We start from the raw sequence: 71148 nt of genomic DNA on the forward strand, positions 1-71148 counted from the left end.
AACGGCGAGAAATGTAAATATCGGACGCCTCCGTGTCCTCCAAGAGGGGATGCTTTGCACTGTGAGAAGCTTAGCCTCGGAGGCCAGCATCACCCCTGGAGTGACGGTGAGTGAAGAGGAGAGAGTAGCCCCACAGGCTCCTGCCAGGCTATTCACTGCCACCGCTTTCCATAAACACCACTCAGATATGCAGGCCCCTGTGGCTTCGCTTAAGGCGTGAATGTGGGGGAATTGCCAGCTGCCTCATTAGAAAGCTCTTTCCTCTGATTCCTTGCTAGTTTGAGCATAAACTCTTTAGCTCAGCAAAGTCCACTCTTTAAATGAGATGAAATTGTTCTGGAGGATCCACGTCTGCAAGAATCAGGAGAGGATTATCTATACCTTTCATTTCAGGAGGATGAGCCGATACTTTGAAAATTGTCATTTAGAAGTGGTTTCCTTTTGAGTCCCTCAACGAGCAGGAAAGAATTAAACACTAATGTCACCCGTGTTTCAGTATGTTGGAAGGTACACTTTCATCCCTGTGGGCTACTTTCTTTCTTTGATCTCGTGTTTATCTTATTTTCCACCCTGTACATTGATATAAAACAACTGGGCAGGTTACACTCTTTTGCAATTGATAGCCTTCCATCCCCACATGCTTTATGGAAGGAATTATAAAGTCTAATAAACATAGCCGCATCTGTTGGTTAAAGAGGAAAAGCATGCCTGCTGCTCGCTTTCCTTTGCCTGTGCCCGAGATCATTTAAGGATTTGTTTCACAGAAGCTGCCGAAAACCTGGAAACTTGACGTCATCAGCAAACTTGCTGAGATGTAGGAGCTGGGCTCCCAGAACACTCCCTCAGCACCTCTGTCACTGTCCACATGCCAAGTCTTGGCAGATCAGCGGCCAAATGACGAACAGTTCTGACATAGTCCCACTTAAAAACTGATGGGCGTGCAACTTGTGATTGGCAGTCAAAGGGCTGCGGGGATCTCGCTATTGATGCTGTCTACTGACTTCTGAGAGGGAACGGATTGAAGGCGATTAGTGTGTCATGGCCTAATGTTAGCTAGACTCTGCTGCCATTCACATCTTCTCGACAGACTAAAAGAAGAAAGTCTCCACTTTAAAATTTGGACTCCTCCATACAGGTGGGGCACCATGGGACAGTTTCTCATATAGCAACATTTTGTTTGGCTTCTTAAGGCTTTCAAATTTAACACCATTTTTTATTAAAGACTATATTCCTCAAAAGCTTTAGATTCATGTAAAAGGGCATAATCACTTCCCCATTGTCAACACCATATTCCTATGCTATTTTTCTACACTTGATCTTAGTCAAAAGGCTGGTGAGCAATTATGATTATACGTTTCTTATTAGAAATTCCATATTTATTATTAAATAGCTCATATTTACTAGTGAAGTCCATAGCGCATGCCTGCTAGTCCTTGAGTTTAAAGTTCATTAACTTTTGCCTAATTCTCATTTTCTGTTCTAGGATGCCATGCTATATTCAGTTATTCGGTGTCTTCAGGCTCCTCTTGGCGGTGGCAGTCTCTTAGACGTCTGTTGCTTTGATGGACCTCCTCGTGTTTGAGAGTTTCTCCTTGTTGTAATTCACAGGACATTCCCCCATCGCCTGAGACTCCCCATGTCTAACACTGTGGTTTGCGGGGGATGAAGTTTTCCAAAGTATTGCCATTCCATCGTATCACCTAACATTCGAGGACTTGCAACTGCTAGCATTGGCTTGAACCACTTAGCCCTGACTCCCCTAGATCATGAAGCACAAGCTGCAAATGAAATAAGCCCTTCTCTCCCTGAGCTGCTTCTGGTCACGGCATTTTATCACAGCAATAGAAATCCTAACGAAGACCATCTATGACCACTCTTTATTCCTTTCCCACTGATCTAAATGTTTCCTTTGGTCAATATCCTAAAAACAAAACAAAGAAACTCCAAACAAAAACACCTGTGATTTCTCTCCCGTTGCATTCCAGGAGTGGAGGCAATCTCTAACCTCTATTGTGACCCTATAGAAGTTCTCCCCAGGTACTACTTAGAGAGACATCTAAAGTCTACTGTGCTCGATGGCGGTCCACTAACGGACAATGTCAACTCCTCAGGGAGCGTGGTCCTTCTTCAAGCCTCTGGATCAGTATCTGTATTTAACAAGAAGCCTGGGTGAACCAGAGTCACAGTAAAACCTGCACCTGTGGTCTTAATGCACACTTAGTATAGCAAAAGTCAGTTGGAAAATTGCTTAGTCTTCTAAGGAAATAGAAGAAAAAAAACAGAAGAAAAAATTCATTTTCTGGAATTGTTATATCTCAATACATAATTACTGTTATGTTTTTTTTTTTCCCTTGTCTTCCCTTCCTTTCCTCCTTTCTTTTGTAGGCAGAATCTTACTCTGTGGTCAAGGCTGGCCTCCCACTCATGATCCTCCTGCCTCAGCCTCTCAAGCTCTGGGATGCGAGGCATGCATCACCATCACGCCTGGCCCGTTTCCTACAGACAATGATCAATGCATCCTCTGACGGGAGTGGCCAGCCCTGCTGTATTTACTTCCCCTGTTCACGCTTGCAGCTATTTCCATAGACACCTGTGTGCGTGTGGACCAGTCTCACCTCATTTCCTGCAGGGGCGGAGCAGAGAGCAACAGCCCGTGAACTTACAGAATGCATTAAAGGAGTTCATGTTGGCTTCCATTCAGTGTCAATGTCAATGACAGCTTTGAAGACACAGTTATAAAATAAGAAAATATATTGAGTCAGCAGCGTAAGCCTGGAAAATGAAAGGCCACACAGTGGAACAGGAGGCGTGAATCTCGAAAATTAACTCCCATGTATGGATATCTGATTACTGTCGATGTCAAGCCCTGCACTGTAAATCACGACTTCCCAAGGATAATGAGCTGCCAGCAGATTGACAGGCGGTAACAATTGAGATACATTTCAACCTTTTTTTAACTGCATTTTAAGCAAGATTCTACAGTAGAGACACCCAGTCCCAGGCTCTTGTCCTCTGAACCGCTGATGTACAAATTCTGTTGGGGGGGTAAACCTGCCTTGTAGAACACTTAGAGGTGGTTCTGGCCTTTCTAGCCAGTAAGTAGTAGCCTACTCGCCTGACGTGTGACAACCACAAATATCTCCGGACATTGTCAATGTCGGATGGGGAAGGGAGTTGCATCCTGATTAAGAATCACTGCCTTATGAGAAGGTAAATTATTTCAGGTTAACCTTTGTTCCTCAAGGTGGTCATGGCCACAAGATATTCCAGAATGTTGAATCTGAAGGAATAGGTTGCTCAGCACACAAACTTGGCATTAGATACATCATGGATGTTCATAAGTGTTCAGTGTTCTCTCTGACATATACGACCACTTCATACACACATTTCTTATGGAGCATAAGAAGGAGATCGGATCCACTACTGCCTCCATCTAAGTCAACCTAGAAAGCGCAATCACAAACCAGTTCTCAAAGAGGAAGTGATGATTTCAGTGCTTTACATCCAGTGACATTCAGTGTCACCCTTGAACACAGCCCTAGACTCTTTATGGCCCTTCTTGGGAGAAGAAGTCAGAGAGCCAATTCCCGTCTTTGTTTCAGTGGAGGGGGGGGAAACACTGTATGGAGAAACAGGATGGGCTAGGAATGAACCCTTATTGCTCTCAAATCCTTAAAGGCTGAGATTCCACTTCCAACCCAAACATCGTCCACTCCATGTAGCTAATGGGACAGAGGACAGGAGGTACCTGAATAGAAATGTCACTATGAAGTTCCTGTAATGAAAAGATGGGAGACGTTTTAACAATCAGCTCCTAAAATGGCCTCTGAGAATGTTACCTTTCTTAAAAACAGGGGCCATGACCCTGGAAATCCTGAATACTCCTGTTCTGACAACTCTGCAGCTGTCTAGACTTCACCCTATTTTGAGAAATTGAGACTCTCTATGTTTTAAAACTTCTTAGGCGTTCCTTGATTGCTAGTTGCCGTCCTCATCCCACCCCTCACTCTACCATGGGCCCCAGTTTGTTTCATTGATGCTGTTCTCCTACCTTCCTGACACTGTTTGCGCTCTCTCTCTCTCTCGCGCGCTCTCTCTCTCTCTCTCTCTCTCTCTCTCTCTCTCTCTCTCTCTCTCTCTCTCTCTCTCTCTCTCTGTCTTTCTCTACCATCAGCCCAAGACCCACCTGAATCCAACAAGTCCCACTACTTGCCACACAACACCAACAACCCTCCCTCCTCCCTAAGTTACTTGAGAGGTAAGAGATGCTGTCCTCATCCATACACCCATCCTCTCTTGGTCAGCAGTGGTGCCATGACCCGAAGCTTGCAGGAACCAAAACCCTGCATTTGCCTTAGAGCCGTGGTTCAGCGTTTGCTGATTCAGCACTGGTAGTGATTTTACAGAGCACGACTATGGCAAGCAATTGGCATGGATTGATTGTCCTTATGTGGGAGAGGCCCCTGGAATATTCACAAAAGGTTGATAACACAAAGGGCAAGTGGTAGGAATAAGAGGGGACCTTTTAATAGCTTTGTACCATACAACTTTACCCATGAAAACACTGAATTAATACCCCCAGAACACTACTAAAATGGAAAGTGTAAAGTATGCGTCCGTCCAATCCCGAGGTCAGAAAGCAACTGCTGCTACAAAACCCCAGCGTATCGGGTGGCACCATGTGCACCCACCCTGACCTTCGCTGCTCTTCTCAGTTGTTACACGTTCACCAGAGAGCTCCGCAGAGCACCGAGCCCCTTCTGTCACTTTGTCCTTACCAACCCCATGTTTCTTGCCCTAAGCACTGTCATCCCTTCACCTAGCAACAGTCTTCATTTCCTTTAAAGATTTCCCTGACTCTCCTACTCAGAGAGCTTCCTTCATTAGTGAACTCTGTGGGGTTCCCCATCACCCACCTTTGGAGCATCTGCTTTTGTTGGTTGCTTTCATATTTCCTGGCTCTTCTCACTCATTCTCGAGGAAAGTATTGGAATCTGTCCTTGAACACTAACACTCGCATGGGTGACATTGGTAATACTGACAGATTATTGATTATCCTTTATTGCCTTCTATAAAAGACTTTTTTTATTGTAGCATTTCTAGGCAAATTCTTGTCCAGTGGTGTAAAAGCAGCTTGCGAAGCTTAATTTTTAAGAGCGTATGAAGACTTGATTGAGAGGCCTGGGAAAGACTTTGCTGTCCTACAGGATGAGTGAAAGTAGGACCATCAGTGGTCCATCAGTGGAGCCCGGAGGAGCCTCCAGCAAGTCACAGAGTGGGAGGGATCTCAGGGCTGAGGGTAAGTAAATTCACTAGTCCTACTAGACTTGTAGCGCCCAATGTATATTACACACACACATACACACATGCACACATACACACAGGTATGCAAGCACACCTGTCAGACAGTGATAGTAAAGTTCATTTCACAGAACAAATAGAAGCTTAGTCACTAGTGTCAAGCATTCTGTAGCTGGTGAACTTCAGAATCAAGCTAAGAACCCAAGTCGGAATGTCTGCCACATTGGGTTGCTTCAGATAGGACATAACATAAACATTTTAGGCAAACTGAACCTTTCTTGCTGCCTCCTTCTCCCCCCGCCTTTCCCTTCCTCCCTCCCATCCTTCCTTCTTTCCTTCCTTTCTTCTCTCCTTCCTTTTAGGTTTACCTTCTTGGATGTAAGCTCATATGACTGTGTTTCTAGGGAAAATGTGAGGAAGTGTTTTGAGGGGACTTCTACAAAGCATCTTATAACCCCAGAGGTTAAATAGCCAGTAGGGGATCATGGGAAAAGACAAGATCTCCCAAGGAAAGGGAAATAGGATATAGTGTTAGGGAGAGATTAAATAGAGACCAGGGAAGGGGGTTAAATAGGGAGATTGGAGAGGAGGGTAAAGGAGAGAATATGGAGAGAGACAACTAACACTAAAGCCATTTGAAAAAACATATTGAAAGCAACTATAGAAGTGTCCTAAAATATATACAGATATAAAATCTAAATAGAGTCACCAAATAGTAGCAGAGACAATGTCCCAACTGGACATTTTATGCTACCAAGTGAAACCTCCAGAGCCAGGAAAGAGTTACATCTTGTTGAGTCGTTAGCCAAAGGGCTCATGGAATCCCCCAGCACCACAGGTCATTGCCAAGGCTACTGCTTTTTCTCCAGGACCTGATGATAAGGCCTGACTGCTGGGGACAGCGCTTACTTATGTCACAGAGCATAGAGAAGTCGAGCTGGTGCCTAGCTAGAAGCTTCGCCCCTACAAGCTAGCATTCACGGCACTAGAAAGTTCTTTGCCCACTACCAGGAGAGAAGGATAATCATCATTGTCCCTCAGTCATAAATCCTGTGACCTACAGCAGTCATCTAACTGCAAGATACACTGGTGCAATCTTGATCCGAATGCTCTTTGATTGGATTTAAAGCCCACTCCACTAGACTGAACCCATAATTGGCATGCCTAAAGTGACCAATGACCTGAGACTAGAGAGGTCGTGGGCCTGGGGGAAAACCAACTATTATTCTGCTAAAGGAACATGGCAATAAAATGACTCCTAAGGACGTATTTCCAAATTCATAGAGCAGATCAGGACTGACGCACATATGAAATCATGAAGACTGTGTGGCACACACAAGACATGCACAGGTTCGAGCCAGGTGGGGCCTCAGCACCCAGAGGAGGAAGTGAACACAGGGTTCAACCCTTAACCAAGAAGCTATTTACAATGGATACCCTAGCAAAGAGAAAATCAATTAACGCCAATAAAATGCCACTGGGTATATCAACCACACTCCACAGCAGGGTCCATGCCCAGGAGTAGTGGGCCAACATGAAACAAACTCCACGGTTTTTCTATAAGCATTATTTTTGTTTTGGCTTTTTTTTTGGTGTTGATTTGTTTTTATTTGGTTTTGGTTTTTGTCTTTTGTGGTTTTCCTGTTTTGAAAGAAAAAGAAAGAAAATAAAGTTACATGGGTAGGGAGGTAAGAAGGACCTAGAAGGGGTTTAGAGGGGGAAAGACATGAGCAAAATATACTACATGGAAAACATTTAGTTATGAACAATAAAAAATATATTATATATGTAAATAAAAAGAGGCCAGAGGCTGTGAATTTGAGAGAGAGAGAGAGAGAGAGAGAGAGAGAGAGAGAGAGGAGACAGAGAGAGGAGACAGAGAGAGAGACAGAGAGAGAACATGGAAGGGGTTAGCAGGAAGAATGGGAAAGAGAAAAATGGAGTAATTATATTTTAATTTTGATTTTTCAAAAATGCAATGTATATCACATGACTCTCTAGAAAGCCCTCTTAGCTAGAGAAGCACATACAGAGACCTATGCAGTTATGGTCATCTCGTGTCGCTGCTTGGGTGGAGGAAAACTGGAAACAACTGAGTGTTCATCAGTCGAGGTGTGGCCGTGTACACTGAACACAGCCTGCCTAGGGGTACCATGCAGCCCGTGGAGAGATGAGCAGCTCTTATGTGCACTGTGAAAGTAGCCTCGAGACTCTGTGGGGTACAACTGCATGTTGCAGACACATACACGGCACCACGGAAATTTGATGACACATACCTAAATCTCTGTAGTTTCTGGATGTGAGTATAATTATGAGAATGTACATGAAGATAAGAAGAGGAAGGACAGCTCTAACGTGGAGGGATGGGCAATGAACCTCATCTGTGTATAACTGTGAGGTTTTTTTAAAACTATGTATTTAAGGTCCAGAAGTGGCAGTACACGCCTTTAATCTCAGCACTTGAAAGGCAGAGGCAGGCAGATCTCTGTGAGTTCAAAACCAGTCTGGCCTACCTATTGAGCTCCAGATCAACTAGGGCTGCATCATGAGACTGTGTGTGTGTGTGTGTGTGTGTGTGTGTGTGTGTGTGCGCGTCTGTGTGTGTGCGTGTGTGTGTGCGTGTGTGCATGTGTGCATGATATGTACCTAAGTATTTCTTGACCAATGAAAAGTCATTTTTAAGGGTGTAAAAAAAAATGTCTGTGGACATTATTCACTAAGGTGATGGTTCTTAATTTTGGAGTGATGGTTCTTAATTTTGGAGTGGGGGGCATGAACATCTAAAATTCTGATGAAAGGTTTCCCCTAAAAATTCTGTAAAAGCCTGAGTTTTTGTTTCTTTGTTTTTTGTTTTTTCTTATTGTTGTTGTTGTTCAATTTCTGGGAATTTCAAGAGTCCCAGAAGCGCAGCCCTGGCCCCCTCTGACTTCCTGACCCCAGGCCGGGGCATCTGAGCCCGTGGTTCTAAGGATCATCACACACAGCTCTGTTCTTTCACCCTGGTTCCACCAGAGGAATTATAACGCCTGAGAGCTATTTTTACGAAGCATCAGCAGCTCTTCTCCCCAGATTGAATTTCCCCCAGAAGGTAGATTTTCGCTGACATCTTAATACTTGGAAAGGAGCAGCTGATCCTTGAGGAGTGAGTGGATGTAGCAAATGGGCTGTGCAGCCACAAACAGAAGCTGAGCTGTACCGAGGAAGCTTCCAGTGTTTCGCGTCTGCTTTTAGACTCCGTCAGGTCCTTTTAAAAGTTCTGCAATGTCACCCTCCTTCATACAGAGCCACTGTGGTTTCCACCTTGCCATTAACACAGATGGCTGTTCAGAGACTTTGCTTATACATTTTTAAAGAAGCAAGAGACATAAAAGAGCCTACTTCCTCTCCTAAAATACCAATCAATATTCCTTGCACTTTTCCAAAATGCTTGCAGGATGAAGGCTTGTTTGCACCCCCTTTGGGTTTGCTTTAAAGTGTTTTAAAGGCAAAGCCGGTCTTCCTGAGAGCAGATCTCCTCCGTAACACACTTTTTACTAAGTCCCAGCACTGCCAGCAGACTTACGGTCTGCACTACATCTGGCAAAATGCACTGTGCCTGCCTGTGCCGTGAGCGCCCTGCATATGGGGTCCCCAGGGAAGAGCTGTGCTCCTCAGTGCCTTCATGGTTCCCCATACACATAATTAAAAGACATTTTAAAAATTTAACTCAGAAAAGAGAAGTCTGGATGTTATATAGTGTTGCCTAAGAATTTCAGAGTTTCGCTCCTTTTAGAATAAAATGATTTCTTTTTCTGCGTTGAGGTTTGAATCTTGGATCTCGTGCATGCTAGGCAAGCCCTCTGCCACTAAACTTATATCTCTAGCCTGAAACATGATGAATTGTGTTCAATGGAGATTCAGTTGGCTGAGTTTTCCATCTTTTGCATCTTTGAGAATACTTTCTGTGGCTAGCATTGAGATCCTACCCTGGGCTGGTCTAGCCTGCCTTTGCAGGCTCATCTCTCACTATCTACCTTTGTAAACTCTTGGTCCTGGCCAGTCGGGTGCCCACCCCCCTGGACAAACTGTTTTCTGCTTCTGCATCTTTGTTCATGCCCTCTGGCCTGACTCAGCATGGTCAGCATTTTGATTCACTGTGCTCCAGCTTAATATTTAGTTTTTACAGGTTCTCCCATAAAGCAGTTACTGCTCATGCCCATCATTAGCTCTTAGTTCTTTTGAACTGTTTTAGCAGTTTGGAGTAGTAAAACCAGGGCCTTGTGCCTAACCATGTCCCCTTCCAGTGCCTGTGGAATCTTGTCTCTCTCATTCATGTGAAAGCTGAATCGTACCTTCCCTCCACAAATCCGTGGTAACACTGATTATAATACAGGCATCACATTCTAAATTCTGAAAATGAAAAGCCCAGTTGTTTTCCCGTGGGTTTATAATTGTGATAGATGGGATAATGGAGTACGCAAATAAAGACAGGGCCTCCAAGAAGTGAAGAGAATGAAGCAAAGAGATGTGATGGGCGACAAAGGAGAAGAGTGACCCTGGGATGCTGAGAAAAGTCTCTGATGAGAAAAGAACTGAGCTGCAATCTATACCGTAGAAGATACCAGTGGAGAAAACATCAGGGGGGAGGAACATTCCAGGGAGAAGGAACAGCAAATGCAAGGTAGAAGCTTAGCATGTGGGTGACCATGAGTTTCTCAGCTAGCAAAAGATTTTCTAAAAGATGTCCCTCGGTCCTGCAGCACCTAATCCATAGCTAGGTGATCAGCTGCTTAGTCAGAAGACCCGTGAGGTGTGTCTGTCGACTTCCTGTGACTAACACAGTGGGGGACACATATTAGACACTAATACTGAGGAACAAGTGAATGGGTTCTCGTGAGTTCTCCCTGCCCCTTCGCCAACCTAAACTCATAACTCTACTTGAGCTTTGCATGGTAATATTTGCCAGCACAACCCTGTAATTTTAGAATTGCAAAATTTTAAATCTATTTATTTTACTTTATGTGCACTAGCATGCATGTCCGTGTGAGGATATCAGATCCCCTGGAACTGGAATTACAGATGATTGTGGGCTGCCATGTAGGTGCTGGGAACTCAACCCAGGTCCTCTGGAAAGGCAACCAGTAGTACTCTTAACCACTGAGCCATCTCTCCGGTCCCACAGCCTTCTTATTTGAACTAATCAGCCTGAAGTATTAGTCTCATCGTTGGCTGGCTATAGCTGGGTAGAACTGTTTTACAACTAACTGGAAAAGCCCTTTCAGCACATGGGGCACATCCAGAAGGGCTATTTATCTGCCAGTTAGCTAGAGTGGCATGAGTTGCTAGTTGGTTTCTACTTCTTCATTGAAAAATCGACTGTTCCTCCTTTTTAGGTTCTCCTAGAGAGTTGTTTGACTTTTGGAAGTCAATAGGTCCCCTTCCATCTCCTTGTATAAGTCTTCCCCTGGTAGTCTTATGAGTCACCAAACCCAGTGTTCTGACACACTTCCCCCGAACCACTTTTCATGAAAACAGAATTCACAATTTGAAGGTTTCACATAAGGCTGAGGACTTGCCAACGGACCCACCCTGGGTCTGACCTCAATTTGTCTTTTCATTTTGACTTGGCTAGTGTGTTTCCTGTTCAATAATCCATAAGCCATGGAGTCTGCAAGTGAACACTAAATTTCTGTTAATCATCTCCAAAATCCTAATTATACTTTTCAACTTGAGTTCAATCTATACAACAGGTATTTTGAGCACCCAAATGTGCACTTAGAACCTTGAGGCTATCACCTACTATGAAGGGGAGGGGACCAGGCAAAAGCGAACAGCTAGGCTTCTACAGAGCCGACTGAAGGCTAAGAACCTTCAATGAGGAACACCAACACAGAAAGGGCAAGGCTTGAGGCTCTCACGGGGTGGCACAATCACAGTCGTGGGAAGTTAGAAAAGGCTTCCCTCAGAGAGAGACGATTACAGATTATTGTTTGCTTTTTAAAAGATTAATTTTTATTTACGCGTGTGGGCACATGTGTCTGCACACCTGTATGCCGATGGCCACAGAAGCCGGAAGAAGGCATAGCATCCCCTGAAGCTAGAGTAACTGTTGGTGGTGAGCCACCTGACACAGGTCCTGGAAAATGAACTCTGGTCTTCTGCAAGAGCAGCAAGTGCCCTTACCTGCCAAGCCACCTCTCCTGCTTCTGCAATTTATTCCTGAAAGACAGGTCTTTCTGGAAGAATGAAGTCATCCCAGCAGGTGGAACACAAAAGCCATGTTTACCACATGGTCGAAGAAAACCTGGTGAGTCTGGAGGAAAGTCGGCTTCCCAGAGTCACCATTGAGTAGAGCATGGGAAGAAGGAACACAGGATGCTCTAGAGAGACCGGGAGAGATGGGGGGGACAAAGGTCCTTTAACCCACCCATCTCAGGGTGTGAAGAAGCTGATGCAGTCCTCAGACAACCCCAGTGCCCTCCTGCTCATCCTGCTATCAGCCACAGCTTGAGCTTGGAAGGACAGCATCAGGAGGCAGACACAGATTTTGGTGCATATCTGGATGGAGGGTTTTTTAGAGCCTGCAAACCTCATGTGTTTGTGACTTTAACAAATTGTTTCCTTCCTTTAAAGGCTCTTAATTCATAATGCAGGAGGCGAGCACCTACTTCCTAAGTCTGAAGAGGGGAACGGGAGACTGCGTGTGAGAGACTGGGTTCTATGTGGCACATGGGAGTATGCAGAAGATGTGGAATGGTTTTAGAATAATAAGCCAGGAAGAATGGTGTCTACTGAATAGCATGATTGATAATAGAGTTTCCTAGATCAGGGTCAACAGAGAAATCCAGGGTCAGGCAGATCAACTGAGGTGGCTTGACCTGCATTTCCGAGAATATCCCCAGCAGGATCTCGGGTCTCATCTCTCAGCCAGATTCAGAGTCAAGAGGCCATGCCTGGCAGGCTCGTTCTGTCCTCGGATTTCTTACCCCACAGGGATCAAGGAAGGGGAGCCCAGGCCTTGGATTATAAGGCCATTCTTGCGTCTCCCTGTGTAAGATGATAATGCCAAAGGACCTTGGCACGAGGCACAGGAATGTGGCCTGTCCAAGGCTCCTTGTCCCCTCACAAGATCACTAGGTGCTTGCTGGTATTAGACCCTGGGGACTATCTTCAAGGTCCTCATCTCTTTCTCTTGGTTGTTTTCGTTTAAGGCCAGTATTGTACAAGCTAGCAGAGTTGATAATTTTCCCTCTTGGGAGTGTTTGACATGGTTTTAAGTTTAAATGCTCTTTTTTCAGAGCAATTTTTAGCTTACAGGAAAACTAACATGCCCTCCCATATCCATTCTTCCTCGCAGATATTTGTCCCCAATATCAGTGTCAGATGGTAACATGTGCCACAGCCAATCCTGTACCCTAAGCTTTGTTGCTGGGTTCACTGCATCTGTGTATACTCCATGGAAGTTGTTGGCTTGTTCCACCAGTCAGTGTCCCCCAGGGAGCACAGGTACAGCCTGGGCAAAGATTATGATGCTAAATTGGTTCCAAATAACCTATTTTATAAAAGGGTATTTAAGATTGGGGAGAAGCACAAAAGAAAGAGAGACGTGGAGGAATGGAGGAGAGAGGAGAGAAAGGACCAATTATTCACCCAGGCAAACCCCACTCCTGTCTCTGAAGCTCTGTGGAAGTTCATAGCAATTCTTGACTAAATTGTCCCTTCTCCCTAGATGGGCAGCTCCCATCCTGCCACTGGCTCTGGACTTTATTCAACCTAGAGAGATAACGCTTCCTTTGGCTCTTTCTTGTGTGGATTTTCCCCAACAACACTTTCTAGGACCACATGGTGAGCCCCCCAACCCACAGATTTAGGGGAAAGTTTGGTTCTGAAGTAAGAATCTCAGGAGAAGGCTGGAGTTGCTCTGCTGAGCCTTTTTCTAGCGCTTATAACGATTTTTTTTTATTTTGAGTTCTCTTACAGAGTTCTCATGAGAAAACAGAAGTCAACCCCCAACTTTGACAGGTGAAGCCCTCTGGGAGGCTGGCTGGGGTAGGAGCCAAGACAACACTGAGATGTCCTTCCAAACCAAGACCCAAACAGCTGAGGAGCTCCTGTTACCCAAGAAGGGAGCGACATGGACAGTTCTTCTGCCAGTTGGAGGCAGAGACGAAGTCAGGCCAGGGAGGTGGTGTAGGCAAGGACAGAGGAGACGGGGCAGGTGGGAGGTGGGGTGATAAGCTGTGACCATCCAGAAATCAGGGGGAAGGCCGTGGAATGCCCTGGTCTCTAACTATATCCCTGTTATGCCCTGGGGAAGAAGGGTGGTTCCCACTGTGAGTCTCAGGGAATCCTTAGTGATTTACCAACTGAAATTATTGAGTCCCCTGGGGTCATCAAGACACTCACAGAAAGGGGCTGGAATGTTTGAAGGGAAGACACACGCACACACATACACATGCTAGAAAGTAGAGTCTAGCCTAAAATTCTTTGATGCAGAATTTAAAAGGTACCAAGTCTGCTCAAGCTGAATTAGAAATGCATACCCACTTAACTGTTCTTATTTTATCTTGGTTTTGTTCCCTCGTGCATTTTTTCCAAAAATGACTATGGTACTATTTTTAAAAGTTATTCTTAATCACAAAATTTTAATTGGTTTGAAAATTTTCAAGAACAAGGTTTAATTTCTTATATTTTATTTATTGATTGATTGATTGATTGGTTTTAAAGAAAGAGACCGAAGGATAAAGTCCAGGGGCTCGCCTTGGCTAACTTGTAGGATGGGGGCGGAATTGAAATGAGAGACGGGAGGCTGTCAACCTTTCTCACACTACTTACGTGTCCCATGAATGCACATGATTGTGTGTGTCGTCACATGTTTAAGTAAATTCAAGAAATAAAAAGGATTTTTAAAGCATCATATCTTGAAAAAACAAGGGCGTTATATTAAATTAAACACTTTTTCAACCAACATATTCTACTTGTGCAAATATTTTAGCTGAATACTACATAACTCTTCTTTTTTAAATATTTATTTATTTATTATGAATACAATATTCTGTGTGTCTGCCTGCAGGCCAGAAGAGGGCATCAGATCTCATTTCAGATGGTCGTGAGCCACATGTGGTTGCTGAAAATTGAACGCAGGACCTTTGGAAGAGCAAGCAATGCTCTTAACCGCTGAGCCATCTCTCCATCCTATTACTTAACTCTTTAAAAGTTTTGTATCATGTGTGTGTGTCATGTGATGTGTATTTGTGGCCGTGTTTCTGATATGTATTTGTGGGCTGTGTGTATGATGTGAGGGGGCATGTACCCCACAGCTCATGTGTAGAAGTCGTCAGGTTTGAGAATCAGAGCCTTCTCACCAGCCCTTATTCGATCAACTCTTTAACGAATCCTTCCTGCTAAATGTACATGTCACATACAACAAAAGCCGAGCTCTGAACCCGTCTCCCTATATAAACAATGCAAGCCTTTCGCATCACAATGGAGCTGCATATCTAACAGATTTATGTCCACAAATCAGACACTGGAACTAGAATTACAATCCCTTAAAGAAACTTTTGCTTTCCTCTATAAAGACAACTTGACAGGAAAGGTAAATAAACAATTTAGTAAGTACCCATGACATACCAGTCAGATTTAATAAATGTTTTTACTTACTTCAAATTTTTAAGATGAATCACAATAATAAAAACTACAATTCTCCCTTGCTTTCCTCCCAGTGACAGCAACTTTACCTTCAAGTTGGTGTTTGCATTCCTGCCCCGTGTTTCATTCCTTTATTCTATGTGTAAATGAAGAAAGAAACACACAGTCTTGCTTTTTGTCCAGAAGGATGCTTTGAAGGATCTCAGGTCCTCTCATTTCACCAAAGAAATCTTCAATCTCTTCTTTCTTAAATTTAATGTGTGTGTGTTTGTGTGAGTGTGTGTGTGTGTGTGTGTGTGGTGTGTGTGTGTGTGTGAGTGTGTGTGTGGTATGTGTGTGTTTGTGTGTGTGGTGTGTGTGTGGTGTGTGTTTGTGTGAGTGTTTGTGTGTGTGGTGTGTGTTTGTGTGTGTTTGTGTGTGTTTGTGTGTGGTGTGTATGTGTGGTGTGTGTGTGTATGTGTGTGGTGTGTGTTTGTGTGTGTGTTTGTGATGGTTGTGCATGAGTCTCGGCAGAAATGCCATGGCACGGTGTGTGTGAAGACCAGAGATGAGCCAGCTCTCGGGAGTCTATTCTCTACTTCCACCATGGGGCCCTGAGGATTGAAGAGAGGTAGTCAGGCCCGTGTACCAAGGGCTACTACCCACCAAGCCATCTCATCAGCCCTGCAATGCCTTTCACATCTCTTCTCCCAAATTTGAGAGCCAGGAAACCCTTCATCAAAACACTAATTAAGGGTAATTTATTGGTCAGATCCCAAGGACCTTTCTCATCCTGAGAGTGAGCTGAGAAGACAAGGGAATACATCTTTTCCCCCTGTCGTTTCAGAATATTACATGTCAATTTAGACTGTGTTTATAAAGAGAGCAAGATTAATTGTCTTATACAAAAAAAAAAGTCTCATTAAGCAGAGAGATAAATTGAAAATTCGGAGTTCTTAAGAACGCAAAGAGCTAAAGGTGGCATCTAATTTAAACTGTGCCCTCTGGTGTCACTTTCTGAGCACTGCGCGGTATCATTTTCCTCCTCTTCTACATCAGCTTCATCAGCGGATCCCAGCTGAGGACACAGCTTGAACGGTATCGCGAAGAGCCATTTCTAAAAACGTATTAAGGATTCAGAGCGGTGCATGTGGGCACAGAAATACCATGAAGATTCCATGTGAAAGAGGGGATGTAGGAGACAGTTGTCACCCCAAGCAAAGCATAGCTTGGCTTAGACTGCTAGAAACCACTGAATTATGTGAGCATTAACTTTGGTGGTGTCCCTTTGATTCTGTGGGTCCTTCCTTTGCCTTCCTAGAAAGTAGAAATGTTGAGTTGGCTCGGGCATTGTGAGCCCTGCCTTTGCCTTTCAATAACCTGTGTAGATTCACAAAATACTGCCGCATGGGCTCGTCTTCCAACCAGTCCAGCAAACGGCCCTCAGGGATGGGTCCATGCTCCAGGTTTTAACACCTTTCTGAAGTTCATTTAATGGTTTTGCTGTGTAGGTGGAACTGAAAGTCACTGGTATAGACAGGTCTGAGGTTTCTCACAAGTGGACTGACCTATTCACATAGACTATAAACAAGACTTGGTGACAGTGGAGGGGTGGCCTTTTCAAGTGCAGTCAGAACAAGACTGATACTTGCCTGTTGGTCAGGTCGGCCTCGTCACTGGTCTGGAAGCTTCCTGGGAGTAAAGACTATGTTTTGCCAACTCCTCCCATGCTGTTGGTATAGAGTAAGTACTCAATGAAACGGTTCTTCGTTGATATTTTAGAATATGTTTCACGGGGCACATAGGATTAATTGAGTGATCGAAATTTCGTTGGTGGTTCCCAGAATCACAAGCGATTGATTTTTGTTACCAGAATTTGCTTTTCACTTAAAAAGAAAGCATACCTGGGTCCAGAAAGTGGACCCAAGCTCAGCCCTAGAGCTCCTTTGCCTGGCAGATGAGGTCATAACTTCACGGGGCATAGTCACCCGATTTCTGTTAGCTCAGACCCAAGGCCTCCAACCTGAAGTAAAGAAAAGTAGCTTATTTGGGTTCACGGTTTAGAGGTTTTAGTCTAGGACTGGGGAGACCCGTTGCTTTCGGGCCTCTGATGGGTACATCACGGCATGAGCACATGGCACAGCGAGACAACTCACCATGTGGTTGGGATGTTTAAAAAAAAAAGTGAGTGGAGGAGAAAGGGGCTGTCATACCCCCAGTGACTAGAAATCTGCCCACTGGGTCCCACATTTCCAAGGTTCTCCTACCTCCCAGGGGCTACTGTGATGGACAGCAAGTCTTTACTACATGGGCCTTGGGGGCCGTTCCAAACCGTATCCCTGAGGGAACAGAGAACATAAGTTAGATAGTGTTAGTGGCCATTTTTATCAAGATCTGAAGTTCCATTGGCCATTTCCACATCTTGGACCCAGATCATGTGTCTCGGGAGATGGGACAACATGCTGGACCCCCGGAGATACATTGAAGAGTTCCCCTTCCCAATTTTTCTTCCCCAACACTCACTGGAGCAACCACCATACCTCAGTGTTTACTCTCCCTGTTACCACAACACACAGTATCCCAAGTGTCAGATATTTTGCTGCTTGCTAATGGCACAAGGAGAGAAGCACATTAATCCCCTGAGGAAGGTCACCCCAGAACACTCTGCAAGACGGCCTTAGTCTGGAGAGCTGCCCGGTGCACAGCTAAGCCCTTCCTTCTTGCAGGCTTGCTTACGGAGGTGGCACCTGCTGACCTTGCGTGTTTAAGAGCCACCTATTTTGAGGGCTCTAGTGCTCTCCTCCCCACCTACAATTATCACAACTAAAAATACTTCTGAGAAGAGTCTTCAAGGGGGACTTGGCGCCTGGACTGTCCTCCTCCTATTTTGGTGCCATGTTTCAAGGCAGCACCCTTGCTGCTATGGAGCACCCCATCACCAGTGATATGGAGTAGTTCCCGGCTGATGGAAACTTTGTGGTTATGTCTCCTTCCACCAGAAGGGGTACCCATAGGGGTTTTCCAGATAGTTTTATCACTACTTAGCCACAATGTACAGAAACAGCATCTTCCTAGACATCGGCCACCATGCATCTTTCCCATGGCAATGTAGGTTTCTATCTCCCCCAGCTAATGTGGTCCTTCCACCACCATCCATGTGACTGAGGAGCTACTGAGAAAACCTAGGCTGAGAAAACTTCAGGTCGTCGGTGAAGGGACATAGACCAGATGCAGGGAAACAGTTTCCATAGGATCTCAAGCCTATGTGAAATCTACTATGAGGATCTACAAGAAGTTAGAAGTATCACTGGGTAGTGGTGGCACATGCCTTTAAGCCCAGCACTCAGGAGGCAGGTGCAGGAATGTGAGTTCGAGGCCAATCTGGTCTACAGAGTGAGTTCCAGGACAGCCAGTGCTACACAGAGAAACCCTGTCTCAATAGACAAAACAAAACAACAACCAAACCTAGTCACAGTGGTTAAATGAGGGAGTGTACAAAGGAGATAGGTTACATTTTCAAGTCTTTGGTGCTATTTTAGACTGTTTCTTCATCCATGAAATAAGACAGCATCCCTTCATGGTCACATGACCTGTTGAGTCCCTTCTTTAAAAAGCCATTGAGTCTACTGAATGGGGGAGGAGGCTTCTTATTATTTTTCTCTCTAATCCTTTGCTTTTCCTTCACTCCTGTTGGTGGGTTAGAAACCTTCCCTTTGCGGCATGGTCTGAGATTAGAATTTCCCGCACTATGAAATCTCTAGGCACATGACTATAATCCTTGTGCATTGTGGAGACGTTTCTGGTGGAGGATTTGTAAATTCTATCACACACCTCCCTGCCTTCTCTCTACACATTTACAATGGGGTTCCCATACCTTAACGGGCACCTATTAAAAGTTCAGTAACTTTAGCGTATTCGCAGAAATGTGCAACCGTCGATTGCTGCTTAAATTTAGAACATTTAATACGCTCCAACAAATCCCTCTCTGCTAGGCGGCACTTTCCAGTCTCCCCTCCCCTCACTTCTGGCATCCACTCATCAGACTTTTGTTTGTGGAGCTCTGCCTGGTCTGGACATTTTCCATGGGTGGAATCATATGCCATGTGGCCTTTTGTTCCTAAACAGTGTGGTCAGTGGTCCTTGCCTGTCTTAGGTGCCTTAGCTACTTGATGTTGAGGCGACTCTGCTCACCATAACCTCAGAAAGATGGGCCACTATCTGTGACCCCAAGGCAATGCCTGGGATCTGTTGCCAGGCTATCAAGTGACCTCTTGAATAGATCCTGTGATCCTAAAGTCTTATTTTAACCAGAGTTTCTTCCCCCACACTGCATTTTTTTTTTTTGCATGCTTGTCCTGTTAGGGCATAAACTAGATCAAACAAACCTGAGGCTCCCAATGTGATTCCACCATGGATTTCTTCCCTGTTTCTCTCTTTCTCCTAGGGTGATAAGCAGACGGAGATGCCCTCTTCTTTCTGCTGTCTTCAGTGCCTTGTGTCATTCGCTCATCTCAGTTCCACCTTAGCAGTGCACCCCCATCCAAGGATGTTGCCATCGCTCTGATTTAATCGGCATTAAATCCTTTGATTCCCCATATCCTTCCTCTGCCATTTCTTAAAATAGTCTGTAGCACTCAAGTCAAGGATCCTATTGACCTCCCTGTCTCTGATGCTGCCTCATCCTGCAGGAACCCTTTCGCCTATTCTCCTTAAGGGAAACATATAATCAAAACGCTCTTAAGTGAGAACCTGCAGGTCAGGTGGTCCAGGCAGCCCTAAAGTCAATGGGGCAGGTTGTTGCCAAGTCCAGGATCATCTGAGTGGCTGCTAGGGAGAAGGGGTGTTTGATATCTTGACTGCCTTGGAAAGTTAATTCCCTGTGATTGCTTTATTTGTCTCTTGGGATGGGTTGAAGACAGAAGAGTTGGATTGGGGCCATCACAACAGTGCTGGGTTCTTGTCACAGCTCCTACAGGAAGCCTTGCGGTTTGAGTCGCCTTGGCAGGGAGGGAGCTCCAGGGAGGGAGCACGGACTGGGCAATGTGGATTTGAGATTTGGGAACAGTTCTCAAGAGAGGCGTGGGGTTGTGCCCACCCTTGCTAAACACTTGGGTCATTCTGAACCTAGAGATGTCACAGTGGTTCAGTCTCTCTCAGAGAAACCAAGCCCTTTGTAGGACATGCCTTGGGCTAGCAAAAGGATGGTATGTAGAACAGGGCACAGGAGGCACGTGGGAACATCTCCCTAGGGACAAGAGCTCCCATACTGAGCACGAGCCATTGGTGGAGACAAAGGGAACAGTTATCAGGGCAGACGCAGCAGAGGTGCTGTGTGTTTTGACATTCGCCATGCTTGCACGTGAGGAGAGAGCACATGGAAGACACGTTATGGGACGTGAGAACAGAACCCACCTTGAAAATGTCACGGTGATCCCCGGTTGTAGATGGGAACCAGAAAAGCATTTAAACTCAGACTGGCAAGCTAGCGGACAGGGCACTCCAGGCTTAAGAAAACCCAGGTGTTTAAAACCAGGGCAACCTCCTTAGCCAGTGTGCTTGGCCCGGGAGCTCCTCTTTTCATCTGTGGCCCTGCGCTGCCCTCTGCTGGCACTATCCAAAAGTGCAACCTAGTTTTAAAGGCTTCAGATGCCCTTGGCTTTCAGGATCAATTTTACTCACCTGCATGAACCAAGTCAGGCTGTGATGGAAGTAAAATGAACAGAAGTCAGCATATTTTACACTTCTGCCTGGTCCGATCATCAGATCATCAGATCAGATTCAGTTAGCCCTTGGGATTGTGTGGGGCCTTTTATCAGCACTGTGGCTGGATCCTAGGGTGGCTACTGCAATCATTCAGGTTACAGATGAAGAAACAGAGGCACGTAGAAAATGCCTCACCCTTAAGAAATGCCTGTCACAGTCAGTTCCCAGAGCCACAAACCTGTTAAGATGTAGCTTCGTGCTCCACTCCCACCCCAAGCCGAATGGACAGAGAAAGATGGTTTTAAAGTATGTGTTTAAATAAACACATTACTCGGTATGTTTTTGAAATCTGAGACAAAATTCTAGATGTGCTGTTAGCCTGGCATGCAGAGACATCTGCCACAGCGTGGAGGGAATGGGATGCAGGTGTGAGAACGCGCTCACCTCGAAAGGGCACAGTCTCTGAGGAGGAAGCGGCTGTCTGGTAGACAGCTTGCCTGGCCTGGAAGAGCCAGGAAGGCAGTTTTGTGCCGAGGGTAGATTTGAGCTCTTGTGGCCTGGTGAATACAATGGCCTACAGAGGCAGAACATTTGAGGAGAGGCTTGATCTGTGGTTCGGTGAAGGCTCATACAAGAGAGCTAGGGGTGGCTGGACCTCCAGACTCCAGAGCTCCAACGCCACTGTGTCAAACTGCCCTCTTCTTCTTGCAGCTGAAGGCAGTACCCTCTCTAGCCTGTAGGTGGCAGCTTAGGCTCAACAGAGCCTCAGCTTGGTTTTGGTACCCACCTGCAGGGAATCGCTTTCAGCTGGAGATTTGTGAGTAGTATAAGCTACCAACCCATGGGCACTGTGCCTCAGAGACTCTGTGTGTGACTGGAGCAATTTGTTGTTGTCGTTGGGTCTTTGCTTGCTTGCTTGCTTTCTGAAGCAGGTACTTGCTGGTCTCTAAATCCTGGATTCAAGCAATCATCCTGCCTCAGCCTCCCAGGCAGCTGGGTGTAAGAGCGGATGCCATGGTGCCTGACCATGAACATTAGAGTTTTAGAAAGCTCCCTAGCTGGCTTAGCTCTCCACTAGGACGGGGAGTGGCAGTTGGCGCACAGGGCCTTCAGCTCCTGTGAATTCGGTGGGCGGCTTGTTTGACGCCTTTTCACCTCTACCTCTGCAATGGAACTTGGGTCCACAGAAGAAAAGGAGAGTCGCGAGCTGAGGTATCCTATGGAGGATGGAGAATAGACATCAAACAAGAGAGAGAGCGGGAGAGGTTCTTCTCAGACGGAGAGACAAGGGAGCCCTAAGTGGTAAAGGGCATTTCACTCCCTGAAGAAAATAATTAAGCCGTGTGGAGCGCAAAGGAGTGTTCCAGAAAGCAAGAAATCATGCCTTTTCTATGAACCAGAGCTTTAATGTATTCTAGCGGAGGCACTGTGGGTTTGGGGGCTTTGGGAGAACCTGGCCAGGCAGGGGTTGGCAAGGGGTGACAGGGAGGGGGTGGGGCAGCAGACGTGCTTCACAAGGACAGTGGGGTCTTCCTAGGTAGACATATATCCCGAGAGACATTAGATACTGCCAGTGGTCAACTCTTCCCAACGACTCCATGCAGCAAAATGGTGGCTGCCCTGAAATCCTCCCAAGCCCAGTGCCCTCACAAAGAGAAAGGGACATGTTCAACAGCAAGGGCATCTGTTGCCTAGCAACTCAAAACATCAGGAACAGACCCACTGTTGTGGCCTAAGCCTCCTCGGGCATAGCCTCAGGGGAGTCGAAAAGAAAAAATACTCAAAACTCCATGATGAGCAAAATTAAAATTTAGACAAGATCCCTATTGCCAGCTTTTCCTTTTACCTCAAATCTAATACCCAAGAGTACTGCTTGCCCTGGAATTTTCTAGTAAATGCAGGCTGAGGGGTGGGGAGTCTTTCACCGTCCGTCCTCCTCTTGCTGGAGCCACCTACACACCTGAGGAACGTTATCACTTCTGATGTGGGCCCCCATGGGAACGGTGTGCCTGGCGGATCAGTGGCGCCACCTAGTGGGAGAATCTAGCACCAAGCCGACAGCACAGAAGACGTCCAGGAGCCTCTGTCTTCAGAGCAGGTACAGGAGGCAGTGCTTAGGGACATGCACGGTGCCAGCTGATATGGGCAGGATGGAAGACTGTGTGGACAGACATGTCAGGAGGTCAGGGTGTAGGCAGGCAGGGTGTCTCCTCAAAGTAGAAAGGTCTTGTGACCCAGTCTTACCCCTGCCACACACAGGTAGGGTGACCCCGAGGTTGACTCTTGCCTCCTGCCACCCCATCAGTGAAGTGAGAGGGACGATGGAGCCTGCAACTCTAACTTTCACAATCTTTGCTTCACCTAGATGGGACAGAGTTAAGGAAATCAAGTCCTGAGAGTCTTTGAAAATCCGGGGGTGGGGTAGGGGTCTCTGGGTAGGCACTGGGAATACAGGGATCAGTAAGACAGAGAGTAGGGCACTACTCAAGGGGAAAGAGGAACGTGAAAGGTATTCTAGAAGCTGGGCCTGGCATCACCGCTCTATAATCCCAGCTGCTGGAGGTAGCTGAGGCAGGGGGATGGAAAACGCAAGGCCTGGTAAGCTACAGAGTGAATTCAAGGCCAGCTCAGGCAGCCTCGTCAAAAAGCAAAAGTGAAGACAGAGGGTAGGGATGTCGCCACCTGTAAGGTACCTGTCTAGCATCTGGGAGGCCCTGGATTTGATCCTCGTGATTGAAGGCAGGAGTTGCTCCTAGAAACATGTCAGAACGTCCACTAGTGGCTGGGCAGGTGTGAGGAGACAGCCTGGGCAGTGTTTGAACTTCACCAAGTGGAAAGTGAGTCAGTTTGTGGGGAAGCAAAGTTAGGCATTGCCTTCAGACACAGGTGGGACCCACGTTGAGTGCCCTTCTGAGGCGAGGGTGCTGGACCAGTAGGAAGAGAGGCCACCGAGTGTTTTGGCAGAACTGTGGCAGGTCACACAGGCCTGAGGAGGCCTCTGTTGATCTGCACAAACCCAGCTGTGACACCATTTGCCCTGGACACTGTATGTAGTTTCCAATTTACTGTGGTTCAATTTATTCTAGTGAGAAAACAAAACGTGTTAAGTAGAAATCATATTTGAAGATTCCGGTTCTTTCCTGGGCTGTCAACATGACCTATGACCCTTTTCCATGCAGAGTGGCAGCAACGAGCCATAGTTCCCAGTGAGTTCCACTGCCATGAGGGAGGTGACTGGCCCTACAGTGTCCGAGGCAACGAAGCTAGAATATCTGCTGGATTGGGTTATTAAACACACGCTCAACTTCTGCTGTTTTCAGTTTACAACGAGTGTGATCTATGTGCTCTTGAGACAGGCTAGTGAGCCATGTGCATCTCAGAGCATGGGATGTTTTTAATATTTCTATTTATTTGTTTGCTTTTTATTGTTTTTCAAGGCAGGGTTTCTTTGTGCAGCCTTGGCTGCCCTGGGACTCGCTCTGTAGACCAGGCTGGCTTCAACTCACAGAGATCCTCCTGCCTCTGCCTCCCGAGTGCTGGGATTAATGGTGTGTACCTCCACCCCCAGCTTTTATTTATTTATTGATGATTTTATACATGTTTACAATGTTTCGTATTTACCAAACCTGAGGCAGAAGGATGGAGAAGTCAGGGCCTGGTCAGGGACACTGAGTTCAAGGCCAACCTGGACAACTCAGTGAGACCTTTAAAAGATTAAAACAGAACACTGGGTATAGCTTGTCTCCTTCCCACCTTCCATCCTTTCCTTGTCTGTCCTTCCTTCCTTCTGTAACACTTCTGAGTCCAGTTAGTGCTGTCTGGTAGAATACTGGCTGACCCTATTGCTTTGAGCAACTACAGCAGCCAGGAGTTCCCAGGGACAATACTGCCATGTCATATTCAGGAGCCAGAATTTCACCACGATCCTCTCCATTCTCCGGCCCCTACGTTCTTCTCACTCCTTCTTCCATGATGGTCCCTGAGACTTTGGGGCTGGGGCTAACGTAGATGCCTCCATTTAGAGCTGAGTACTCAAAAATCATTTATTCTCAACACGTTGATCAGTTACCAGTCTACAGTAACTGCTACTCATTATGGGTGAAGTCTGTCTGGCCACAGTTGAGAATAACACTAATATACACATTGAAAAAGCAGTTCGACAATATACCCAATCAGCAAAGCGCTGGTAGTGGGGTTTCTCCCGCTACAACCTCCTGAGCTATGGGCATTTGACCCGGTGCCAGGTCTCAAGTCCGATCAGAAAGTGGTTGGTTAGCCCCATAACCTTCATACCACTTGCACTGGTGGGCATATGGCTCTTGCCCAAAAGATCAGTATTACAGCATTCAGGGCTCCCTGTTGGGCAATACTACTAGGAACTTTTCTCCTCTAAGGGCCTGCATAGCAGCTCCCAGCCAACAGGAAGGAAGTTTTCAGGGCAGGTCCAGCTTGAGTTTTCTATGTCCCACAAGCAAAGTATACTATGTCTTCAGCAATAGGGTCTTACCATACAGTAACAGTGGAAACCAAGAGCTTCTGTTGTTTTAGTGATGCCTGTGGCCTTCCTGACTCCTAGAGAAATATTCCAAGCCTGGCACAGATTTTAATTTAATAACCCGTATTTTCTTGGGAAAGCTCTGTCCACCCATGCAGGCAGGGTATTTGTGTTCAAAGTTCTTTTTCTTTATTTTTTTTTTCATTTATTTTTTTTTGCCACCATGTAGTGTTTCCATAGTGGTTTTACATACATCCTTAGTGTTTTTAAGTTTTTATTTCATGTTCCCTGGCGTTTTGCCTGCATAGATGTCTATGTGTCTGTGTGAGGATGTCAGATCCCCAGAAAGTAGAGTTACAGACAGTTGTGAGCTACCATGTGAATGGGTCCTCTGGAAAAGGAGCCAGTGATCTTAACTGAGGAGCCACCTCTCCAGTCCACTCTTGAGATCTTATCAACCCACACCCTCTCCTCCTGTCCACAGTCCATCCTTACTTGAACCTTTAATCCCCAGTATTCCTCCCTCCTATTTTCATATTACAAAAGATTATGGGTCCCTCATTCCACCAGCCTTTAAAACCCGAAGGATGAATTCAATGAAGTCATGAAATGTACTAAGAAGCTTGTCAAAATTGCTCTTTTCATGTAGAGCAATGATTCAGAGTCAAACTGTCTTTTTAATCTCCGGAGCTAGCTCAGGAAGGCTTATGTCATAGAATTACTATTAATATTTTCTTACAGAGATGTCAAGAACCACCAAAAAAACCCATGTGCATTTCTTAGCTATGTTTCAGACAATGAAGCAAAGACAGTAGATTACTCAGGATTATGAGACGAGACCGACCTTGAAAGGAGGAAGCAAGGACATTAATGTCTTGCTCAGTACCAAGCACTCAGGCCTGGGTCAGGGTTTGGAGGCTCAGCTTAGAGAACTATTCTCACGACAGGCTATAGGAGACCTACAGAAGTCAGTATCTCTTGTTGCTAGTACCCATCCCAGTTTCTGGGTAGCTAGGCTGGCTCTGCCCTCTGATCCCTCCCTAAAGAGCACAAAGGAGATAGGTTTCTGCAAAGCACCCTAACAAAAAGGCTCCCTCCCTCCACTCACAGGGATGAGGTCACAGCGATTTTCCATAAGAGATTAGTCTTTATTCTGTAGTGTCTTGAAGACATGGGGCAGTCTGCTTATGCTCCTGCTGACCAATATTAATAGCATCAGATCTAATCCTTTGTAGCTATGGACCACATATCACATAGAAGATCCCGTTAGTGTGGGGATGCTAAACCTGGGGCTGGATGACCAAGTGGCTGGTTCACCTCTGCCGCCTGTCTGTGCTCTTACTTGACTTTCCTGCGGGCTTCTGGGCATAGACTGTGATTGACAAGTACTTCGCTCCTCATCAGCTCAGAACAGGGTCCGTATGTGCGAGCCCCAGATACCATAAGTCATTACCTGTACAACGAGGCCTGGATCTCCAAGGCCGATGGGCGCTAGGAAAACGGGAAAGGGAGACTTGTATCTAGCTTAAAATGGATCATTGAAAGGCTGGATTGTGCCCCAAGGAATGTGCCGGGAAATCTTGGGTCTTCACACCTGTTGCCCCGGGACAGAGACCCCAGGCCCAAAATAGGTGCAGCTGCTGTCGTCTCACCCAGGGCAGAGGCTGAGCCACATTTGGAAATGGATATTTGTCTCTATTCCCATCCTCCTGTCGTCCCCGCTCTAAGGATTTAAGACGTGGGCTCTTCCTCTCCCTCTTCTAGCTTCCCAAGGGATTCCGGCTCTGATTTCCCAATTCTGGGCAACAGTGGGTACTTGGTAAATGGTGGATGTGTGAAAACACAAACCTGAAATGCCTAGTAGCTGAGCTTGTTGGGCAGGCCTCCTCTCTGATACTTGAGCTTGGCTTCAGGGGCCCCTTTTTTGAGAAGCCAACAAAACGGAGTTCATGGTTAAGACTGTCTCAAAACCGGTAAAGATTCGCTTCTGAAGGGTGTTGTCTCCTCCTTACTGATGAGGAAGTCCGAAGAGAGAGGCACAAAGTGGGAGTAGAGAGAACTGGTTTTCCCTAAGGGCAACATATTCTCCCCACCATTCCCTTTGACTTTTCCTACTAAGAATGGGATTTGCCAAGGGCATTGCGTGCCTGCTGTGTAGAAAGCCTCTCCCTTGCGGCTAAAGCCTTCCTTTTGTAAAACTCTGAAGGTATGTGTGTGTGTGTGTGTGTGTGTGTGTGTGTGTGTGTGTGTGTCTCTCTCTCTCTCTCTCTCTCTCTCTCTCTCTCTCTCTCTCTCTCTCTCTCTCTCTCTCTCGCAGTGTGGGGGGGCATTTCTTCTTATCTTTACTTGGGTACTTATTTTATGTGGCCTGTCAAGGTTCTGTCTTATTTGCCTCTGTACCACAGGATTACACACCGTATGCTCTCTGGGAAGCCCTAGTGCTGTGTAATATTAATTTAAAACATGTTACATTTGTTAATTAAATAAAATTAACCTGGGGTCAGGAGGCTGAGCCAGCAACTAGCTGACAGGAAGTGGTAGGGAGGAACCATGTGTAGCTAGGGTTCCTAAGTGGGGGCCGAGCAGAAGGACACGCAGTTTGGGGGTGGGGGAGAGACGTGAGCCGGGAAAGGAAGTGAGCTACTTGGTATTCAGCCTCTCTGAGCGATGAGAATTTCACCTCAGCCTTTGAGTCCTGTGTTCTATGCAGGGTTAGAGATCTAGATAGAGTTCCCTTTAGCAGCCATGATAGAGCTGCTTCCTGAATTGCCTCCTGGCTACAGTCAGTGTGGCCGAAACCTGCTGGTAGCTGCCAAGTTGCAACTGCCAGTTAGGAGAGCAGTAGCTGAAAGGGCAGTTACTGAATTCAATGAAAAAAAACTACACCCTAGAAGATAGAAGTGTTTCACTGTCTTCATGCAAGTTGGATCTTCTCTTAGCAGGTCTGGTGTTGGGATCTTTTCTGACAGGAGCCCAAGGGGGTTTAAGCCTTGCTCACCTCACCCAAAGTTTCCCCAAAGAGGACCTTGTCTTAGTTGTTAGAACATGCCCTTCCGTGGGGGCTCCTTGCTCCTCCGGGTTATAGATAGTCTGACCATCTTGATTAAAAATAGCCAGTGTCATCCTGGGCTTCTGGCCCCAGCGGCCTGCAACAGAGAACACAAGAGCCTTTGGAATGTCTCAGCAGGGCTGGGGTAACCAGATCTCTGCTCCGATCCAGCAAGCACTCCCAGAGCCTCTGGGCCTCAGCTGTTTTTAGCAGTGGGATTAGAGGGAGGGGTGCAAAGAGACCCGGTCTGAGCTACATTTGCTTAATTAAAACTCAGCTGTTGGAGTGACCCAGGCGTGGAGAAGTGAAAAGCTACCCTCACCAGCTGCCGGAGGCCCCGTCTCCCCACATAAGGACATGTCACCCCTATTAGAAACTGGTCCCTTGGTTCCTTAAGAGGGAGCCATCTGTCAATCATAAATCAAGCTTGTGGCCACTCCAAATAAAGAAGTTTGCCTTCCCAGCTGGCAATCCCTTTAGACTTGCCACTCCTTTTAAAAAATTCTATTCTTGAACAGATATTTCTTTTTTAATTAAAGAAAATACAAAAGGTAATAAAAAAATAGAAGAAATCTACTGCTCAGAGATTTGCCACTCAATAAAGAACTCAGCAAGTCAGAAGTTTCTGAATCATTTGAGGATTCCAGGGAGAAAAATCAATCAATTCTTTACCTAGCTACCAGGAAACAATAATAAAAGAGAAAAGTGGGGTTGTTCAAGAAATGGAAAGTAATTAGGAACAGTCCTTACAGTTTGGAGACAATGGGATTCCACCCAAGACAAAAAGCTGGCAGGGGCAATGCCCTCAACCTCTTCTTCATCATGATCCGGGGCTCATGCAGAAGGAGCTCAGATGTCACACAGGATATAATGGCCATCATGTCCCAAGGAATGAGCCAATGGTCTGTGTGAGGGAGAGTCCCAAGGATGGGGTGCAGCATGCTGCTGACCTGCAGAAGGCTGACGGTGCAGAAACTGGGATCAGAAAAAAAAAAAAAAAGCAAGCCCATTTCTGGGTCTGTCAGCCCCTCCTCCTTGCGGAGCTTCACCTGAGGGTTTGGCTGCTGCTTCCGTGGGCAGGCTCTGCAGGGGGATAAAAGTGAAGACTGCAGCTCTGCTATTTTGACCTTGGTTACCATGTGTCTTCTCTTCTCCTGAAGTAAGCAGGAATAGCAAGGCCCATCTCGTCACTGTTGAATCTTCACACGATGATGTGAGAAAGTGCCTGCGGTTTGTGCGGTGGGAGTTCGGTCATGGTGGCTGAGCTCATCCTGGTCGCCCTTGCCAGGGCAGGCCGCCCCATCAGTCTCGTGTGGCATGGCTGCTCTTCCTTTGGAAAGAGACTTCTTCTCCCGTGTTTCTCTGTTCACTAACAGGGATGATGTCTTCTGTAACCGAGGGCACCCTTTGCTTCGTGAAATAAGGAAACTGATAAAATTCATGATACTCGTAACTCTCAGAAAATGATCTTTTTTTTTTCTATCTATATCAGTCACAAAATCACTGCCTAGCACCAGGGTGGCTTCCAGAAGCAAACTGTGCTTTTGAAATGTGGATGAAATGCCACATTTCACTAGTGAGTGGACAAGGAAGATCCCAGAACCTCAGAGACTATCAGAGGTGTGGTGTGGTGTGGTGTGGTGTGGTGTGTGTGGGGGGGGGGGGTGTGGGTGTGGGTGTGGGTGTGTGGCTCCATCCTGCATTCGACACATCAGGAGCGTCTCCAGTGAATCCTTAAGTACTGTCAGCACGTTGACTTCAAGCAAAGCCTGCTCACTCTCCCTTCCTTTCTCATCTACACATGTTGGAACATGAACCTGTCAAAAATAAGGACTGGTTCCGAAACAGAATCACAATGGCAGACCCTCCCCTAAGGATGCAGGGCAATAGTTATTATTCAAGGGTGTGTCTCTGTGTTTTAACTCACTTTCATACTATTCCAGTCATAACAGCTTCTTGGAGGAGCCAGATGGCTCGGTAGGTAAAGGCACTTGCCACCGACCTTGATGGCCTGCCTGAGTTCAGTCCCCAAGGCCCACATAGTGGAAGAGAACCGACTCCCACAGGTTGTCCTCTGACCTCCACATATATGCTTTAGGGACACACAGACACATACACATGCATGTGTGTGCATATGTACTTGCACACATACATACACAATAATTTTTAATTTTATTTTTAATAATTTTAATATTATTTTTAATAATTTTAAATAATTATTTAATTAAAAAATAAATAATTTTTAATAATTAATGTTAATTTAAAAAAAATCCTTACAGTGCAATTGGCTTATAGGTCTGTTAAATCTTACATATGCATAGGTCCCCTTACTATTCTGTATTTTTATATGCACTGTATTTATTTTTTAAGCCCTATCTATTATTTGCTCAGATGAGCTCCCCATATTGTGGACTTACTGATTGCGTCTTTTATCCTTGAATTCCCTGAACTGGTAGCGATCCCATCTAGAGGTCTGATGGGACCCAGTGGAGACTGTGGCTGGGGAATCTTTGTGAACAACACTGTGCACACCCTTGTCTGGGGAGGCAGCAGATGCCTGGCAGCCTTATCTTTTCCTACTTCTGGTAGCAATTCATGAAGGGCTCCTACTTCGTATGAAAACTGTGACATCCCAGGTCTCTTTTTTTTTCCTTTTCACAATCACTATCTAGAATACCTAGGAACAGGGCTTCCTTTGCCTTCTCCACTGCTGCTTCCCACGGAAGACAGCATGCAGCAGCTCTTCCTAACTTCTGAGAGGCGCAGAGGGACCGTTGCTCTTCTGGCCCCACCTCAGGTCAGGCCGTGGTAGAAGTCTTTCCCGGTGCAGTGATTTTCTTAGTCACAGCCACCTAAGAAGGCACTTTCCAGCCCCGGTGTCACCGGGAAGTATTGGAGGCAAATCACATGTTTTCAGAGACAAAATGATTGGGAATCACCAAAAAGACAAACCCAAGCAGAGTCATGGCCCCCTGCCTTCTGTAGTCTCAAACCCAAGTGTTGACTTGGTCCCGAGCACTGTCAGAAACCCCTTGACTTTTACTTCCCACCCGAGTCAAACCGGGTCATCCCAGAATCTCCTTGTCCTCAGTCAGGAAAGGGACTTGGCCCCCCTCTCTGAGGAGCATGCTCGTGACTACCTACTTGTTGAGCTGACCTCTGGTTAGAGTGTTCTGCTCTGCTGGCAGATCAGCCTGCTGGTTATCCTGGCTTTCCCAACCTCTGTCCTCTTTGGGTAAAAGTTGGATCCACTTGGATGATGTGTAAGCAGTTTGTTTATTCAGCTCTGAAATAAGGCAGACTGCACCCAAGATAACGGGACTTAGTGGGAGATATAGACCGAATTCTTTTCCTCTCATTTTTAAATGCATTTTTTTTACTCTGACTTAGGGTTGAACCCAGAGCCTTGTATATGTGAGGTAAGCGCTCTGCTGCTGAGCTACATCCCCAGCCTCTGAGCTCTTAAAAGGACCAGACACCAAGACATTCATTTAAACCATGTATGGAGCCTAACCATTATTTACCAGATTCACGATTATTTCCCTAGTAAAAAGTGTCAGAGAGGAATCCTACCCAATTTGAAACAAGGTGTTCCTGAACCGAACCTTTGTGTTCCTCTTATGTGATATTAATAAATAAACTTTGTAAAACTCTCCCTCCCGACTCCACTAAAACAACACTTAACCTAGAAGTATTTTAAAATTTCTAATCTCAAATGTAAACCAAAAGCCACCCACACACATACACACAAAAGGTACCGATTTAATCTACCAAACCATCTGTTTACTGATATTTTGGTATTCAGCATTTTAAAAAAAATCTCCAAAAGAGGAATCGTTTCCATGTGGGGAAGGAGACACACAAGACCAAACAGCTCAACTTGAAAACAAGGCAAATTTTATTGCATGTGGGAGTCACATGGAAATTACGACTGTCAGGAGCCATGAAAATACACATTCTGCATATCTTCTGCCCTGCGTCAGGGGGGCTCGCTTACTCCTCACTCTCATGGACCACCATCTGGAGAGAATGTGGAAGGTCTCAGTCAGGTCAAGCAGCAGAGACATTTCCTGAAGCCCTTTTCCCGCAAGCATTAAGGACTTGTTTGTATATTTCAGTGGGAGGCAGGGAATGGGGGGGGGGTCCTTGGGAGGACGTATGGAAGCCCACATGAAATCACTCCATAGCCGGAGAGACTGGTCCACAGAGAGAATAAGTCCCCTCTGGGAGCAGCAAGGAGCCCGTGGTTACAGTCACCTTCAGCCACCTCTAGAGGGTGCGCCTGAACAGCCTCTCTCGTACCGGCAGAGGGCGCTGAAAGACAGCTCGGTGGACTAGGATTCACTGTTTTCTAGAAGGTGTTTTTTTTTTTTTTTTTTTTTTTGGTTTTTCGAGACAGGGTTTCTCTGTGGCTTTGGAGCCTGTCCTGGAACTAGCTCTTGTAGACCAGGCTGGTCTCGAACTCACAGAGATCCGCCTGCCTCTGTCTCCCGAGTGCTGGGATTAAAGGCGTGCGCCACCACCGCCCGGCTAGAAGGTGTTTTTTTATTGTGAGCTCAAACCTGGATTCTAGTGGCCCTCCACCCAGGCTAGTGACTATAAACAAAGTTCTATCTCTGGGCTTGGGATTCTCTGGCTGGGAAGTAGAGGATTCACTACAGCAGCTTCCAGCTCAGAAGGGCCTGCGTCTCTCTGAGCACGTCCCAGCTCAGCTTACCCGGCTGGAGGTGAAGTCCCGGGTCTTAGCCCGCAGTTTATTGACTTGCGATTCTGCGATATCGGCACGTTCCTCGGCCTCCTCCAGCTCATGCTGGGCTTTCCGGAACTTGGTGAGATGAACGTTGGCTTGTTCATCCTAAAAGCAAAGAGCCCAGCCGGTGAAATCCGCATGCCCCTCTGTCTGTGGGAAAACCGGCAGGCCACACAAACATCTAACTCACAGCCTCCTCCGCCTGCCTCTTGTAGGACTTGACTTTCACTTGAAGTTTATCCACCAGGTCCTGCAATCGCAGTACATTCTTCCTGTCCTCCTCACTCTGCAAATGAGAACGTGGAGGTGTCACTAGAGAAGGGCCATGTCGTATCATGGGCTGGCCAGTCGGGGGAGGGGCGGTGCAAGTGGTCCATCCTATTCCAGACATGGAGCGCCTTTTGCACCTTGGAGAGAAAGCTCACGTCAGGCGTTCTTTCTACCTACCTGGTACGTAAGCTCCTTGACCCGACGCTCATACTTCCTCAGGCCCTTCACAGACTCTGTGTTCCTTTTCTGCTCTCCTTCCAGCTCAAACTCCAGCTCTCTGATCTGGGGAGATGTTTGGGGCATTATTCTAGAGCTGTTCCCTGAGTGGAGTAGGCTGGGAAGCTAGGCTCGGCCGGGCTTCCCGCTGCAAGTACCCGTGTCTCCAGTTTCTGGATCTGCTTCTTGCCGCCCTTCAGCGCCAGCTGCTCAGCCTCGTCTAGACGGTGCTGCAGGTCCTTCACCGTCTGCTCCAGGTTCTTCTTCATCCGCTCCAGGTGGGCGCTGGTGTCCTGCTCCTTCTTCAGCTCCTCCGCCATCATGGCGGCCTGAAAAGCAAAGTGTGAGGGGAAGGCTCAAAGACTGTCTAGCTGTGGAAACCGGCATACCAGGCTGACCAGAGAGCATGCTTGCAGAAAGGACAAAGGAAGACCACGAGGAAGGAAGTGTCCTGTTCCACAGGACAAAAACTACACTTGGGATATGAGAGAGAGAGAGAGAGAGACAGACAGAGAGAGAGACAGAGAGAGAGAGAGACAGAGAAAGAGAGAGAGACAGTGAGAGAGAGAGAGACAGAGAGAGATAGAGAGAGAGACAGAGAGAGAGAGAGACAGAGACAGAGACATAAAAATGTGCAAGGACTGGGTAAGAAGCCATGTCCTGAAACTGTCTCCTTGGGACCTGTCCACACCCCAGGGAGTCTATTTTGCCATCACCACCACACAGTTTCAAAGGATGCTGAAGCTTGGAGGAGATTAACATGCTACCTAGAATTACAGGAGGAGGGGACTCAAGAATTAAGGATTTGTGTTCCTTCTTTCCTTTGAAAGTAAAACGGCATTGGGGCAGTGTTCCCTCAGAAGGCAGCAGGTGGCGCCATTGGAGCGACAGAACCAGAAAGAAAGCCTGGAGACCCAGGAAGGTTGGAGACGTGATGGGATAGTACCCTCAGAGGGTCTCATTTCCAGACACCAAATGAAAGAGCACACCTCTCTAAGGGCTGAAGAAAGGATACTCCCATCCTCCCTCATCCCTGCCAGCTTTAACAAGACAGGAGGGGAAAGGTGAGTTTGGCGGGAGATGGGAACGGTCTGGGGGCAGCATGTACACCGTGCATATCCTAAGAGGGTAGGCATCTAGCGGTCATGTCTAGGGTTAAGGGAAAGAAGGGCTTTAATGAGGAACAATCTCGGCGGCCATGTTGGGGGAGGGGAAAGAAGCAAGAGCCTCACATCTGTGATGGCCTTTTTGGCCTTCTCCTCTGCGTTCCTTGCATCCCTGCTCGCATCTTCCACCTCACTCTGGAGCTGTGTGAGGTCCGTCTCCAACTTCTTCTTGGTATGGATGAGGCTGGTGTTCTGGGGAGGGGAAAGAGGTGTCATATAGTTGTGTCTGGGGTGGACCCTCGTACCGTACGCTGTGCTCCTGCCCTCACCTGGGTGTGCAACAGCTGCACCCTCTCGTTGGAATCCAGCAGCTCCTGCTCTGCCAGCTTCCGGGCCCTCTCCGTCTGCTCCAGCGTGGCCCGGAGCTCCTCCACCTCAGCCTGCAGCAGGTTGGCTCTGCGCTCCACAATTGCCAGCTGCTCCTTCAGGTCCTCCTGGCCCCGGAGAGCATCATCCAGATGCAGCTGGGTGTCCTAGCCAGAAGACAGAGTGTCTGAAGTGGAGGTCCAAAGACCGTAAGCCTTGCCGAGTCTTTGCATATCTGGACACAGGAAAAGTCCCCCTGCCCCCACCCCAGGGAGCTCCCTCCACCTTCAGCTGTCCCTGGACGCTCCGGAGGTGCTTGAGGTTCTCCGCAGCCTGGCGGTTGGCATGGCTCAACTGGATCTCAATCTCATTAAGGTCACCTTCCATCTTCTTCTTGAGCCGGATGGCCTCATTCCTGCTGCGCACCTCGGCGTCCAGGGCACCTTGCATGGTCTCCACTGTCCTCTGGTAGTTCCTCTTCAGCTGCTCAATCTCTTCATCCTTCTCTGCAATCTTTCTGTCGATCTCTGATTTCACCTGGGTCAGTTCTAGCTGAATTCGGAGGATCTTGGCTTCTTCGTGCTCAAGAGCTGCCTTTAAAAGACAAACCCAAAAGGAACAGTGGCTGCGCTGCTGTAGAGCCCACCACACAGCCTTGGGTCAGCAAAGCTCCACTGAGATATTCCTAAATCAAATCCCATAATAAACAAAACTACCTTAAATAAAATCTCCAACTTACCTTCAGGGCAGAAGTAAAACATTCCACTGTTATTCATTTATGATATACACTCAAGACACAAAAAGTGTTTATACTCTCTGATTTATTAGGAACAGAAAGAGCAGCTATTTTAACTTCAGTTAAGTTTGTAAAATTTCATGGGTAGACCTATTTTAATGCAATGATTTTCTCCCTTGGCCTGTCGTCATGCAGAAGGAGTAAGCATCAGAAGCATGATTCCACGAAGGCAAAGCGTGGCTATCTCTCTCCCAGGCCCATACTGTTCCTCTGTTCTGGTTTTTGCCTCCCCACTCATGCTCACCTCTGCTTCCTCCAGCGCCATCTGAATATCAGCCTTTTCCAGCTCCATCTGCTTTCTGGATTTCTCTAGCTCGTGGATGCTTTTGCCATTCTCGGCAATTTGTTCAGTGAGATCCGCTATCTCTTCTGCAATGCAATAAGTTCCCATTGCATTTGGCTGCCTCTGCACAGGTTCCCGGGATTGTCAAGCACCCACTCAATGCCTTTTGCCAGTCCTCTATAACTCTAGAGACCTCTGCTTCCCAGAGATAAGACACTGTATAGAGAAACTCGAAACAACAGCTTTTTGACAATGAACATTTTCTACGGGTGCATCAGTGGACCCGTGTGGAGGAGCCTGTAAGAGAGTTTTGCCCACACACACACACACACACACACACACACACACACACACTGGCCGTGATGGGTGAGACAAAGGGTTTCCCACAGTCTCAGACCATTTGCCTTGCTTACGTTCTAAGTTCTTGTTCTCCCGTTTCACAGTTTCGAGCTGATCCAAGGCTTCCTCGTAGGCATTTTTCAGTTTGAAGAGCTCGGTGCTCAAGGATCGAGACTCCTTGAGAGCCGCCTCCAGCTCCGCTTGGCTCTCCTCACACTTCGTCTTCCACTCAGCCAGCACCTGCAACATTGTCAAGGAAGGCTCTGTTCGTGAGCTCTTTGCCAAGTTTCTAACAGAATGTCGTCACTGAGGTGACTGTTCTTAGAGTTAGGGGCTTTCCACTGTCTGCCTGCTCTAGATCACTGGACAAGCTAAGGTTTTATTCTGTGAACTTACTCAAGATAACCAATCAGTAATTATTGTCATATCCAAAAAGCAAATAAATTCTTAGAGAAAAAATTAGCCAGACATAATCATCCTTTTCCTAATTTAAAAAAAAAAAAAGACCCTGAACTTCCAGAAGTATTTCATTAAAATGTTGCTTCAAATCACACTTGTATGTCACAGGGAGGGACCCAAGTCAAGTCTGAGTCTCAGACTTGGGTAATATGAGAAAATGGAAAAAAAAATTGTCCTTAAGAGTGCTGTGGAAATTGGCTCACTGCTAACAATTGCCCAAAGGAATTTCTGCTCCACCCTATTCCCAGTCCCCATCACAGATGGAGAAACAACATCCTGGTGAAATTCAGGAATCTTTCTAAGACCATAGCGCTAGAGTAGGGCAGAGTAGGAGGCTGATCTCTTCCTCCCACAGCCCCCACACCCCTACGCCATGGAGTTCAGCCAACATGGAGCTGCCCCACACCTTGTCAAAGTTCCTCTGCTTCTTGTCCAGAGCAGCAGCCATGGAGTTGGCTCTTTCTACATCCACCATGAGGTCCTCCACCTCCCCCTGCAGCCTCTGCTTGGTCTTTTCCAAGGAAGCACATTTTGCATTCACGGCCTCAACTTGCTCCTCCGAATCCTGAAGACGCTGGGCGAGCTTTTTTCTTCAAGAAAATAAGAAGGAAGCAGGCACTGGTAAGTTTCCATTTTCTTGAGCATCATTACTCATCAAGATGGAGTCATTAATCTGCATGGTTCCTATGCCTCTGCACATAAACCCCAATCTACTCAATGATCAATGGCCCATCTCAGGTCTAACCAGGATCAAAGTTGATGTCTTAAAGAATTATGACAATGTACACATGATGGGGAAATGTCCAGGAACAAAACAAGTTCATTAAGTTCATCCCAAGTCACTCTAAAGCCAATGTATTGAGCTATAGGTTTACTTAAAAGTTCTAGTTAGAGTCGCCTACTTGGCCTCCTCCAGCTCCTCCGTGCGCTGGATGGCGTCCGTCTCATATTTGGTCCTCCACTGGGCCACCTCGCTGTTGGCCTTGGACAGCGCCCTCTGCAGCTCAGCTTTGCCTTCCTGCTCCTCCTCGTACTGTTCCCGCAGCAGGTCACAGTCGTGGCGGGAGGACTGCAGGGCATGGGCCAGCGCATTCTTGGCCTGAAAAATATTCAAAAGATACCCCCAAAAAGATTAGGACTGTGTGTGCCACCCAAACCAGGTAGGACCTGCTATCACCACCGACTGAAGTTGCTTTCTTTTCTTTTTCTTTTTCAATCTTGCTTTTAGTTTGCAGGTGCCATTTGAAAATGAGATCAAGAAAGCATCCTTCAGCACGGGTACCTTGCTCTCCTCCTCCAGCTGCCTCTTGAGCTCCTCTATCTGTTGAGTAAAGGCTTGCTTGCTCCTGGAAAGTTGAGATACGATGCTTTCCTTTTCTTCCAGCTGACGGCTCAGCTCACCTGTGTCGGGAAGGAAGTAGCTCATTCATTCATTCGTTCATTCATTCACTTACTCACCAAGGGTAAGACGACGTGGTAATGGGGTAGAGGACAAATAAAGAGGTGGCATCGACCTCCTCTTGAGAGAGTATGGGTGTTTCCATGAAAAGGAAATGCCATCCTAATAAAATGCTGTTGTAAACCACAGGAAGCTAGGCGTGACCCCTGCCAGTGACAGATAAGAGAACCTTTATGAATTTGAACATCGCCAGGGGCATCGCTTCGCCACCCCAGTGGCTAAGGATTTCAGGTGTGTCCTGAAAAACACTTAGGACTTCACCTCTAGAAATCTGAAGTTAGATTCCTGGGTGAATATGATCAGCTGGGGTGTATACACAAGTTAGAAGGAAAGGGCGGGTGGGGGGAGCTTATGACCCTAGAAGGCAGTTCCAAGGGTACCATAAAACTTGCTTCTTTTCTCCTTCTGCAGGCCTACGGCTGCAGCAAAGACCCAGTTGTTCTGTGGCGAGGTGCCAGGGCTGGTTGGAGCTGCATTTCCTGAGTGAATGCCCAAATTGTCCCCTTAATTGTTCCTACACCATGAGCCTGCTGTGTTCAGTCCAGTTCTGTCTTCGCTCTCTGCGATTCCTAAATGCAGCCGGTGGGTAGGAAGTAGAGAGGCCGCTGGTCCTCCTCCTGGTCCAGGTTTTGTCAGATGCAGGTTCTATCTGCTTCATTTTTTATTTTCACTAGACCTGGTGTTCTCCTGGATGTTTGCAACAGCCTATTATATGGATTGCTTCCATCTCCTTTCTCCTGGAATGTATTTTTAGAAATCCTCCTTCCCCAGGTGTCCTAGCAAAGACCTTTAACACCAGAACTGGGCAGGCAGAGGCAGACAGATCTCTGTAAGTTCCAGGCCAGCCTGCTCTACAGAGGGAGTTCCAGGCCTGTCGAATGTCATTGAGTGGGATACTGTCTTCAAAAGAAAACAAAGCAAAGCTAAAACAAAACAAAACATTCTTTCCCCCAAAGAAACTGCCCCAGCTAGGAGAGCCTTCTAGTCTCTGGTGCAGCATCCTAGCACGTGGCTCACCCGCCTCGGTCTGCAGCCGGGACTTCTGGGTTGTCAGCTCACTCAGGCTCCTCTGGGTCTCCTCATTCTTGCCCCTGGCTTCACTTAACTGGTCCTCCAGAGTTCGGCATATCTTCTCCAGATTGGCCTGGGGATTGGAAGGGGAGGGAGGTCTACAGGTGGCCTTAGGCTGACCCACTGCAGGTGTCCTCTCTGGATCTGCCCAGCCAGCCCCTCACCTTGGATTTTGACACACTCTCCACACTGCTGGAGAGGTCGTCAATCTCCAGCTTGAACTCGCTCTTCTCCTTCTCCAGCTTCTGCTTGACGCGCTGCAGGTTGTCGATCTGCTCCGCCAGCTCCGCGGTGCTGTCCGCGTGCTTCTTCCGCAGGGTGGCCACGGTGGCCTCGTGCTGCAGGGTGGCCTCCTCCAGGTCTCTGCGCAGCTTCAGGAACTCGGCCTCGCGCTTCTTATTCAGTTCTATCTGAGTGGAGGTGACCCCTCCCGCCTCCTCCAACCGCTCACTCAGCTCCTCCAGCTCGCGGGCATAGTCGCTGCGCTGCTTCTCTGTCTTGGCCCGGGTGGCTCTCTCTGCCTCTATCTCTTCCTCCAGTTCCTCGATACGAGCCTATAGGGGGTAGCCAGTTCCCGCAAGAGACTCTCAGAATCGCTATTCACAACAGCTAACATGGCATCAGACTGGGTGCCATCAACCCACGAACGCATGAAGAAAATGTCCTTCACTTAAATTCTGGCATATTTCTCAACTACAAAAAAAAAAAAAAAACCAAAACCCTACCATTTTCAACAAAATGGAGGACACTAGATACAGAAAAACACATAGTGTACATTTTTGTGTGAAGAATTTAAGTCAATCTGAATATGAAACTGATTGTTGAAGGTTAGGAAGGTGGGAAAGTGATGAAGAGGGAGCTAGCTGAGTTTTGACACACTATGTGTGATGAACTAGCACACAGAAGCCCATTAATATAGAAAAGTAGTTCAAAATGCTGCTGCTGCTGATGATGATGATGATAACGATGATGATGATGATGATGATAGAGCAGATGAGGTTTTTATTCCCACCAGATAAATCTGCTCATGGACCCCCCCCCCCCCCGAGAAACATAAGTGCTGCTCATTTTCCTCCAAATGAATCTTTCCTGCCCCGATATGATCACTACTCTGGAAATTTCCCCATTCACCTCCTAGCATTTTATTGCAAGTTTGGGGAACATGGTCATCATCTTCCCCACTACCATGCCAGCCTGGCAGAGTTAGATCCCATGAGGCTGGCAGCCACACAGTCCTGCCCCAGCTGCTCTAGATGGCTTTGAACAGACACCACCCATGGGTCTGAGCCATCTGCCAGGCTAAGCAAGAGCTGCAAGCCTCCTACCTGTAACTCTTTGATTTTCTTCTGAAGCTGGAGGCTCAGTGTCTGCTCGTCTTCTACTTTGCTTTGCAGCTGACAATATTCAAAGTCCTTCCTGTGGTGGGACACAGAGACTGCGTGAGGATGGGATCCCCCAGCCACTCACAGAATGGAAGCCACGTTTAGGGGTACATACTTCTTGAGCCTCTCGTCCAGCTGCTGCTTGTCATTCTCCAGATCTAGTATGGACTCTTGGGCAAGCTTCAGGTCTCCCTCCAGCTTCCTTTTGTTTCTTTCTAGGTCCACACGTAGCTTCTTTTCTTGTTCTAGGGAACTCTCCAGCTGCAGAAGGCATCATTTCCCCTTTAGGGTCAAATGATTTCCAAGGGAGCAGCCCCACCCCTGCCCCTGCCCGGGGCTCTTCCACCCTAAGGTTCAAGACTCCTGAGACTGATGCCCGGTGCTCACGTCATCCACTTGCTGCTCCAGCTTGCTCTTGAACTTGCTCAGAGAATTGACCTTGTCTTCCTCAGCCTGGAGGTCATCCAGGGTCTGCTGGTGGGCCTCTTGGAGGGCCTTCTTCTCCCTTGTTAGCTTGGCAATGGTCTCGTCTAACCCAGCCAGCTCCTCGGTAAGGTTCTTTACCTAAAAGAAGCCACAAGCAGTTAGCAGGGCAGATGGAGCTTGGTTCGAAGTGAGTCCATTGAGCTGAGAGAAACAACAGAAGAGTGATAACCTTGTTCTCTGTGGCGTGCTTCTCCTTCTCCACCTTGGCCAGGGTCAGCTCAAGGTCGTCAATGTCTTTCTTCAGCTCCGAGCACTCGTCCTCCAGCTTCCTCTTCTTGGCCGTCAGCTCGGCGTTGATCTCCTCCTCGTCCTCCGCTCTCTCGGTCACCTCTTTGATTTTGGCCTCCAGCTGGAATTTGGCTTTGATCAGCTGGTCACATCGTTCCTCGGCATCCAGCAAATTTTCACTTTCCTTTAAAAAGAAATAGCAATGCCCTTTAAGGAGCGAAGGGTTGAGAGATAGCTGTCGTTCATTCTATGAAAGTCCTCTATGAGGCACTCCAAGTAAAACCCAGCACCCACCCAAGACCAACCCTCATTAATCCAGTTTCCCCAGAACCATAATCAAATCTGGAACATAAAAAAAGCAAAATCCCTCAAGACCTACAGCCTGTACTTGAAGTTGCAGGTCGTTCTTCTCTTGTACCAGAGTGACCAGCTTTTCCTCCAGCTCCTTCCTCTTTGCCTCCGACTTGGCGAGCTCGTCTTTGGTTTTCTGGAACTCCTCCTTCATGGTGGCCATCTCCTTCTCGGTCTCCGCGCTCTTCAGCAGGGGTTTGATCTTGAAGAAGAGCTTCATCCAGGGCCAGTGCTTCACATTCATGAAGGCACGGATGTTGTACTGGATGCAGAAGATGGACTCCCTGAAAACAAAGAATGGATCGGTGTTGTAGATCATTTTAAGGTGTGCTGCTTGTTTTTATGTTTCATTTGTTTAACTCTGTGAAGCTGTGATTCTTTGCCTGTCTAAAACACCTGATGGTCTGATAAAGAGTTGAATGACCAATAGTGAGGCAGGAGAAAGACAGGTGGGGCTGGAAGGCATAGAGAACAAATAGAAGGAGAAATGTGGAAGAGAAGAAGGAGCAAGAGAAGAAGGAGAGGAGGACATCAGGGGTCAGCCACCCAACTACACAACAAGCCACAGAGAAAGAAGAAAAGACATGGAGAAATAGAGGAAGGGAAAAGCCCAAAGGCAAAAGATAGGTGGGATAATTTAAGGTAAAAAAAAAAAAAAAAAAAAAAAAAAACTGGCTGGAAACAAGCCAAGCTAAGGTTGGGCATTCATAAGAAAGACTAAGACTCCATGTGTGATTAATTTGGGAGCTGAGTGGCGGATTCCCCAAAATGGCCAAAAGTAAAGAGTAAAACAACCAACTACAGATCAGCAAGATAGCTCAGCAGGTAAAGGTGACTGATGCTAAGCCTGACAACCTGATTCGGATTCCTAGGTGGGGGCAAGAACTGACTCCTGTAAGTAGCCCTCTGATCCCTACAAGTTTGTTTTGGCATACATGCCCACACATAAACAAACAAACAAACAAATAAATAAATAAATAAATAAAATTAATTTGAGAAGAAAAAAATTATTGCTCATCCCTACAAGGGATTCTCTCGTTCCCCTTCTCCCAAAGAGCTCATACTTGAAGTCCTGGCTCTACCTCCTTTGCATCATCTTCTGGAACTCCACACGCATGAGAAACCCTCTGCACACAGCTTGCGTCCGAGTGATCAGTTTGGCCAAGCGGTCATCCCGCATCTCTTCCAGGGTTCCAAGCAAGCCAGCCTTAAAGAACACCTTCAGAAGAGAGGATAGGTAAGAAGAACGAGGTGTCTGGCTCATCATGTTAAGAGGACACAGAGGCTAACAGCATGAGGCAGAATCGATGTGTTACCTTCGTGTGTCCAAATTTGTACTGTGTGTGGTCGATGTCGATGGAAGCCAGGAGCTTCTCGCAGGCTTTCTTACTGTCGATGAACTGGCCCTCGGGGATGGCACTGGCATTCAGTACTCGGTATCTGCCATTGTGGACACAGAAATGATCACAGGCTGTAGGCAAAGACTGGTGATCACAGGCCTCTCTAACTATAGACCCGGAAGCGTCATTCCCAGGAAGTTAGAGAAACCTGCCCACAGACACATCTCTAAAGCATGAAGCCTTGGGGCCAGGGCTTTCTTTCCCTCTACTGTTAGAGATCGGACATGTCCCCAAAGAAATGTGCAAGATGCAAGAATGTGAACCTTGACCAAGCAGTAGGAAGACTAACCACAAATGCTCTTTTAAAATGTTTTTTTTCCCCCTTGGGATATGTCTTCCTTCCAACTCCAGCCCTTATCCATGTCAAAGGACAACCGTACCTTTGTTTGAAGTCCCCGTACAGGATCCGGTTGGGGAAGCCCTTCCGGCAGATGCGGATGCCTTCCAGGACCCCATTGCACCGCAACTGGTGCAGGACCAGGCTGTGTTCCATGGCCCCTGGGAACACAGATAAGATGCCTGAGCATCCCTTGGAAGCGCTTACAGACTAAGCAGCCGCCGGAGGGCTGGCGGGTGTCTCACCTGGGGTCTTGGTCTCGTTGGGTATTATACAGCGCACAAAGTGAGGATGCGTGGTCCTTAAGTTGGACATCAGCTTGTTCAGGTTTTCCTAAGAGAAGAAAAGATGCCCTTTGGCAGCCTGCTGTAAACCTCCACAGAGACAAATACATGCATGGTGGAGAAAGCGCAAATCCATGGCTTCAACTTGAGAACTGTGATACTAACTCTGTCCTTAAATAGTCCCAAAGGCCGGACATAGAGACCACGGGCACAACTTGGCCATTCCTAGCTTGAAAAATCTAAAATGCACTAAAAACCTGAATTTTTTTTTCTTTTTATAAGTCTGAAACTGTTTGAGGACCAACAGGACAGACAAAAAGAATGTCCCACCTTATGAAGACAAAACAGCAGTAAGCTTCAAATATCAAAATTACCTTCATCCTACCTCTATAAGTCATAAATGGAATACAGATGGATTTTGTGTTTAGAGTTGGACCCCATAATTGAAATCTCATTATATATGAATTAGTAAAATAAATAAATAAATAAATAAATAAATAAATAAATAAATGGAAGTCTAAACCACTCTGGTCCTAAGAACAGGGAAATGTGACCCTCCTCAATCATCTTTCTCCCCGTTTCAAGATGCTCACCAACCACAAAGTGGTTTCCCAAATCAATACAGAAAAGTGTGTCTGTCTCTACCGGGAGCCTGGAGTACTACCTCAAGTGTCCTGAAGGCAACTAGATAGTTAGAACTGAAAACTCGCTTCCACAGCTGGCCACCCTGCTCGTTATAGTACAAAGTGGAAAGAAATCTGGGTTCCATATGTGTTAGCCCTCATCTGTAGGCTGTCAGGCTGTCTACTGACCTTCCTCGCTGTCGGCCCACACTGCTGCTCAGGCAGCATCCCTACCCTTGAATAAATCAAATCTGGCATCTCCGCTCTGCTCCTCTTGCTGTGACTCAAGTGAACTGTGGCTGGATAAACTCAAACGTTTCCTACCCTGAAAAGTGCAGAGACCGTTTGGAAGGAAGAGCCTTTTTTCTTAGCGACTTTCTTCTTCCCACCGTCAGCTGTAAGACACAAAGGAGGGTAGACACTGTGAAGAACTCTACTGAGTCTTTTGGGTGTGTGGGAGAGGCGAGATGATGGTGTGAGGACAAAGCCCCACGCCCATGTCTGGAGTCTGTTAGTTACCATCTGTTGTAGCAAAGGTGGCGTAGAGATGCGCTAGGAGTCTGTTGGAGGACTTCTGGTACAGCCCTACGACGGTCTCATTCAGGGGATCCTTGTTCTTCTCCAGCCAGCCTGAGACACTGTAGTCCACAGTGCCCGCATAGTGAATCAGGGAGAAGTGGGCCTCGGCTTTGCCTTTGACCACCTTAGGCTTCTGGAAGTTGTTGGACTTTCCTAGGTGCTGGTCGTACAGCTTGTTCTTGAAGGAGGTGTCTGTCGCCTTGGGAAACATGCACTCCTCTTCCAGGATGGAGAAGATGCCCATCGGCTGGATTGAAGGTGAGGCAAAGGCATCTGAGTATGTATACATGAACAGCAGGATTCATGGGAAGGGGACTCAGAGCAGACGATTGGGGATACCTTCTCGATGAGCTCAATGCAGGCGGCCAGGTCCATCCCGAAGTCGATGAATGTCCACTCGATGCCTTCCTTCTTGTACTCCTCCTGCTCCAGCACGAACATGTGGTGGTTGAAGAACTGCTGCAGCTTCTCGTTGGTGAAGTTGATGCACAGCTGCTCCAGGCTGTTATACTGAAACGGAAATACGATGTTCACATGAAAAATTAGACCTCATTCAAAATGAAACTCTGTCAGCATTCCTTCTTGTGGATCAGGTCCCACCTGTTCATCTATGTTTTCAGAACCAGTCATGATTCTTCGAAGCTTGGATCAGACCACATCTCCTCTAGAGAGCTTTCTGTCTAGATGTTTCTCCTGCTTCTGGGCATCTCTTGGCACTTATTTTGGGTTTATGCTTCTGCATGCCCTGGGGGCTTCTGTTTCTTCTCAACTAACCTACAAGCCTCCCTTCTTCCCACCTGCATGAGTGCCACCTGGTAAACACTGATTGCCTGTTTGCTTCTAACTCAGAACCTGCCAGGTAAGTCGATCAACCAGTTCATGATTGACAGCAGAAGTTTCCATTTCTCTGCCTCTGCGTTGGATTTTTCTCAGTTTTACCTATTTGGTGAGATCCTTGAAAATTTCACTTGAAGGAAGCCTACAGCCCTGTGTGTGTGTGTGTGTGTGTGTGTGTGTGTGTGTGTATTCATTCACATGTACAGAAATATGTATGACTCACATGAATGTGGTATGTGTGTGTGTGTGTGTGTGTGTGTGTGTGTCTGCAGAGACCAGAAGACAGCTTTGAGCATGTTATTCCCCAAGCAAAATCCACCACCCACCTTTTTTTTTTATTGAGACAAGATCTCTTATTGACCTGGAAATTTCTAGTAGGGTAGGCTGAATAACCAGTGAGCCCCAGGGGTCCACTCTTCTCTGCATCTCCACTGCTAAGACACACCACCATGCCCAGCTTTTTTTTTATTTTTTTTATTTTTTTAATGCATGTATTCTGGGCATCACACTCGGGTCTCCCTACTTTAGAGGCAGGCACTTTACTGACCTAAACCTTCTCCCCAGCCTCTTCACTGTCTGCAAACAATGTAAACTGTCGTGCTGTATGATTTCCCTTCTACCCGGCTCGCTCTTTCTATCCTTCCTGCAAGGAAACCACCTTGGTGCCCTGCTTTAGGGTTATGAAAACTCCCAGTGCAGAGATATAAGAAAACATAAATAACACCAACCTCAAAAATTTCAAAACCCGCAATGTCCAAAACCCCAATGAAGTGTTGTCTTGGGAGCTTTGTATCCAGCTGCTGGTTGATCCGAGTGACCATCCACAAGAAGAGCTTCTCATAAACGGACTTGGAGAGAGCATTCACAGCGTGGTGAACCTGTGGGAGGAAAGGCAGCAAACGCGAATAAGTCGGCAGTGAGCATCAGGGCCCCAGGGCCCTCCTGGCCTCCAGGCGGCCCCTTACCTGGTCCACAGTTTGGCCCTTTGTAACGTACTCATTCCCGACTTTCACTCTGGGAAAGCACAGGGCTTTGAGGAGGTCTGAAGAGTTCAGGCCCATCAGGTAGGCTGTCTTGTCGGCCACTGGTCGGAGAGAAAAGACCATGTTCAGCGAGGTAGAAGGAAAGCCATCCAGATGTTCCATCTCAGCATTTCGATATTCCCCATCCCTTAAATATCTGTGGGGGCCAGTGACACTACATCACTCAGAGAGTGTAGGAGACTTCATGAAGCAGCAGGATTTAGTTCCAGAAAGCCCTGGCCATTCACATTGCATCTGGAATAAGACCTTTCTAAAAATCCAGCAGAAATGGGCGGAGGGGCCAGAGGGATGGCTCAGCAGGTAGAGGCAGAGGCCACCATTCCTGGCATCTGAGTTTGACCCCAGGGACACATATCGTAGAAGGAAAGAAATGACTCCAGAAACCTGTTTATTGACCTCTACACATGAACTATATATAGGGGACACACACACACACGGGGAGGGGGGCAAACTAACAAGTTGTTTTGTTCTGATAGTTCCTTATACTCATTGCAGGCCCAGAAAAAGCTCATCCACCTTCCAGAGGAGAAGAAAGATTAATCATTTTCAAAAGAGGCTCTGAATGGCCCCAGGAGAGTGACCCCTCTGCTCAGGCTCTCTAGCCTGCTGGGGTGACAATGTACCTTCGGTGCCATCTGGCTCAGCTTGCTCCTCTCGCTGCTTCTGCTTGAACTTCATGTTCCCATAATGCATCACGGCCCCTGTCAGCTTATAAAGTCCAGATTTCTCCTCTGGGGTGAAGCCCAAGATGTCAATGGCACTCTGCAACAGAAAGAACAGCTTGTCTATCCATTACCCTCACCAGGTGGCGGCTCTCCCACCTTCCTGTGCTCCTTCTTACGTCTGTAGCCAACAGCTCCTCAGCATCGTCAATGCTGGCCACCAGAATCTCACCCTGGCTGATGAACGGGTAGTCGTAAGGGTTGGTCGTAATCAGCAGCAACTCTGAAATGATGAACGTTTAAGGAGTTCACACGTGTAGTGAAAATTTCACCAGGTGGAATTGTGCTCCTGAGCCCTGGCCTGGGACAGCAACCACTGGGGTCGAAGTTGAATGTCAAAGTAGAGAACTCTAGGGTCTAGACAATTTCACGTTGTTCAGGTCACGACAGAAAACATAATCTATGGGAAACTTTGCGATCCACCCCCGCCCCATGCCGTGTAAGTGGAGAACTCTGGAAAGAAAAATGTCTGTCTTTTTGCATTGCAAATGAGCACTGCATGCCAGCATAGGTTGGGGGCAGTGAATAAGGAAAACTGGACTAGTGTGTGCCAGGACAGGAGCTCAGGCTGGGGAAGCATAGGCTGAATCAGATAGCCTTTTCTAAAGTTGGCTGGAAACTGGAAGCCTGTTTGTAGCCTGGATCCCAGAAGGCTTAGCTGGGGCAGATGGAAAATAAAGAAGGTAGTGAGCATAGAGGCCTCTATCAGCTACAAATCTAGAAGCAGAATGACTCTCTCTAGGTGGCCTGTTGCCCGATTTACGCTGGCCTTACATGGCTAAGGTGGTTCCTTGTGAGAACACAAGGGGGCGCTCAAGGACCATTAAGCACTTAACTATTCAAAGTCTACCATAGAAACAATAAATGGTTTTGTCCATATGATCAGATTTTTCAAGCTGGTACAGTTGGGCTTGGGAGATGACTCAGCAAGTAAAGTGCTTTCCATGTAAGCATAAAGACTGGAGTTCGAATTCCCCTAAAACTCATATGAAAGCCAGGCAGGTGTTGGGGTCCACCTGTAATCCCAGTGCCAAGGAGCCAGAGACAGGGGGGTCCTAGCAGCATGCTGGCTGGCTCGAGCAGCTCCGGCCCTGCTGAGGGACCTTGCCTTAATATTAAGGTTGAGAGAAATTGAGGAAGATACCCAGAGTCAGCCTCGGGCCTCCCTATGCATGAATGTGCACGGACATCCACAGACACACACGCCCTCCACACGCATACTCAATGAATTCTACATAATAATTTTGAAAAACGGTACATTTGCTGCCTAAAAAGCCATACCCCGTGATGGATATAAATCTTCATTGACTGTGGAGTCACTTATGGTTGTAACTAATTCTCTCCTGGGTCCAATGATCCAAAAGCCCAAAGCCGAATTTCCTGTCCCACCCAATACCCTCCCCCAAGCCCCACCCCCTACCCCTATGACCTCACCAATCAGCTCAGGCTTCTTGTTGGAAAGAATCTGGTAGAAGATGTGGTAGCTCCTCTCAGCCTTCAGCTGGAAGGTGACTCTGGATTTCTCCAGCAGATCTGGAATAGAAGCAACAGGCCTGTGGTCCACGCTGCTCCCCACAGCCGTGAGAGCTCACTTGTCCCACTGAGCCTACTTACAGGTTTCAATATCTGCCGAGGCCAGCTTCCCAGTAGTGCCAAAATGGATGCGGATGAATTTGCCCTGCGGGGAGGGTTCCGTGGCTGAGAAGCTTCCTCTAGCTGCCTGAGCCCTGCTCAGAGGAGCCTCTCCCAGGGTAGTTTGAACTGACGTGTCCTGTCTCTCTTCCCTCACTTCCATTTGGTGTGTCTGCTTCTTTCTACGCTCCCCACATCTCATAAATGAAATAACCAGGGTGCCAAACCATGTGGCGTCCTGCTGACAGAATTCTTCCTATTGTGCTTAAGGCGATACCTGATGTCTCAGGGCTAATGCCCTTGTGAGTGACAGGTCTCTTCTCCCTCTCTGTTTCCCCTCTTGTCACACAGGTCCTCTGTGGTAGTGAGTGTTCCACGCACCATTTCCACCTTGGGTGAACATGTAGCCACTCTTCCTCGACCCCTCCTTACCCAGCAGCTTTTGGCTCGTGTACCCAACCCCCAGAAAGCCTTTACCATCCAGCCCTATCTTCTGGGGACCTGGTCCCCAGTTTCTCAGTTACAGCCCCGAGTTTTTGAACCTGACCGTCCTGCAGGCCAAACACCCGGTCATACTCAAGGGCAGACTCACAAAGCGGGAAGAGTTGTCATTCCTCACGGTCTTGGCATTGCCGAAGGCCTCCAGCAGGGGGTTGGCGCTGATGATTTGATCTTCCAGAGTCCCCTAAGCAAGAAAACCAGAGAGGAAGGGAGCCTGTGTTTGTAAGTCCCCAAATCAGGGTTTCAAACCATTCGTCTCCTGCTCTGCTTTCCCGGGCTGCCTGGCTTCCTGGCTGCTCCAGCGATGCCAGGCTTTCCCTCCCTGATATGACGACTGAAAGACCAACCACGCCGGCAGCCTGGCCTCCTCGAGACGCTTCTGCAGCTCTCTTGTCCTTGCCAGCAGTCGGATCTCTCGAGTGACAGTCTTTAATTTGACCCTCCAGATAGTTCGATTGCTCTCACTCCTCTCACAGCCTCACAGGACCCTGAGTCGGGGGGTATCTATGCCTCCCAGCGCTCTCAGGCCGCTGTCTGTGAGGCTACCCTGAAGGAATGAGCTCCCAGACTTGCCCCCCAGATCCACCCTCTTATAAAGTATCGACGCCCCATCGGCTAAGAAATCACGGGATCTAGACCCATGGTCAACCGCAGGCTGTCCCCCAGGCTCTTGCACTCCTCCCCACCTTCATTTTGGAGTCCTTCTTCTTAGCAAGGTCCCCAGTGGCTGCAATTGTTGCAAAGTACTGGATGACCCGCTTGGTGTTCACAGTCTTCCCGGCCCCGGATTCTCCGCTATTTAGAAGGATGGAAAGGCAACTAAATTAGTCCTGTTCGTAAACCAGCACCCAGTGGTATTCTGCACTTTTGACACACAGAGAGGAAGAGGACCCTGGCTACTGCCTTAGTTGATCCAAGCACGGCAATCCCAGTTTTTTAGGCTTTTCCACCCATCCTTAACCTGTCTTTCCACCAAGAGCTCTGCTCCAAATTCAATCTAATGAGCAGAACCGAGAGATTACCATCCTTGGCCCCAGCCGCCAAACCTCTCTAAGCAGGGATACTCACGTGATCAGGATGGACTGGTTTTCACGATCTGTCAAAGGAGAAGAAAACAGAGCTGGTGGCTCCATCTGTCGCGAACGCAGCAGGCCGCACTACTCCGTTCGTTTTCCCTTTATTTATTTACTTATTTATTTTTTGTTTGTCTGTTTAGTCATAGGTGGGGATAAAGAGCTTCTGTCCCTATGATGAGACTCGGAGAAGGGAAGCCACTGAGGAAAACCGAGGCCTCTCATCATCTGAGGTTGAACCATCTGAGATGGTCAGTCTTTGTTTCTGGTCCCTAAGAGGATTCATTCCCTATGGTCTAATCAATATCTACACTAAATGCAAACTTCTCACCTTGCGTCCACCCACCCCCAAGGACCTAAAGCCTCTTTTCCTCCTTGCCCTGCCTTCCCCCAGATCCTCTATCCAAAGTGGACCTGAGCCTGTCTAGTTCCCACTCCCCGTCTCCATGCTTTCTCCTCAAAAGCACACCTGTCAGCATGAACTGGTAGGCGTTGTCAGAGATGGAGAAGATGTGGGGCGGGGCCTCCTGGCGCTTTTTGCCTCGGTAGCCATCCACCACCTCGGGGTTGTACACCGGCAGCCACTTGTAGGGGTTGACGGTGACACAGAAGAGGCCTGAATAGGTCTATGGGAGGAAAAAAATTCATACATGCATACATATTATATGTATTATATGCATATAATATATACATATTATATTTATATTATATGTTTTATATGCATATACATATATAGGTATATATAGATATTGTCTTTATTATTATCCCAGGCTTCTTTTGATAACTCATAAGGAAGACATTTCTATTGATGGATGAAGCAACTGAAATTCAAAGAGGAAAGTAGCCAGTCCTCCTACAGTTAGTACCATGCTGACCCCACTGTGACCTCAACTTTCTTGCTCTTTGGGCTCCTCCACCCTAATTTCCCTTCTCCTCGCTTTCCTTCCTCCAGCCCCCTCCTCCTATCCCATCCATCTCTTGCCTATCCATCTTTCTTGTCGTTCTCTTCCCTACTCCATCTCTTCTCTTTGGGCCAATCAAAGAGGACTCATTCGAAGACTCCCCTCCCCCGACCTCACCACATTTCTGACACCCCAGGAAAGCCTATAGGCGAGAAGCCACTCACGTAGATCATCCAGGACGTGTAGCGGTCCTTGAGGTTGTACAGCACGGCGGGCTCGTTCAGGTGCGTGAGCATGGCCATGTCCTCAATCTTGTCGAACTTGGGGGGATTCATGGCGTACACATCCTCTGGTTTAACCACCAGGGTCTGAAAGGGAAGAGTCATGAGGTTTATCTAACCTTGGTAGAGACTGCAAGCCAGGTGAACAGAAAAAAAATGCCTGGGTGGCAGTAAGGGAATACAAGGGGACCGTGGCATGTGGTGTGGGACGGCGTGTGTTCTGTTCCCACCACCCAGGACTTTGGATTTTCTCTATCCGATGGGCCTGGAGTTGGAGGATAGAGAGAAAAGTGATGGGAGAGGATTTCTAAGGACTGGGGGGGGGGGGCCTGCGGCACAGAATGGGAGCCAAAGAGAGCTGCTTAGCCATGGCGCTGGCTGTCCCTAGTTCTCCTACCTGCTCAGAGAACAGGGCATGTCTGCAGCAGGGACAACAGAAAATGAGAGGAGAGGCACTGTATCCCTGGGCTGGTGCCCACAGGGTCTGCCAACTTCACTGCCCCGTAGAATGTAGAAGCTGCTGCCCAGTCTTGAGACCCCCATCCTTCTTCCTTCCCTGCTCCTGGGGAGGAGCTCCTGGCCCATCCACCCCTTTCTGCAGCATGCCTTCATCTCTGCTTTGAAAGAGAGACTTCCACCACCAAGGGCTAGGCTTTCCTCTGTGGAGAGCCTGTAGATGGGCCTGTCAGCCCCTACCTTTCTTTCTCTTTGGGGTGACTCTGGAAATAGCCAGAGTGGGCCAGAAAGCTGCTTCTTCCCTGCCTCCCTTAAGCCGCCCTGGGCCATGGGCTCCCCTGTGCCCTCTTAGGCATGTTCTCCCTAGACCCAGTGATAATCCTTGATGGAGTCTAGCTTCTGCCTTCCACCCTGCTCTGGAAGCCTATTCTCGGCATCTTCATCTGGAATATGTAGAGGTTCATTCCGGGAGCGTCCATGTTTGTCCTGCCTCCTTTCCCCCCTGCTCTCCTGTATGACACCATTTCCTTCATCTCTTGCATCTTCTCTGTCCCTGACTCAGCTTCTGCCTCCATCACATACACCACATGAATCCAGGACCCTGCCAGTGCTGGGCCAGTATTCTAGCACTGCGCTGTACCCGCGGCTCTTTTATTTACTTCCTTGTAACATTTCCAGATACAGGATCTTCTCAAATCCCAATTTTCTTCCTGCCTCCCACAGAATATAATAGGCTCAATTGCCCATCCCTTTCCAGATAGAGAGTCTGGTTTTGGCATTGACCTTGTGGTCCTCTAGGGTCCCTTACCTTCCTTCGTTAGATGACCAATGACAGAACTGGGGTGCGGGGGGGACCTACAAGCAGTGGGTATTCCAGAAGTACTCATCCCTTGAGACAGTGAAGCTAGTCCTCTGGCCCAGGACAATGCAATGATAAAAGACACCCAAGACTAAATGCTTGGGTCAGCCACCAGTGGGCCCATCTCCCATCTGGCTATAGAGGTCAGGGCATTCTGCTTTCTCCTAGTGTCTGGATACATAAGGCTGATTTGGCAGCTGAATTCCAGACCCAGGCTCTGGCTGCAGACGTGGGTGGAGGAGGTGGGGATGCTTATGCAAAGCCATATGAGGAGCAGGGGTCAGTGCTGAGGAAGAAACAGAGCCAACACCTTACCCTGTTGTCTTCTGTCTCCACGGTGACCTTCCCATCCTGGCTACTCTTAATTTTCCCCTTGGCATATTCTTCCTTTGAGTCAACCACAAAGCAGTAGGTTTTGGCATCAAAGGGCTGGTTCTGGGCTTCGATCCTCTCCTTCTCCGACTTGCGGAGGAAAGGCGCGGCTATGCCAAACACTTCCATCTCAGAGTCGCTACTCATGGCGTCAGCTGCAGAACAAACCCAGCAGTCAGAGCAGCTGCTCCCTGGCCAGACAACAGGCAGCCTCCCGCCTACCCTAGTGTATCAACCTGCCCACCCCGCCTTCCTGTCACCACCCCCCCCCCCCCAGCCTTCTATGGAAGCCTCTCAGACTGGGTCAAGGAGGTTTGGGCTGGTTGGTCCATGCCCAGTGGGGCTCCACACAAGAAGTCAGCTCTGGGAAAATGGAATCAACTCAAATTTGTTGAGTTGCTAAGTATGCTGTGGGCTTAAATAGAGTCCATTTAATTCCAATGTCTTGATTCCTTCAATCTGGTAAAAGGAGTTTTAATGCCACTCCTGACAGTCCATTTTCCTCTTCTGATATGCATATATGCATACATGGCAGACAGAACATTCAAAAACAAATACCATGAAAAAATTGAAAAAATAGAGGCATTCCTCATAGAGAGAATACTGAGCAGCAAATGGAAGAGGCAGTTTTGAACTGTTTTAAATCGAGATGGCTTCTTCCTTCCACACTAGGAATAGACAGAAGGCCAGGCATGGTGGCACATGTCTTTAATCCCAGCTCTCAAGAGGCAGAGGTAGGTGGATCTCTTTGAGTTTGAAGTCAGCCTGGTCCACCTAGTGAGTTCTAGGTCATCCAGGGCTACATAGTGAGACCCTGTCTTAAAAAACAAATAAAACCACAAGGAAGAGATGGGAGCCTCTGGCTGCGACCCAGAGGGAGGAAGGGTCCTTTCTTCCACTCCCTGAAGTCTAGTTTGTGTTTAAGCTCTCCCTAGGACAAGGGAGCTGGGTGATCGGGGTTTCCCTGAAGATTTCCTGCAGCCCAGGACACAACTTGATCCTCACCTGAGTCACACCCACAGGACAGCAGAGAGCAGCAGCAGCTGTGGAGCTATGGGACCTGCAACAGCACAACACGGAGGCTTAGGCACAAGCTCTGCTTCTGTGTTCAACCAGACCTTGAAGAGGCTCAGCTCACACACCCTGAGGCCTAGATGGCTATAAAGAGCCTTAACCCCAAAGCACGCCAGAGGAGCAGACAAGTCATGCCTCTAGCTAGGCAAAACGGCTAACTGCCTGGCAGGCAGGCTCTCCCAGCCCAGTCTGATGGTTTCTTCAAACTGCAAGATCATCCGTCTTGAAAAGGGCGAGGATTCTAAATGGACTGAGTCCCTGGCAATAAAAGCTGTTAGTAGGTGAGGTCAGGCCTCCTGGTTGTCTGTAATCAGAGACAAGACTGAGATTGGCTAATTTAAACCTGGTGACCACAGCATGTAGTCTTGAGGCAACTAAACGCCCAACAGGTATAGAGTCCAGGTAGGGAATGCAGAGTCCTCTGCCCCCTCCGTGGGTCAGAGAGGCAATAGGAGGCCATCAAGCCATGGTGGACAGGCACACATGTGTCCAATGGGATCCTTCCTGAGCAGAGCAAGAAAGAGTGAGAGGCGGAGGGAGCCGGACGCCAGTGTTGATAACCTGCTCGAGGGCCGCCTGGTGTGACAAAGCCAGGCAGGGCCACAGCCCAGAGCTGTGGCTGAACCAGGTGTGGAGGCAGCAAAGGCCAGAAGGGATAGAAGGAAAGTCCTGCCACTTACCTCTGACCACGTTAGAGTGAGCCACAGAGGAGCAGCCACCCCCCTGGGCTTTTATAGGCCACCGCTAACCCCCTGGACTCATTCTTTCTCTATATTTGGAAAGAGAATGAGTGACTCCACAGGCTGAGCACTGGCCCCTTCCACACGTATTTTTTTTTTTTGCTGTCGCCAAGGGAAAAGTATATATAGAAATGAGCAGGGTCCGAAACCATTCTCCCAACTGTAGAAAGCTGGGAATTTGAGATGCCTTTCTCTGAACTCGGGCTAGGTGCTTCTTCACCTGGTACAGGGGGAATCGCCTTTGCTTTGGGAGCCCTGCCTGACTCCAGCCTGCAGGCCCTCTGACCCTGGACGTCGGCGGGAGCCATGACCACTTGGGAACGGGGCACACGCCATTGTGCTCCTTGCTTAGAAATCTCATTACGTGAAAAAATGAAGAAAACAAGACTGAACCTGTTGTGACCCCCTTAGGATTACGAGCCAGGCTCGTCCCAAAGCAAGCGTGTGTCAGGGCGCTTCATAGCTTTTTTTTTCTCCTTTTCCTTCTCCCTCCTTTCTCTCTTTGCTTTCCGTCTCATTACGGTCATTATTAACTTAATCCTTCCTTAAGCACTAGTAGGACCAACAAGCAAGTTAATGACAGGGAGCTATGCCACCGGCCCGTGTTTCACAATGACAGCTGCTTAGGGCCCTGTGGTTATCAAGACATATTACCAATTAGGAAAGACCAGCTGCCAGCTGGGATGGGCGGGTGAGGGGGGCAATGGTGGCCTGCAGAGAAAGAGAGGGTGGGTATTGTCTAACAGATGTGGTCATTTCTAAATCAGGACTGGAATATTCAGAAAAGAATCAGGGTACATTTGAAATTTTTGTTCATTTCCATTCCGCTGTTTGTTTCCTGACCTGTTCTTTGGGGAGGGAGTGGCTGAAGAGCCCTACCCCTTAGTTGCTTATTTTACTAGAAAACTGTGTGCCAATATATCCCACTTAAGAATGAGGACCATCCCCTCCCAGCCTACCCACACACAGCCCAGAAATTGAAGCTAGGTGAAAAAGGAAGAAAACAGGACCAAAGTTTTTATAAGGAGCATTTATTAAACACCCTCTGTATGCTCTTTCCTATCTAAGACACTTTTAGAAGATACGCTGGAATCAAAAGATAGTCTTTCCCCAACAGAAATCACGTTAAGGGTGATGAGTCATGGAGACTTCAGAGATTCACTTCCAAGATCCAGGCAATTTCAGAGCAGAGCCACATGCATTTATATGTTCAGTGAGGCCAGGCAAGGGAAGTGGTTAGAGAGTATGCTGAGGCTCACTAGCTCCCATGCTACCCAGAAGCCCACTGCGGAGCCACATCTTCTCATGGCTCCTCTGGCTCCAGTTTGGACTGAAATGTTCATCTTCCTTCTAGCCCCGTCAGTCCTGAAGCGTCCATCCATCACCTGAAAGAGTGTGGGCTACTGGCTCTGAACTTCCTGTCCAGTGACACATTGTCCCAAGCCACCATGCTTTCTTCTGTCCAGATCCTGGGAAGAGATGGGCAAGACAGACACAGGACAGTGAGGCATCACCTAGGGAACAGATGTTAGCAGGCTCCCAAAGATAATGCAAGAGGCCAGGGCTACGTCTTAGACACAGGCAGAGAGATGGATGCCTCCAGGTTCTTCTTTATCATCTGTAGTCCTTGTTGGGAGGGACTTGTCCTGTATAGCCATCAATTATCTACATAATTGGAGCCATTCACGGGATTCGGAAGAGAAATATTCTGTGCAGGTTACTTTTACCTACTGCTGATCTAAAGTCAGCGATCCTTTCCTCTTCCCATCAGACTCATTTACTGTCACCAAGTAGATCCTGAGCCTAGCAGAGGAAAAAGGAAGGTTCTAGGGGTTGTGACGAGAGCAGCACTGGGGACAGAGAACAGCTCTCTAGAAGTTCTCAGGGACATGGATGACAACAGCAACCATGGCCCAGAAAGCAGAACAAAGAGAGTGTGGAAGGAACCAAGAGACAGAAGTGCTCAGTGGAGTGGTGGGCATGGCTTGCTACAAAAAGAACGTGGGGCTGAGGATTAGCTACACCACAGTCGCCCACAAACATGTGTTTCCAGGACCTGTTCTCTCGTCTGTGAAATCGGAGCAAACTGTGCATCTCATGGAACAGTTAGACACATTCCATAGGCTATTCAAGTATTCAACACACCAGTGTTTGTCAAATGTAAGCTGTCTTCTCTACTTGAATGCATTACAGTATTTCTAAGTGGTAAGTTGAGTAGATTATTCTGAATATGTGTTTACTGAGTTGTAGAGAGGGAACAAGATCAGATAATATATTTTAAGGTGTCTATCTAAAGAGAAAATCTTTGCTATCAGAAGACGCAGCTTTCTGGGGGCAAACTTGATACTCTCTTGGCAGGGAATTCTTTCTCTGATAAACAGGGGACAGATGACATATAGTATATTATTAGCCACCCCTGGGGAACAGAGAAACTCTTGTTCTTGGAGCCATCACACAGGCAGAGCTAATCCCCACAGCCAGAGCCCAGGGCTTCATTTATCCCTTAGGAGCTGGGAAAAGATGAACTGTGTCTCAGGAATGCAGGCAGGCTCAGGAGGTCAGGTGCTCACCACCCGCCCTGGGATGCCTAGCTGCTTCCTCCCTGGCCATTTGCCTTCTGTTTGATGTCTGAACCCGCAGTGTGGATGCTGGGGCTCCCGGCCATGTAGCAGCATTCCCAGGACCACTGTTTGCCAGAGCATGAAGTCAGCTTCGGTGAGCACATGTCTCCTGGATCAAGTGCATTCTCCACGTCCCTCTGTGAGGGGGATTGGGTGTCACTAGAAATGACCGACTCCATTATTCTGGTCCAAAACTGTTCCCTGGTTCTGAGGTGAAAGTTAGGGGCCCTGAGCCAGGAAGGAATTCAAGCAAAGAGAGGTCAAAGCTCTTCCTTCAGTTCAAGTCAACAATGTAGGCTTTCTGTGTTCTGTTTTGTTACTATTATTGAAACATTTTTCAATAATATAAGTAACTTCAAAACATCACAAATGATTTCCCATAGGCAAGGGCCACACAGTGGATGCTTAGCCAGTTTTCTCCATTCTTCTCCCCCTCTTCCTCCTCTGCCTGGCCCCTCCTACTCTGCCTCTTCTTCCCTCTCCTTCTCTCTTCTTTTTCCTCCTTATCTTTCTTTTCCTCCTCATCTTTTCCTTCTTTTCATCTTCTCTTTCTCCCTTTCTCTCATTCTACTGTGCGTTTGCAAATAAATAGCAGCAGACAGGGACCTTCCCTTTGCATCATGCATCTTTTAAAGAGAAGGACAATCTCCACAATGCATTTCTCCACCTAAAAAGTGGATGATAATTTCTGTATCGTTTCTTTTAGACCATGTTTTCCACTTTCATAGTTCATAAATTCATCCCTTTGTAGATCTCTTCTCCCTGACATTAGAAATGAGTCTACTTCGAAGTCCTTTTTGTTTTATGGAACTTTCTTCCATTTGATTTTTGAATCCATTTTGAGTGATGGAAGCATACATTGAGTATGTTTTACACACAAGGCCTAGAACCAAAGAGTGCAAGGGGGAGACCCATGAAGAGAAATGTCTCTATCTTCAAGGAAGTCTCTGTCTCATGGGGTGGGCAGAGGATAAGGCAATAACCCTAATTGTGTAGGGCAAGACAGTGAGTGGCATCAAAAGGCACTTGTGACTTTGAATTCAAGTGAGATAGCAGTGTCTTCCAGCTGGACAAAGTAGACGGGCACCAAGAAGGCAGTGTAAGGGTATTTGGTGAAGAGCCATGCTCAGACCTGGAGCAAGGCAGGTCCAGAAGTCCCTTCCACTTTCCCATCATTCCCCATGCTTTCTGTTACTCTAGGTAGACCACTGTCTGAAAATATTACTATAGTGTTTGGCTGGGATCTTTTTCTTTTTGAAGCAGAATCTCTCTGCGTAGTGAAAGCTGCCTTCCAACTCGCCGCCCTCCTGCCTCAGTCTCCTGTGATTAAGGCCTGTGCCATCACACCTGATCTTGTCTGGATTCTCAGAAGACAGAGACCGCATCCACACAATTCATGATTGCAGGTTATTCTTAGAATCTGACTTTATTTGTACTGCTGTTAATGTCTGCTTGTGCCCAATTTGTAAGTTCAACTGATCACAGACAGCTACACACAGTAGAAAGTGCATCTTGTGTCAGATTGGGTACCCCCTGTGGCTGCAGGCCTGCCCTGGGGTCTTAGAACGTATCCCACATGCACAAGGAGGCAGTAGGCCTATAACTAGTGAGGAGGATGTTTTGGGGGAGGTGTTCTGTTGAGGGTAACAGTGGGAAGATAAAGGACAGAAAGAGGAAACTTTCAGGGAATGAAAAAAAAAGCAGACCCCATAAATGTAGTCCAGGGAAAGTCATCACTGGGCGACAGACAGCTACTGAAGCATTGGAATTCTCTTTCCTTTGGAAGGAGAAGCACATGGCTGAAGAGATGGAGGAGGGATATGGCTTGACTTTTTATAACTCTTATGCTGGCCTATTCTAAAAATTAATACATTCAAAGCATAGTTTTAAAAAGCCTCTCTATTCTGCCAATGTAATGAAAGTTAATCTGTCTGCCTTCCATCATATAACCTATTATAAGTGCTCACTATGAGTGCAAGGGTAAAAATGGCCAGCACCTTTCAGTCACTTTGGGGCACTGCTCTGGAGATTTTTTGCAAGCCCAGTTCATGCATTATTATATAAATACTATGCGGGAGGCATGAGTAGGAACTTTGATTGTTGAGCAGGAAACTAAAAAGAAACCAGCTTGGAATATGAAGCCAGCAAATACCAGCTTGGAGTTAGAATGTCAAAGCCAGGCTATGAAGCATCTCATTAACTCAGTGGGAAGAGATCGGAGACAGTTGATTCAGAGATTATGCACAAGCTGGGGTACCCGCAAAATGGATCAGGAGAAGCTTCTGGGAAATGTCAACCCTTAATCTGTCAGAGACAGAGCTGGTGCTGAAAAGTGACCACATAGGGACGTGTGATGTCACACGGTGGTAAAATAGAAGGAAAACACAGGAGGGGAAGGTGTTTGTCGGGTTTGTGACATTCAGCTGGCTCAGAGGAGATGACAGCTACTGTCCCAAGTCTGTGCTGGACTGCAGTGATTGATGGGACGCATGTGGTTGGGAGGGTAGAGTACCCTGATGGACGTGGATGAGGATGCTCTAACAGGACAGGAGAAGAGATTCTAAGAAAAGCAGCTTACCAAGAGATAAGGCCCTGCCAGGAGATTCGGCAATTACAATGAAAGGTACAGGCAGTGCCACCCAGAAAAAAGAAGATAACAACCCATTGGCAATAGGCAGGCAAAGAGGAAAGAGATCCAAGGTGTCATCAGGTTACCAAAGCATGATGGAAAACAAATGGCATGGTGACACAGGACTCAGGAAGAAAGGTAGTCAATGGAAGAGAGTGGCAGTTAAGATTTAAATCATAGCCCCTGTGCTGGTTTGAATGAGAATGGCCCGCATTGGCTCTTATGTCTGAATGCTCAGCTCCCTGTTAGTGGAACTGTTTGAGAAGGATTAGGAGGTGTGGCCTTGATGGAGGAGGTGTGTCACTGGGGGTGGGCTTTGACGTTTCAAAAGCCCACACCATGCCTAGTCTCACTCTCTCTGCCTCCTGCCTGCAGATCAGGATGTAGGCTCTCCTTTACTGATGCAGCACCATGCATGTCTGCCTGCTGCCATGCTTCCCACCACGGACTTTCCCTCTGAAATGTGAAATGATAAGCAAGCCCCATATTCAATGTTTTTTTAAGATTTATTTATTTATTATGTATACAACATTCTGCCTCCATGTATGCCCACATGCCAGAAGAGGGCACCAGATCTCATTACAGATGGTTGTGAACCACCATGTGGTTGCTGGGAATTGAACTCACGACCTCTGGAAGAGCAGCCAGTGCTCTTAACCACTGAGCCATCTCTCCAGCCCTCAATGCTTTTTCTTGTAAGTTGCCTTGGTCATGGTGTCATGGTGCTTCATCACAGCTACAGTAATCCTAACTAAGTCTTTAATTTGAAGGGGAATCTAGGTTTCACTCAGAGAACTTTTTCTGCCTGCTGAGATCTCAGAAGTACCCAAGAAGTTGTTGAGAGGACAAAGTTTGCATGAGCAGTTTGATGACAGGAAACCCAGAACAAGGGGAAAGACTTTAAAAAAAAAAAAAACTGAACAGGTGTGTGCCAAAACCTCCGAGTGCTACTCTAGGAGAGAATGACTCCACACCATAAAGATACCAGTTACCCACAGGCTAATATGAAAAGATTCACAATACCAAGAAGACCAGCTGTCTCTCCTGGAGCTTGACAATCAGTCCCAAGTTTCAGACGTGAATGATAAACAACAAAACCAAACAAAGAAGAGACAAGTCTCAGGTATGCCATCACACTGATTAGAACACACTCTGGAGTGGCAGCCGTCACCTTCAATCCCAGCACTCAAGAGGCAGAGGTAGAATCTGAGTCTCTGAGTTTGAGGCCAGCCTGTTCTTCATACTGAGTAGTGAGTTCCAGGCCACACGGTCTACGTAGTGAGACCCTGTAGATAATCAGTAAATAACAAAAAAAATAAAAAATAAAAAAGCAAGCAAAACATGTCACAATCCACACTCAAATAGAGTCACACTGTGCATGAAGATAGACAAAGGGACATGACAGACAGTCTAGACAGAAGCTCTCAAGATGTCTGTGCAAAGCTGATAGTGATAGACAGCAGCATCTCGAGACCAGGATGCACTACTCTTAATAAGCAGTGTGTGGACACCCTATGGTCATCTGTAAAAAAGAGAATGGTACAGGGGCTGGAGAGATGGCTCAGTGGTTAAGAGCACTGAGTGTTCTTCCAGGGGTCCTGAGTTCAATTCCCAGCAACCACATGGTGGCTCACAGCCATCTATAATGAGATCTGGTGCCCTCTTCTGGTATACAGGCATACATGCAGGCAGAATACTGTAGAAAAAAGAGAGAGAAGTATACCTCACAACACACATCAAATTAAACAATGTGTCAGGTCCAAATGTAAAGAAAGAAATAAGCACTAAGGAAAACATGGGTGAATTCCTTTATAATCCCTGCCCTCTCAATATTCAGAGCTGAGAGATTCAGGATACATATGATCTAACAGAGCTGCTGTCATGTCCAGGGTAGCAGATTTGGGCCTCACCTGTCTGTCCTGAAACAGAGACAGGAACGGTGTGAACTCCATCAGTGCTGAGACCTTCCTTGGCTTCCCAGGGTTAGCTCAAGCTACTACCTTCTCCCCTCTCTCCCATCTCTCCCTCCCCTCCTGTCATCTTGGAAAGGAGTCAAATGTTACAGGTTAGCAGCCAGCCCCTGGGTGATTTCCCTGTATACCTCATGCAGTTTGCTGGGTCACTGGAGCTAAGGAAATCTCATGATGGTGAGGAGGGAAGGTGAGGGACCCAGATAAAAATCTTGGAGGGAAGGATGCTTTTTAAAAAATCACCTGCTCATGCGACCTCCCACAGAAGACCCTCGAATTCTTGGATTCTTTGTCTAGCTCAGTCCTCTCCCTCCAGCAATTTACTAGCAGTTACCTTGGGTGGTGAAAACAAGGCTAAATATGGTGGTTCACATCTTTAACCCCAACACCCAGGAGGCAGAGGCAGGCAGAACTCTGTGAGTTCTAGGCCAGCCTGGTCTACATAGAGTTCTAGAATAGTCAGGGCTATGTAAAGAGACCCTGTCTCAAAACACCTAAAAAAAAATTTTAAAACAACCATACATTTTACTCCAAAAGACAGGTCTAGATTTAGTGCTGGAGCACCCGCCCCCAGTTCTGACCTGGTGTGGGCTGAGGCAGCAAATCCCCCAGAGAGAGTTCCTGAAAAGAAGAGGGAACAGGTGGAGCTTGTTTTACCTGCTCAGATTTACCTGGGTGGGGCTAGGGATCTGGATGGAAGGTCTAGGGGCCCTATAACCTCAAGAGCTTCCCCTGCAGGGTGAGAGAAGCAAAAAAAAATGTTAAATTTATCATTATGACAATTTAAAAAGCTCTATAGCAAGCAAAATTGGTGCAATCAATCAACAAATGACAAAACATAATAAAATATTTGCATATTGTAGATCATAGGAAATGGTATTTGATATTACTGAAGGTATGAAGACAGGCGCATAGCAACCAATCATGGACAAGATGACAGATGATGTAGCAGACACTGTGTCCTTAATATACAAATAGTTTTTAGAAATTAAGGAAAAAGAGACAAAAACCCATTCAGCTAGAAGCAAATGGTAAGCCAACAAACAGAATGATTTATTTAAAAAAGCTATTGTACATGCATGTGGCCTTTAAACATGAAAAATGATTATTTTTTTAAAAAGAAAGTCATATTATATCATGCCTAATTAGATAGAAAAAATCTGAACACTGCCAATTCAATTTGTTGGCAAGCAGAGAAGAGATACAGCCTTCTGGTTGGTGAAATATGAATTTTGGAAAATATTAAACCTGTCAAAGAAATAAAAGTGGGTATGTGAGCCGGGCAGTGGTGGCTCATGCCTTTAATCCCAGCACTCAGGAAGCAGAGGCAGGTGGATCTCTGTGAGTTGAAGACCAGTCTGGTCTACAAGAGTTACTTCCAGGACAGGCTCCAAAGCTACAAAGAAACCCTGTCTTGAAAAACAAAACAAAAAACAAAACAAACAAAAAAGTAAGTGTGTGATATCCTGTTGGCCCAGAAAAAAAATATTTTGAAACCTACCCCAAAGACACATCTCCACAAATACAAAATCAAACAAACAAAAAAACTAAGAACAGGCTACTTGTATATTTGGGTTTGTTTTTTAGATTTTTTTCACTCTTATTTTATGGCTTTGTGTGTTTTGTCTGAATGTATGTCTGCATGCCACATGTGTGCAGTTCCCGGAGGCCAGAAGAGGACTTCAGATGCCCTGGAACTGGAGTTACAGTGGTGAGCTGCCATGTAGGTTCTGGGAACTGAGTTTCCTCTGGACGAGCAGCCAGGGCTCTTGACTGCTGAGCCAGCTCTCCAGAGTTAGCCAGGCTATTTACTGTGACACCATCTACAATAAAAGATGGTAAGCAGCACATGCGCTCATTAATACACAGCTGGTTAGATAATTTGTGCCATAATTTATATGGTTCTATGGTAGAATTAAAAATATTTCTATTAGCTGATATAAATTAATTTCCACAATTTATTGTAAATGAGAGAGAGAGAGAGAGAGAGAGAGAGAGAGAGAGAGAGAGAGAGAGATCTAGAATAGTGCATAAAAGTACAGACTTTGGTGCAAGAGAGGAGAAACATTATCTATTTCTATTTGCTCATCTTTACCAAGAAATAAAGTGTCTCAATTACTTTAATATTGCTGTAATAAAATGCCATGACCAATGCAGCTTATAAAAGAAAGCATTTAATTTGAGGATTATGGTTTCAGAGGGCTAGAGTCCATGATGTCCAAGCAAAGGCATGATGGCAGGAACAGCTGAGAGCTCGCATCTGTTGACCTGGAAGTCAGAGGCAGAAAGAAAGAGACAATGGGAATGACCTGAGCCTTTTAAAGCCTCTAAGAGAGCCCCCAGTGACTACTTCCTTCAACAAGGTCACACTCTTAATTCTTCACAAGTAGTTCCATCTTCTGGGGACCAAGTATTCAAACATACTTGAATACTTGAGCCTAGAGGGGTCATTTTCATTCAAACAACCACCAAATGCTAACCCAGAAATTAATGACAACAGCTATGTGCAGAGAGCAATGGGAATGATGCCTTTTCATGGGCTTTATAAATGTAAACACATGGGTGCTAGGAACTGTACCTGGTTTATACATTCAAAAATAAGGTTAAGTAGCTGGGCATGGTAGAAAAGCCTATAACCCCAGCACTTGGAGGCTAAGAATCTTACATTTAAAGTCAGTCTTGGCTATACAGTGAGATGCTGCCTCAACAAAAACAGAACATGAAGAACTGTAAAGAAACTGGGACGTTTGCTAAGTGGTTCTTTTGGCTGCAATGCCAGGTTGTATTAGAAACCATATCCCATAAGCAAGGCCTCTCTTGCATAATGTATCCTTATGGGAACTGAGTGGGGACTTGTAAGAACTACATAATCCCCCAAACCTACTTACCTTCCATGAAGTCCCATCTCTTAAAAGTTTCATGATCTCCTAACATAGCTCCACCAGGGACCAAGTCTTTAGAACTTGGGAATGGTCTCAAAAGGTGTCTATTATAGTACTGGATCACAGCAAATGGTGACTGTTGGCATTTGATGCTCGCAAGAATATGAAAACAGGTGCATAGGAACCAGCGAGGCTGTGGGCAAACCGGCGAGTAACATGGCAACAAAATGGCCATGGCAAGGGACAAGCGGCAACCTATGGGCCCCAGTGCCACCTGTTGACAGAGCAAAGGCAATGGACCTTTCGGGTCTACCTCAAGTGACAAACAGGCTGGGTGTCGGGGCAGAGTGCTCTGGAAAGACACTATTTCTGCTTGGGGATGGAGCTAATGTGAGCCTGACTTAGAGTTGTCGTCTCAGAAATTGACTTAGGAACGCTGCTGAGCAGAACCAGGCCAGGTTAGGTCTCCATGCGGTCTTGGGACACTGAGATACCAATGGGAGGAGATTTACACTTCCTGGTTTCAGGGAGAGTAGAACTCAAAAGGAGGCAGGAAGGATGAGAAAGATGATGTCTCCTCCCCTGCCCCCATCTTTAATAAGAGGCAGCTGTGCACTGGGGTTTCTAACAGAAAGCAGTGATGGACTTCCGTTTTGCATTTGTGGCACTGCTGGGCCAGCAGTAGCAAGGCCTCCTGGAACTGTGCCGAATTCCTTTCTCCCCTTGTACAGATCACAAAGGTATATAATTTATATGTGAATTACACAATTTATAATTAACATCTGTCACAGTCACTGCTTGGGTCCCTCTGTCTGGTGTAAGCATGAGCACATGGTGGGGTACTTCTCAGGTGGGGACAGGGATTCACACAGTAGCTCCAATCTGGAGGGCACAGAGCATGGCCATCAATAGGTGTCAGTGGGCAGAGACAGGCTAGCTGGCAGAGGAGCCAACTGTAGACAGGCTCTTTCTTCCGTCCTCCCATTATGGGACATGAGGGGCCTCCCAGCCTGAGAGCAGAGCAGGATTGAGGGGTAGGAGGAGCAAAAGGCAGTATCCAAGATTATATGACCACACCGAGGAAGATCTGGAAGAGACTCGGTCTCTGGGAAGTGGCAAAATCTCTCAACTTTTACTTGTAGCCTTTCTTTCTCTTTCTTTCTTTCTTTCTTTCTTTCTTTCTTATTCTTCCTTCATTCCTTCTTCTTTCTTTCTTCTTCTTTCTTTCTTTCTTTCTTTCTTTCTTTCTTTCTTTCTTTCTTTCTTTCTCTTTCCCCCTCTCCCTCTCCCTCTCTCTCTCTCTCTCTCTCTTACTTTTTTCAGACTAGTTTTCCCACTCTCAACAGCCACTAGTTGCCTGTAATTCTTTGTCTAGGGGTGGGACACTGTGAGATGTCCCCCTGCCATGTCAGCATGTTTATTCTCATTGTTTAGGTTTCATTCAGGCAGCTGTATTATGTATCCTGGCTGTGCTTCCCTGTGAAGTTGGATGTCTTTCTGGTCACTCACAGTCCTCATCTTCATACCCCTTGCCTTTTTTCTCTCAAGTATGTTTTTCTATTTTAGGAACTTTCATATGTCAAAGGTTTTAGTGATCTTGTATGTGTTGCCAAAGCTTTCCTCATTTGTCCCTGATCTTATTTGAGCCTTGCTACAATCCCAGAGAATAGGCAGAGCAGGTGGCCATATCCCTGTTTAATTGGTGGGGAAGCTATGACTCAGCAGGACGTGTGTGTTGTGCAGGGGATGGACTGTGGGGGGTGCTGGTCCCTGTTCTGAGCATATTGCATGGAGCTACCTCAGTGCCTCAACACTGATACAATAGTCTTGAATTATGGAAGAAACAAATTTCCCCTGTAAAATTTAAACTTGCTAAATGTCTTGACCTTAGTTTCTTTCTACATAAAATAAAAAAGATGGGGGAACCTAAATAATTATAAATCCTCATCTCTAGTACCTTCTGACTGTCACTTAAGGTACAAGTGTGTATGTGTGTTGAGGCAAAGGGTTGTCTCTCTAATATATGGCATTCTCTGGCTGACAAACAGCCTGCCACTAAAGGCATTTCTCCCTGGGGTTTCCATGAGGCTATGTATGGGAAGTCCAAGTCATGCTATGCCCTTCTCCAGTCAAAAGCAACTAAACACACAGGGCAACAGTAAACCTAGTGCCTAACTTCCATGGCTGGTGGGATTTAGATCAAGAGGGGTACTGCTGCTTCCTACAACCCCTGCAGACATCATTAGTGGATCACAGAACGTAATACCTGATCCTGCTCTTAATGTTGCAATCTCTCTTAGCACCATAATTAAAATCAACACAGAGACAAACTATTGGTCTTCCTTAGACTTGTCTGTAGCGCCTGCACTATGGGACAGGTTTGCGAGCTGGGAAAAGGGCTGGAGATTTAAACACACACAACACACACACACCACACACACACACCACACACACACACACACACACACACACGGGGGTGGGGGGGAGACACGGGGACCCGGGTCATCCTTGAAACAAGAATGCCCTCTTTATTGTGTTCCAGGGCAGCTTATATAGGGATCCTTAACTGATAACCACACCCCAGCCAAACCCACCAGAAACCACTCCCCTGCCACCAGGAACTCCTGAGGGTCTAAGTGCTCACAGCAGCTGCAAACACAGGAAACAAGTTGTTTTGCTCAAAGCAGCTGCAAGCATAGGAAAAACAAGTGGTTTACAGGAAATTCAGAGTCTGGAGGTCCACAGCCCCCAACACTTAACCATTTTTCCTAATAACGACTCTTTAAAAAAAAAATACACTAGGGCTGAAGAGATGGTTCAGTGGTTAAGAGCACTGGCTATTCTTCCAGAAGTCCTAATTTAATTCCTAGCAACCACATGGTGGTTCATAACCATCTCTAATAGGATCTGATGCCTTCTTCCATGCAGGCATTCATGCAGGGCACTCATACAAAAAATATAAATAATAAAAAATTTTAAATAAAAAAATTGTATCTTCTTTCTTTTTGCACGTTTATAGAGTATGTGTTTGTGTGTGTGCAGATGCATATTCCTGTGCACACATGTAAAGACCAGAGAAGGGTACTGGTGGCCTGCTCTCTTTCTGCGCTATCCTCATGCCTGGCTTTGTTTTATGTGTGTCCTGGAGCTTCAAACTCAGGTCCTAATGATTTACAGCCAGTTCTTCTATCCATGCAGTCATTTCTTCAGTCCCAATGACTCATTCTTATTATATAATACTATCATTCTTATAAACATAATGTATATTCACTTGAAAAGGCTAGGAAAACAGATTAACTAAAAATAAGAAAATTTAAAAAATTATGAACGTGTAGGGGGAAGCTGTTAGTTCGTTCCCAGCTGCCCAGACCATGAAATAATCACACAAACTATACTATTTGCAATACTGTTTGGCCAATAGCCTAAGCGTATCTCTAGCTATCTTTTATATTCTAAACTAACCCATCTCCATTCATCTGTGCATCACCACGAGGTCGTAGCCTACCAGCAAAGTTTCAACAGGTTTCAGCAGAGGCTTCTGTCTCCTATGGCAGCTATATGGCTTCTCCCTGACTGGGCCTTCTTCCTCCCAGCACTCAGTTTAGTTTTCCCTAGTTCAACTAGCTCTACTCTGCCCTATCACAGGCCAAAACAGTTTCTTTACTCATTAACCAAAAAGAGCAACACATCATATACAGGACTTCTCACAGCATGAATGTACTTCCATTGTTGAACAACTGTGGACATTTAGAGTATATTTTTTGTGTTTATGCAAAAATGAGAGCAAACTTTTGTGGCTTACCTAATTCAAATTATGTACCAAATACCTTTTCAGACCCTTAAATATTAATCAACAGCTCCTCTTTTAAACTTACTTCAATGTAATCATTATGTGGTCCTGGAGATCAAAACCAGGGCCTCACATATGCTAGGCAAGTGCTTTATTGCTGAGTTATCCTCACAGCCCTACAGCTCCTTTAGATCCTGAGGCTTTCCGTTTATGAATGTACCACTGTTTACCTGCTGACGGTGAGTACACAGGTAGTTCTGCATCTCACACAAATATACAGTATTTAATACAAAAATGCTGCAGTAAGCAAATGTTTGCATTCACTCCAGTTATTTCTGGAAATAGTAGGATAGCAGGTTTGTAATCTGCCATGAAATCACCATCCAAAATGGTTGCCATGGTTTCTTTGCCGGTTCTCTGCAAGAGTCACTATTAACGGGTACCATTCATTGTAGTGCCTTGTGAACCTGAGACAAAATTTCACTGTTTTAACTTCCAGTACTGATCACTAGCAAGGCCACCTTCTTCATCTATCATTTACCTGTTATTCCTCTTTTGGGAACGATGTATTTCAAGGGTCCTTTGCCTGGATTTTTTAAGTTATTCATATGTAATTTCTTTACGGACCACACACACTTCTTATGCATTGGGGTCAGTAGTTATTTACCTATGTTTTGACCAAGCCTAACAATAACTGATTTTATACGTTCTGCTTTTGCAGCCATGTTGCAACTGCATTTCTTGGTTTTCTGCTTGTAAGAAAAAGGCTCACTCAGAATCTCCAGACAAAGAGCAAGAAGGGAGGAAGTGAAAATATCGTGTAGACTGGACCTAAAACTGGATGCTCGGGAATTCCAGAGCATTGCCCCCTCAACCTGCAAAGGGAGGATCACAGCACAGCAACATGGGAGAAAAATATTAGGCTGTCTATACATTTAAATTTTTATAGATGGAGTGAACATATGTAAGACTATGCAAGAGTATGCACATTCTATTTTATAACACAACAAACTGAAATCACATTACAGCTTGAATTTGCAATGTCTACCAACATTTTATCAGCTTTTCTACAAACTCAGAGGGATGCAGGCCCTTTCTCCCGACACCACCACGATGATACAACTGAAACCATGGCAGGAATCAGGCCTGAAGGCCATCACAAGACCTCAGTGCCCAGCAGATGCAAGGGTGAGGCTGTCTTTCTCAAGCTCAGCCTGGGCTCTTACCTTCGCATCATCCTCTGATGGAAAGTGGATAATGGGCTCACAACTGCAGACCCACCCAGGAATACTTCAGATGGCTGGACTGTAAGGGTAGCACCTCTGGCTCATTCTGTAAAAAGGGACTGAATGGGGGTGGCACAAGGATCACTGGAGTGGACACTGACCAGCTGCTCTTCTCTTTAGCAGCCAACAAGGTCCTTCAATGCTACTCTGCTAAGCTAGAACAAGTTGCTGAGAGTTGAAGCCTCCCACACAGCCCAGACACGCTTTCTTTCTAGACCATTCATAGGAATTCTTCTTCCTCTGTGTTTTGGAGGTATAGATTGCAGAGGAGCACGGAAAAGTCAAACTTCCAGGTATGTAAGCCACCACATAGCTCAGGCCACAGAATACTTCCATCACTCTGGAAGAGGCCTTGTGTCTGCTTCAACCGCAACCAACCATCCCAAGTCCTGCTGGAGCTGAGCACCATGCTGGCTTGTGGTCCCAGCATCTGATGTTGTCCAAATGTGATCCTGGTTTTACAAATGAAAACCCCAACAGGTAGGTTGTTGATTTTGTTCTGGTCCATCGTGCACACTACTACACTTGTGTCCTCC

At 46.8% G+C, this 71148-nt stretch overlaps 1 protein-coding gene across 1 annotated transcript; it reads right to left on the reverse strand.

Moving 5' to 3' along the window:
• Positions 1–32150: 32150 nt before the first annotated feature.
• On the reverse strand, positions 32151–53767 carry LOC119811838 (myosin-3). The gene is made up of 39 exons (XM_038325955.1): positions 53564–53767; positions 51877–52020; positions 51220–51376; positions 50746–50773; positions 50364–50472; positions 49769–49861; positions 49159–49222; positions 48979–49077; positions 47664–47767; positions 47446–47584; positions 46745–46863; positions 46508–46657; positions 45282–45452; positions 44883–45189; positions 44688–44758; positions 43702–43789; positions 43500–43617; positions 43036–43159; positions 42802–42938; positions 41748–42003; positions 41310–41552; positions 41042–41218; positions 40770–40915; positions 40598–40688; positions 39437–39826; positions 39219–39345; positions 38025–38143; positions 37645–37841; positions 37149–37332; positions 36358–36523; positions 35906–36030; positions 35151–35459; positions 34829–35032; positions 34626–34751; positions 33552–33722; positions 33355–33459; positions 33098–33193; positions 32875–33012; positions 32151–32177 (listed from the first exon to the last, which is right to left on the reverse strand). The coding sequence occupies exons 1-39, from the start codon at positions 53765–53767 to the stop codon at positions 32151–32153; spliced, it is 5823 nt and encodes a 1940-aa protein (XP_038181883.1).
• Between the last annotated feature and the right edge of the window lie 17381 nt (positions 53768–71148).

This window comes from Arvicola amphibius, chromosome 4 (assembly GCF_903992535.2).
Source record: "Arvicola amphibius chromosome 4, mArvAmp1.2, whole genome shotgun sequence".
Lineage (NCBI taxonomy): Eukaryota > Metazoa > Chordata > Mammalia > Rodentia > Cricetidae > Arvicola > Arvicola amphibius.

Excerpts from the sequence above, each read along its gene's own strand:
- LOC119811838 (XM_038325955.1), bottom strand. The coding sequence starts at position 53,767 with ATGAGTAGCGACTCTGAGATGGAAGTGTTTGGCATAGCCGCGCCTTTC. Across the intron at positions 43,160-43,499 it reads TACGGGGACTTCAAACAAAG|ATACCGAGTACTGAATGCCA; the intron begins GTACGGTTGTCC and ends CCACAATGGCAG. Across the intron at positions 34,752-34,828 it reads TGCAGCTGTTGCACACCCAG|AACACCAGCCTCATCCATAC; the intron begins GTGAGGGCAGGA and ends TCCCCTCCCCAG.